The 61,120-nt window shown below is 34.1% G+C and overlaps 5 protein-coding genes and 1 long non-coding RNA gene across 7 annotated transcripts; 3 read left to right on the top strand and 3 right to left on the bottom strand.

Annotated features, from left to right (window-relative positions):
- Positions 1 to 534: 534 nt before the first annotated feature.
- LOC128207264 (uncharacterized) lies at positions 535 to 10,690 on the bottom strand. The gene is made up of 8 exons (XM_052910092.1): positions 10,525 to 10,690; positions 8,358 to 8,466; positions 6,108 to 6,223; positions 5,618 to 5,653; positions 5,152 to 5,328; positions 4,394 to 4,648; positions 3,922 to 4,146; positions 535 to 3,795 (listed from the first exon to the last, which is right to left on the bottom strand). The coding sequence occupies exons 1-8, from the start codon at positions 10,538 to 10,540 to the stop codon at positions 3,320 to 3,322; spliced, it is 1,410 nt and encodes a 469-aa protein (XP_052766052.1). The 5' UTR covers positions 10,541 to 10,690; the 3' UTR covers positions 535 to 3,319.
- A 2,969-nt stretch (positions 10,691 to 13,659) lies between these two features.
- LOC128209502 (uncharacterized) lies at positions 13,660 to 17,485 on the top strand. The gene is made up of 3 exons (XR_008257008.1): positions 13,660 to 13,949; positions 14,432 to 14,804; positions 15,287 to 17,485. It is a non-coding gene; the product is annotated as an uncharacterized LOC128209502 (long non-coding RNA).
- A 1,464-nt stretch (positions 17,486 to 18,949) lies between these two features.
- LOC128207508 (tumor necrosis factor receptor superfamily member 16-like) lies at positions 18,950 to 20,289 on the top strand. The gene is made up of 3 exons (XM_052910457.1): positions 18,950 to 19,100; positions 19,245 to 19,668; positions 20,025 to 20,289. The coding sequence occupies exons 1-3, from the start codon at positions 18,999 to 19,001 to the stop codon at positions 20,210 to 20,212; spliced, it is 714 nt and encodes a 237-aa protein (XP_052766417.1). The 5' UTR covers positions 18,950 to 18,998; the 3' UTR covers positions 20,213 to 20,289.
- Positions 20,290 to 22,827: 2,538 nt separating this feature from the next.
- LOC128209822 (uncharacterized) lies at positions 22,828 to 31,536 on the bottom strand. Of its 2 annotated transcripts, none has more exons than XM_052914055.1 (10): positions 31,431 to 31,536; positions 30,710 to 30,922; positions 29,739 to 29,966; positions 29,364 to 29,412; positions 28,812 to 29,011; positions 27,379 to 27,486; positions 24,698 to 24,907; positions 24,302 to 24,406; positions 24,044 to 24,134; positions 22,828 to 23,898 (listed from the first exon to the last, which is right to left on the bottom strand). In XM_052914055.1, exons 1-10 carry the CDS (start codon positions 31,470 to 31,472, stop codon positions 23,540 to 23,542), a joined length of 1,605 nt encoding a protein of 534 aa, XP_052770015.1. In that variant the 5' UTR covers positions 31,473 to 31,536; the 3' UTR covers positions 22,828 to 23,539. The 2 variants fall into 2 exon arrangements, with proteins under 2 accessions (XP_052770015.1, XP_052770016.1); XM_052914056.1 differs by lacking the exons at positions 22,828 to 23,898; positions 24,044 to 24,134; positions 24,302 to 24,406; positions 24,698 to 24,907 and adding exons at positions 24,997 to 25,375; positions 25,681 to 25,768; positions 26,156 to 26,260; positions 26,376 to 26,585.
- Positions 31,537 to 33,131: 1,595 nt separating this feature from the next.
- LOC128209314 (uncharacterized) lies at positions 33,132 to 41,953 on the top strand. Its single transcript, XM_052913298.1, has 10 exons — positions 33,132 to 33,464; positions 34,778 to 35,011; positions 35,620 to 35,859; positions 35,996 to 36,065; positions 36,707 to 36,912; positions 37,087 to 37,194; positions 37,322 to 37,531; positions 38,360 to 38,470; positions 38,788 to 38,887; positions 39,774 to 41,953. Exons 1-10 carry the CDS (start codon positions 33,342 to 33,344, stop codon positions 40,019 to 40,021), a joined length of 1,650 nt encoding a protein of 549 aa, XP_052769258.1. The 5' UTR covers positions 33,132 to 33,341; the 3' UTR covers positions 40,022 to 41,953.
- Positions 41,954 to 49,164: 7,211 nt separating this feature from the next.
- On the bottom strand, positions 49,165 to 57,109 carry LOC128207828 (neo-calmodulin-like). Its single transcript, XM_052910980.1, has 6 exons — positions 56,803 to 57,109; positions 55,119 to 55,149; positions 52,465 to 52,608; positions 51,222 to 51,316; positions 50,539 to 50,686; positions 49,165 to 49,920 (listed from the first exon to the last, which is right to left on the bottom strand). The coding sequence occupies exons 1-6, from the start codon at positions 56,803 to 56,805 to the stop codon at positions 49,889 to 49,891; spliced, it is 453 nt and encodes a 150-aa protein (XP_052766940.1). The 5' UTR covers positions 56,806 to 57,109; the 3' UTR covers positions 49,165 to 49,888.
- Between the last annotated feature and the right edge of the window lie 4,011 nt (positions 57,110 to 61,120).

The following is a 61,120-nucleotide window of genomic DNA, read 5'->3' as shown; positions in this document are numbered from 1 at the left end:
TAAAGGATAATTTTATTTTACTACTTGTAAGCATTCAACGTTTGGCTCTATATTCGTGAGGTTCGAAGTATTTTGGCTGATCCCTGGGGTATCGAACCGATGGGTTTTCACTGCATTTCACTTTCAAATTGAAGTACTTGCGGTTGTAAAACTCCGATAAGTTGTTAATTATATAACATTCACTCTCCTTAATATCAAACATGATATGATTTTACTAACGCACTATTAAGTTTACAATTATTCATATAATGATTTCATTGTTAAAGAAATACTAATTCCCCAAGATGCAAAATTATGGGGAAAAACATAGCAACTCTTAATGAACGTTCTTTCGTCAAATAACATAAATGATAGTAAATGTTCGAGTTGCTAAAAAAGACAAATTTAATGCATACATGCTTCAAGTAGTACACATTAAAACGGGTTCATGTTAAAGTGGAAGTTAGAGAGATCGGCATCAAAGGTCAGGTTGTTGCCATTTTGATCAACACACAACATTAAGGGAATAGAAATAAATAAAAACTGTTTGAAGAACTGTATTAATAGCTTACATGTTTTATACATATCACTGAACTTTATGACAAAAAAAAGTTGAAATACATATTTTATTACAACTTATACATGAAATACTGAATAACAAATATTAAACATACTACGTTAAGGTGAATGATTTCAGTTTATTTTAAACAAATCGGAATGATATCAAGCACCACTTGGAAACAAACAAAACGAATATATGTTGGAAATGTTAAACTCTTCAACCTTTAGCGACGCATCGAGATTTAAACACCCCAAATCAATTTCAATTAGTCAAGGAAAAATAAAACACATGGAATGGAGACCTATCAGAGGTTTAATTAGAAATATTTACACCTCAACTTCCATTCCTTAAATGAACTGCCTTTCAGCAATTGCGTTTATCAATCGATGAACGCAACATCTTCGGATATGTTCGGATCGCAATTCATTGCATAACAATATACTTGAAAACTAGTGATCTTGTTATTGTGTGTATTGTGTCAGCAGGTTCCAAAATATAAATCAACAGTTAAGAAAGCGTTAATTTGATATATTTAAAATAGATTGTTGCAATTAGTGTTTCAATTTTACGTTTGATATTACTCCACACTCTTTGACCAACCCAATTGCGTTCATACCCCGATAATGACATCAACCCCGCAATTCATTCCTTAAATGAAACAAAACACATTTAAAACAAAGTTCGATATTTACAGCAAAGATAAAATAGGTAAGGTAGTCATAATTTAGAAGAAGTCAACGGTATCACACATAGAGCTTAATACATTCATTTTCAAAACAGTGTAAAAACAGAGATATTTTTTAAATAATATGAAAGAAAAAGATTACTTTAAATTATAAGATATTATTAGAAATAAATTACATTTTGCACATAGAACATACATACTTCAAAAAATGCATCTGAAACTAATGAATCTGACACTGACGAAATGAAATATTTTCTAGAACATCTAGATGAAAAACTACAGAAATAATACAGAAGCCAAAATTATAAACATAAAGTAAAACCAATATAGAAAACATAATAAAAATAAAAAAAACTTGCATGCGAATGTCCTTTTCTCAGAAACGAATGTAAATTGGTTCTTAAGGATATGCAAATAACAAAAACCCTTGATATGGTCCACTAACTGCAAAAACATTTTGGGGAAAAAACATTCAAGAGTTCTTGAATCAATAAACATTTCCTTTCAAACTAGACACCCAAAACATCATCAGAATCAGGGGATAGATGATAACATGCAAAACAAATAATGTAATTAAACAATTACAAAATGAAGCTTACTTAACATTTAAACATGTTTTATAAGCTGTTTGATTGTTTTTTATTTGTCATGAGCAGTCTAGGTTTGGAAGAAAGTTGGAGGTTTTTGTTATATAAAAGAGCATTCATTAAAACAGTATTCTTATTTTGTGCCGACTTCAAAAAAGCGTTTCATAGTTAAATCCATTGCAAATCATTGCTTCATTTTGCTAATTGATCAATTAAAATAGTAGTTCTAGTAGATGTTTTTTTCTTTTATTTATCCTACGATGTTTATAACGTTCTTGCGAAACAATAAGTTGCTATGGAGACCTCTATTTTTAATTTTCACAGTGGAAGTCTTAGGCAAACGTGAAAAATGAAAGAAAAATAATCTACCAGAACAACGAATACAGTTGTCATAAATTGACAATTAAAGCAGTGTGGATAAAATAATGGAGATTCAAATCATTCGTTTATAATCGGCCAGTAAATTACGGGAAATAATAACTACTTAATTCTGAATATGTCGAACCAGGTTTAAAAGTCATAATACAAGTTGGAACCATCCTAAAGTTCTCATACCTTGATTAAAACCACATAAGATGATAGAAAATCGCTTAAAAGGATTAGAACAATATTGCTGATACCTATGCTATTGATAAAAACTGGTTATAGATTATTTTAAATGGAATGGAATCAAAAAGGTATAAAATATTTCGAATATATAAATTCGATTACACACTGAATTATTTTACATTTCAACGATCAGAAATTAAACGTTTATATATTAACATAAATACTCTTAACTTTATCAAATAACTTACACTTGTTAACTGTATCCAATATGTATTAGAAACAAAATATTTGAAGTAGGTAATCATTTTTTGCCAGATATAAAAACAATAACTGATGAGTCAGAAAATCGAGACAAAATCATATCAATCCACCATCATGAATTTTAAGAAGCAGCATACTTTCCCGACAAGAAAAAAAACAACATTTACAGGAAAAACTAATATTGTTTTACCTGAAAATGCAACTCGTGTGCAGTTTTAAATTATTGTAAAAATACATATCCAAGAGTATCATGTTTATAAAGAAATAAATCCTGTTTACAAAATAAATGAATACAAATAATTTTCAGAATGATATAGCTTAATGTTTTTCATTATTCAATTCCTTTATAAGTATATAACAATCATAAAGATATTTTAAGCAAACACGGTAATAAACAAGATATACATCAATCCCATGTTTTTAAACGGAAGGCATTTAACAAACATGCATGTTTATTTAAATGGTTTAAAATGGGAACAAGACTCCAGAAATTTACTCTTTAACCGTTGTCATGCAAGCTATAACCAATCAGCTGTAGTATCATATCATGAACCATTATTTATACGAATACAAACATTTTTTTATGAAATCAAAAACAGGAATGTATATATATAAGGCTTCAATATTACTTTTTAGGTATAATTTATTTAAAACAAAAATGTTCAAATGACTTCTGATTGTAAAATTTCCTATTTTTCAAATGTCATCCTTGTGAATCGGCTGTGTACTACAAGATGGTAATATCTTGGCCGCTCTCAGGTCGCCATTATCACTAGAAGGCTGTGAGTGAACACCTCCCCTCTGATTGGCAGTGAGGTTTGAGCTTGAAGAATGTTGAGCAACAAATGATTCTGGCTGTGCAATATCTGAACCAATTGGGTTAACAGTTAAGCCGAAAAGGGGAGGTCCGTTGCCATGTTGGGTATTTGTTGGTTGTTGAAATTTAGGCTGTGTTTCTTCTCCCTCTTGACTATTGGTTTCTGGTGTAGGGAGCGGATCTTCATGTGTTATCGGTTGCCCTTCGTCCCTATAGTCTCTCCTTTGAGTATTATCGACCAAAGAATCATCGACACCATCAGCAGGATGGCTCTGGTTAACATGTGTGTGGATTTCTTGGTTCAATGGTTGAGAATAATGTATAGTGACATTGTTGATAAACGGCTTCATTTGACCTACAAAATGAAACCATTAGTAGTATTTGACACATGCAAGTCTTTGTAAAGATATTTCCTTCTGTGTTTAGACAAAACGAAAGGAAATCCTTCATCTTATCATTGAAGATAGAAATTCAAACTTACCTCCAACTGTACCGTTGCTGGATTCTTTTTGGTCGTTCGTATTACGGTCTGTTCTTGGATTTTTAGCATCCATAAGTGGCTCTTGTGCTTCTGTAGTGTCCGTGTCTAAGGAGTCTAATGACTGGTTTAGGAACGTTCGTTGCAGTCGCAATTTTAAAATCCCGAAACCGAATTCCACAGCAATACCTAGTATGAAGCTGCTGATACAAAGAGTTATAGCCAACCCTGAAACAATAGAAGTTCGTGTATTATTGATTTTTTCAAACATCTTTAAGATACATGCTTGTTGATTATATTGTATTTATTGCTTCTTTGTTTCAACTGTATTCATTTATCAAATATACTAGAGTTGCATATTTGAAATACTATTGAAGACGACATTAGTTAAACATTTGATTAACAGTTGCGACAGTCAATATCTTAAATGAATATAACCTCTCAAATGAATTCGAAGGTTTTTATTGTTACTTACATAGCTGTAATTCTTTCTTGCTATCTCCTTTTTGTGTGCAAAGAAGAATAAATGTTGTCTTATCTATGGTGTTTTGATTGCTTCCTGTCTTTTTTTCCTGCTCCCATGTCCCGTTTTGTGAGCAGATCAAAGCAGGACCAAAAACGCTATCATTCGAGTTTTCACATTTCATTTTAGCTTTCGTTCCCGGTCTTGCAGGTCCGGTTACGTTGTAAACCCACCATAATGCTGGCAATAGATCCCCACATGTGATTTCTGAAATCGAAATATTTTTGCCAAGTTCATTTATTCTTCTGGTAATCAGTTATGCTAATATGAGTACAAACGATGTGATTAAACAAAACTTTTATATTATTCCTATCAATTTATTTTGCCATTTTACTTGCTTTACAAATTCCTAGCTCTTTTTCAATAACAATCCTAGCAATTCTATGTGGCTCCATTCACCTTTTTCTGTGCAGGTTAAAACACACTCACAACCAGCTTATAGTAAACGTTGAAATAAAAATGTAATTGTATTATCAACGTGAAAATGCTCGACCCTTACATATTTTATGTAACGTGCTCTGGCTCTATATGCTTCATTTTTAAGCATTTTCTATATAGAAAACTTACATTTGCTTACACGTTATTAAAAACAGTAATGATAAACTAAACAACCAGTGTGGTCATGAGAAATCGTTTGCATGATCAGAAACATTATGTAATTTCTCTATTGCAGTGGCGTTGGTGTTTCGCAATGTCTTCAAACGTCTTACCCTTGCATGATGCTAGTACACCGTTCCAGCTACCGAAATCGCTGCACTTGAGACTTGAGGAACCACTTCTCCGATATCCACTGTGACAATTAACCCCGACAATATCACCATGGTGAACGGGTCCAGTTGCATTGTAGTTGCCATGGCCAAAACCACTAAGAGCTGGACAATCTTGCACTGAACAATTAACAATGTTAATAAAATATATTTCATTTGCATTGTAAAGTATACACGTTCTGGTCTTTCAAGAGTACTTATAATAAAGATATTGGAGCACCGGCGCAGTGAACTATGACATTTGAAATTACATTTGGTTTTGGGATAATTTTACATACATTTTAGAGGCATTATCCATAATAATATAATTACATGTATGTCGATATATTTCAAACAGTAGCATTAACATGCAATGCTTAAACAATCAACACAATACGCCTAATTATATTCCTTAAGTAAAGCAACTTGCCTCTTAGTTCTTCCATTTTCTCTTTTGCTTTTATATCTGAAATAAAAAATGATCCTAATCTTGATAACAAAATAATTTGTACCGATAAAAGACTACTTCAAAGATGAAAATAAAATTGAACAGAAGAAACTCTATTCAAATTCAAGTTCGCGTTATTCTTTTTGCTAAGCTGAAATAATTTCAACAAATAAATTTAGTTTATGTCGAAGCTATGCATATTAAAACATGCAGTACGCTTTCAAACTTTGAGAGGAGTCAGACAGGCAGGTTTGGAATCTCGTAAAGCTTCCGATGTACATTTCTTTAAAAAGTCCAGGCCAACTCAACAGCATAAGCGTTAACATTGTATCCTAGAATTGATATGATACACTTGCATTAACTGAACCAAATTTAACACAAGCCTTTTATAAACACTCCAACCGCCATCGTTATTACTTAGTCACGTGGGCGTCGATCTTTATGAAATAAGGAGGATCAATTGTGATATTACCGTGGCAGAAGTCGGTGCAATTTTCCTGCATTTGACCGGTGAAGCAATCGTGAAGTACGTCATTACAGGCTTTGCAGTGTTCTAGCCTCAGGTCACAGTACTGTTCGAGTGTATTCCTGGAGATGGATGACCAGCCTCAAGGTGTTAATCATATACTCAATTGACAACGGATATTATATTTGTTTAATGCATATGTTACTTAATATAGTAACACATTTATGCAGGGATTCTGCAATTATTTATTACCATTGTGTGGCCCGTAGAACTTTCGCACGTATATTTAATTCTTGTCTTAAAATCAAATTTGGCGACTTAAAAATAATGTCTTAACTAAAAAATCACAATTAAAATATCTGCTTGATATTAATTATTAAAACCCTAAAGGGCGGCAAACAAAACAAACGAAGCAGCAAAATTTAACTTACTTGAAAAACATCAACTGTGCGTACATGTTGACATCAATAATACGGGGTATTTGTTTATTTATAAAAAAGTCGTTCTACGACAAGGTGAATAATTGCAATTAATAGGTACATAAAATGACAACTAAATTTTATTTGAGAGTTAGTTTACTTATCATTGTCAAGCATGAAGGAAACCAGAATGGATACGACTGTAGTGCAGGTAAACTTGACGAATAATAGAGTAAACTTACAAAATAAAAAAATGTATTTTTAAAAAAGTTAATATGTTTGTTAATTGGCCCTCGTGCACGTAATGTCACCCGACTACGTCCTTGGCAGTTATGAGTCACTCGGGCTAATATAACTCGACGGCCATGGTTGCAAAACTCAGAATTGTAATTCACTTATCGTTTCTCTCTAAACACAGTTGTAATTAAATCGAAAATAATTGTTTTATATTTTGGGTATGTTTTGTGTTTCCATAATTATCATCATTTATTCTACATAAGCAACACACACAAAATGTATAAAAATGTCATTAAGAATTTAATGAATTATGTCCACAAACCCTCTCAACACAACATAATCAAGACAATAAAACACAAGTAAGCGTTGTAAATATGTAACCGGTGTCCCATACAAAGGAAATTCGACAAGTAAAAACGAGAAAGATAGTACACCTGCAAAACTATCAGACTTTCGATACTGGTCCACGTTGGGGTAATCATGTAGCATATCTATAGGACTATCGATATTGGTAGATGTTGGGGTAATCATGTAGCACATCTATAGGACTATCAATATTGGTAGATGTTGGAGTAATCATGTAGCACAACTATAGGACTATCGATATTGGTAGATGTTGGGGTAATCATGTAGCACAACTATCAGGCTATCGATACTGGTCGATGTTGGGGTAATTATGTAGCACAACTATCAGACAATCGATACTGGTAGATGTTGGGGTAATTTTGTAGCACAACTATCAGACTATCGATACTGGTTAATGTATGGGTTACCAAGTAGCACCACTATCAAACTATCGATATTGGTAAATGTGTCAGTTACCAAGTAGCACCACTATCAGACTATCGATATTGGTAAATGTTTGGGTTATCAAGTAGCACATCTAGCAGGCTATCAATACTGGTAAATGTTTGGGTTATCAAATATTACAAATATCAGACTAATGATACTGGGAAATGTTAGATTTTTCAAATATCACAACTATCGATACTGGTTAATGCTAGGGTTATCAAAAAACACAACTATCAGACTATTGGTACGTGCAGCCCTATCTATGAAGTGTTAACTTAAACTTTGCCCTCTAAATACAAAGTTGTTTCATATATTTCTTTCTTGTTTTTAAATGAATTATGTATATGTACGTTGTGTCTGCCTATTTCAGGTGTCCGTCTTGCAAATACGCTTGTTATTACAATTTTCCTTGGTAGAAATGTTAATTCATTATGCATGATGACCCGCAAAGGCTTGGTACTTATTAAAAGAGCTTTGCTTGCCGATTTCAACTAATTTAAACAAATGATCTGAAAATATGAATAGATAACGCAATTGCATTTTGTAGATTTGTCCTTTATTTCAACTAAGATCGGACATGAAATGACTTATGCCGCAATCTTGCATGCCCAAATAGCTTGCCTATAACTTTTATTTAATAATTGGTATCGGTAAATATTTAACATATTCTTTCTCTTCTCATTTTACAATATGGGATCGCCAGGTAGCCCAAATTTATATTATTTTACATACTTTAAGGTAACTATAACTTTGTCGAGTAAATTTATATATACCCAATTTAAGAATTGATTACTGTGGGAACACTAACCTATTGCAAATGTCTTTGAAGCACACGAACGGAGACTTGCGGACCGTCTCTGATGAAGCAATTGACAACACAAGAGAAACACCAATGGAGAAGATCAGTAAGAAGCGGCCTGAAAGAAAATAAGTAAACAATTATGCATAGCATCAAACTGGTGCGACAAAGAATAAACATGCATGTTGATCACCAAAAAAGTTGATCTATACTTTAATGATAACATGTTCAGTATACATATAATCGAAAGACATAATTGTTGATAATACTGTTACAATTGCATTTGATTTTGTGAACAAACTTTACTGTTAAAAGTCAATTGAACGGGAATATAAGGATTTTTTTTTTGGAATAACATTTACAAAACAAACAATTAAGTCGAATGTTGATTTTTAACAAAAAAACCTTTGTCGTTGCTCACGTAGGAAATTGAGAAACATATGGATTTTTTATAGTACCGTATTAACCTTCATCTTTTCAGGGGACAATTTCGTATCTAAAGTCAACATTTAAAAAATAAACATTATTCAGGACCGTTATAATTAAAGATTACGTTATCGAATAAAGTATCCTTTTTTAAATATTAAAACCGTCCTTTTACAATTTATGAGCTAGTCTCTAAGTTAAAGCTAACATTTAGACTATAACTAAAATGAAGCGGTCGCCTTCCTGGGCGCCGACAAATTAAATTAGTAAAACAAGTCTTATTGTATACGCTATCTGGATGTTTAGAGAGTTAAATTCATCATTAAAATAAAAATTATTATTCAATTTGCCGAAGCTGTTGCAGTGCCATTTCATATTCTATTTTTATGTAATAAAAAGTAATATTGTTTGTCGCAGTGTAATTGATATTTCCATGGCACAACTGCTAGCACTTTAAAGAATCAAAAGACGAGTGGCCAGGTTTACAGCTGCTAGCACTTTAAAGAATCAGAAGACGAGTGGCCAGGTTTACAGCAGCTAGCACTTTAAAGAATCAAAAGACGAGTGGCCAGGTTTACAGCTGCTAGCACTTTAAAGAATCAAAAGACGAGTGGCCAGGTTTACAGCTGCTAGCATTTTAAAGAATCAAAAGACGAGTGGCCAGATTTACAGCTGCTAGCACTTTAAAGAATCAAAAGACGAGTGGCCAGGTTTACAGCTGCTAGCACTTTAAAGAATCAGAAGACGAGTGGCCAGGTTTACAGCTGCTAGCACTTTAAAGAATCAAAAGACGAGTGGCCAGGTTTACAGCTGCTAGCACTTTAAAGAATCAAAAGACGAGTGGCCAGGTTTACAGCAGCACTCTCACAAATTTAACGTTTGGACAATTGTTTTAATTGTTTGTCTTGGAACGAGCTAATTTATGCAAAAATGCATGGAAACCAGTGATGTAAGACTGCTGACAAAAACACGATCGCAAACTTTTTATATTCAAGTTCAAGAATTGATGTTTTATGCATTTTTCTTAAACTGTAAGTAACGCTTCTAGCCATAAAACATAAGTTTTCGAACGAAAATATAAATATCTGCGATCTGAGTATTAAATCACTGGTTTGCAGATATTTTTACTATCACTTAAACAATATACACTTAGTATCCAACCAATATTGGTTTACCAAAACCTTCCACATAAAGCTAGTACATTGTACATTATAAGTAAATTTCTATTTGAGTTTAGAAAGTGGTTTCCCAGATATTACAGGGTCTTACATGTATAGCTATCAATTCTTTTATGCGTATATTTTTTAACAAACCTCATTCAAAATAATCGTGAATAAATCTAATATTAACTTAAATATTTTGATCCATAAGTTAAAATTGTAAAAAAAACAGACAATACAACTATTTTGGTTAACATCTCATTTTCGTTTTTAGATATGGTAAATATTTGAGTGGTTTCCCAGATGGATATTGTTATTTATATACTTATATGAGAGAGTTCTATTAATACAAAATATTTCCTGTTTATAAATCTCTAAAAAATAAAGTATGTTAGCTTTTCAGACATTATCGACAAATGATCCAATGAAACAATCATGGCAGCTTTCTTAAAAAGTGTCATATTTTTAGAGAAAAACATTTCGACAGATACAAAGATACAAAAAAGGCCGTTAAGTTTTGATACTGATTGAAAAACGAAATAATTCCTTGCTAAAGATAAAACGTTAAAAGTGAAATCATTTAAACATACCTTGTAATAGGTCCATATTTATTTATTTAGCTTAGTTAAACCTTATTAAAACATTAAATTATTGAGAAGAACATCAGATCACATTATTCAAATCAGTTATTGTAAGAAACTGTATTAACGTTGGTACACATCATCATGTCCGAGGTATTTACTGTGACACTGTGAATCTAAATAAAGCATATATTCATATTCTTTTTATGTGTATAGAGCATGACCTAATAAGTTTTGAAATTTGATATTGTGATTTACGTATATGGGAAACCATCGAAAATATCCCAACTTATTGATGATAAAGTTACAATGTTCTCTTTGTATACATTTCAAAATAAAAAGCTAAGTTTCATACTGAAAACATGCCATTCCTAGCGTATCATGTATATGATAACTTTTCATTTCCTTAAGGTTGAATTAAAAAACCAATTGATTTAAGCAATACAAAGGAAGGGTATGTCACGTCTCTCCTTAGATATATTCACATTCTCTTAAGTACTGTTATTCATTTGCATTAGGCAGGAAGTTAGGAATATTCTAAGGCATCATTCCAAATATTTAATTATATTATTTTTTTATATATTAAGTGTTGATATCAGGTTTTTACAACATTTTGATTTTTTGTTTACAAATAAACGAGAATTGATGGTTATTAAAGAGGTTTAGTATAGATCTTTATATCGTCTGTCGATCCCGGTTTTCATTCAAAACCTTTTCACGCGTGTCGGTCTTTATCATAGGTTTAACATGGGACCTGGGAATTGTACAATGCCGAAAACATACAGAACTCTATGTACGCGCGTGAGTCCCGATGCGGAAAGATATTAAACGGTCTCGTGTTGAAAATGTTAGTGTTACGACTAGGCGTATAAATTAAGTACAGAATAAGAATCGTTATTAATGTTTTAGGGTAACGTTCTTTGCACGTTCGATGATGGAAAGTTGTTTCTGTGTTTCCTTAACAGATTATATATTCAAAGTTGCAAGTAATTCTCAATTTATAATATATTTGTAATGTTCTTAAGATGTCTGCAAGAATTATTATTTGACAGTCTTGGCCACAATGGAATTCCAACCATGAATAAGTAGTGTAGGGTCAAAAACTGACTGACGCTAAACGAGAAACAAAGAATGTCACATGACAAATAAAAATCAACTATACAAATTTTGCTTATTTTATGTAAAATGAATTTGTGGTTTTCTTTCACGTATTAGTAAGCTGCTTACAAATACCTTTCTGATACCTAAATGATATGAGGCCACAATGTTACAACATTTGATATATAGGTTAATTGAGATATCAAAGAACTAGCATTGATGTCGATCGAATTCCTTAACCCAAGGTCGGGTATGCGGCTTTAGACAGAATTGTGATTGTCAGTTCCAATACATTAATATAAAGCAACACAGACAGTCAAAAAAATCACAGAAGACAACAGACACGAGGTGTAATAGAGAGACAAGGAAGTTAAAAAAATAACTTATAAGATCAACCTTTTAAATCAATTGTTGTTACTTCCCTTTGAACAAACCGAAGAACCTCGAATTCGACTTTCAAGACAGAAATTATTTATCGATATCAAATTTTAAAAGATGTTGCAAAAAACATATTCAAATATAGTTTTAGCACTATCAGTGATAGATTTTTTGCAGAGAAAAAAGCGGGGTAACTCAAGCAGGTTGTATGGCTGATGACGGGAAGGTATATAGCAAGCACACCTTGCACACTTTGTTTATAAAGGCATTGTCGAACGCAAAATAACAATGATGAAATGTATAAACTGTTTTCTATGCCAACACATGTTTAACTGAGGCTACATTCATGTCGAATACCACACTAGGAGAGTCGATATAGGGCACACAAAAGAACATGGTGGCGAATGAATGGACGACGGACGACGATAGAGTACAACAATAACTACTGTAGGCATTAAAAAAACGAAGATCAAAACGATGAGCATTATCAAAAAGATGCAACTGCCACTTTTAAAACTAAAATCGGGATCAAAACTGTTGCACTTTTTTTGAGCTTTTATAAATCATTTTTTTAAGTGCCAAAGCATGAGGCGAAAAGGCAAACCAAGGACTCAAAAATAACATTTAAACTATCAATTTATACACACTATCATCAAAGCAAGTTCAATTATCAAAACATTATAAAACATCTATCAATTCTTCTACCATGGATATAGTCTTGTATACAATTTAACGAAAAATTAAGCATAGAAGCTGACTTTGATGCTGTCTTTAGAGTTATTAAGTCATTGCTGCCTCTTTTATAGGCTTTTTTGAAAAATGAGCCTGAGATACACGCTAAAATGGGATTTAGACATGTTGGTGCAAAACACAATGCGCAGAGCATAAGAAATGTTTTGGTGGACTATGTAAGAACGACATGCAAGTAGGTTATAATCATGGTTATTTTACTTTAAAAATATTTAATTTCAGTTTCATATGTATCAATAAGATAAACAACATGACAAGTTTGATTTTATTTTCGTAAAAATGATTTTTGTTTGTTTGTTAGTATGGAAACATCTAGGGGCAGACCGACTGTTCACATAACGTACTAAAAATTGATTTCTTGGTATCGACATATCGTGCTATGTATCCATACTTATCATGAATAATAACATTCAGGTCAGATGTGATTGATACAATGTTTTATTATATTTAAGGATAACATTATACGGCTACATGTTATTTCTTCATATCAACATGCTCGTGTTTCGGATTTTTAGAACATTGAATGGATAATATTGTACATATTGATTTCTTATAACGTTTCATTAACCGTGTGTTATTACATAGCCTACCGACATACATCTCAAACAACACAATTTTAGTTTATCTTAACATCGTATCACACACATGTGCATTGATATAAACACATTACAGTATAAATAAATCATAAAACCATTGGGTTAAAAAGTAAGGCGCATAAGTATAAAACATAGTATTTACATAACAGAATTATATATGTGTTATCTAAATTTATCATTTTCGAGTATTGAACAAAGGTGATTTCAAGGTATTGCGATACTGAATCACTATTTATGGACGCGCTTGTCTATACTTTACGAACTCTTAACTTGTTTAATGAAGCCCAACTTCTATCTCTATTTAAGGTACGTTGACTATCTGTGTGCATTATGCATGTCAGAATAGCTGATGTAATACGCAGTGACATGGGGATTCAGGTCAACAGGTGTTTATAACACAGATTTGAAGAAAAACTATCTCAATCTCGCGTTTGTGTTGGACTATTATTGAAAAGCATTTTTTTTTTTGCAATTATGTTTTCAACAAATGTTCAAAATGGACGATCTTGGAAATAGCAAAATTCACTTAAGATGCAGGGCAGGTTTAACTCGTTAATTACCTGTTTAGTTTTGCTAGGGTTTCAAGTGTCGACGGTTTACTTGGTCGAGCCGGTTTGTATAATTTGGTTCCTGTTACGAATACTTTCTTTTTTAATATTATCGATATGAATTTGTTGCATATCAATGTTATTGCTTGTAGTATTGTTTTTTTTCAAAACCGACTGTGTTATTATTAATGGAATATTTGAATAATATATACATGTATGTTTATTTACCAGCAGCCAATGGTATAAAAGTAGAAAAGTTACACACATGTTTTCTTTTGGCTTGCTTGCATTTTAAACCAATTTAATTGGTCAAAAGTAATTATTGTACCAATCTTTAAAAGTTTCAGCTAACCTCAGCCGAATGAAATATACATTTGGCTGCTTAGACGTAATGCGTTTAATACGAACAATTTGCACTAAAATAATTGTTTGAATGTGTTGAAACAAGCCAGTAGACGAATCTAGATAAAAAAAAAAACATAAATTTAATAAATGCAATACATCATCATTCAAGTTGTGATAACGCAAACCATTTTTTCACTTCAGGTTCCATATCTAATTAAGATTTTAAAACTTTCGTCTATGTGCGGCCCAGAGAAATACTTTAACAACTACATAAATGGAGGTGGGCAATGCAAGAAGTGTTGACCCTGTGCTAAGGGCCTTGTTGAAGTGTTACCATGTAATAAGAATGGGAATACCAGGTGCCGACCTTGTCCACCAGGAACATTTAATGATAGAAGAAACGGTGTTTGCAATAACTGCACAGTTTGTGAAAACACAAGATGCCGCAAATGTCCTGACGGGACTTTCTCTGTTGATGGAACTAGATCGGCATGTAAATATTGTAAAACTTGCAGCAAAATTTAGGACGAGATTTTACCTTGCACAACGGAAAACGATCGAGTATGCACAAAAAGTAAGAACCCATGGCGTAGCTGATATATACGTACTGTATTTGTATTTTTGAAATTTTGAATTTGAATGCAATGACATACACGATTTCTAGATTTAATGATTGGAACGAAGTTTACACATCAACTGTATTTAGAATTAAATGTGTAAAGCTTGGCTGCACACAATTAAACTTTGATGTTTTGAGTTTATTATTAATTAAAAGTACAATGTAAAAATTGTTAAGTGACTTTATAAATTCAAGTTTTAAACACATTATACAAAGTGCTTGAAAAACAATGAGGAAAAGGAAATATTTTATACAAACACAAGGATATTATTGGTTGTTGTTTCACGCCATGTTGCCATGCTAAAAACAATTATATTATTTTTTGATCAAGGGCTTTTATTTCATGTCGATATTGTCCTGGTCCTTTGTTCATTTTTACATCAAACTTACAACATTCAGTGCATGTATAGGATTACATTTTCGAACCTTCTTTTCAGATAGTCAGATGGACTCCGCACAATCTGAAGTAATAAGCATAGAGACAGAAGTTGCAGACAATGATGAATTTAACACACATACCCGATTGGTTCTGGTTGCCACTTGCACAACGATTTTATTTGCCTTCTTAATTGTCCTTCTCGCTTGGACGTTACAAACATACCGCCATTTTGCCGACCGGTATCAGTTGACGCAATGTAAAATTTGTGTCCTTTAACACGTGGCCTATCCAATTAGTATTCGTTTATAGCCTACTCATTTCATGGAATAGTTCCTCATTTTCATAATCGACAAAGAAACAAGGTACTGAATGTTGAAGTTAAAATGCTTTTTTTCTGCGGTGGTTCAATAAATTATTGTTTCAGGCTATAATATTTTCGCTGGTTACTGTATATATATTTAATGCGACACATGAATGCCTTATTTTCACATCTAACTTAATGCTGTTTTTATTCATGTGTCCATTGTTATGATGTATTTGTGTATATTATATGTCTGTATAAACATGTGCGTGCTTTTTGTAGGTATCAAAGTTCTTTGAAGGTGTATGTGTATATGATGTTAAATTATACATAACATATCAATGTCCATCGTGCTAGCAAGTCGATATATCGAATGATTCCGGTCAAATGAGGTTTCAATCATAAAACGCTAAACAAACAAGTAAGTAATTAAAACAGATACCATTCATATATGTTTTGTTATATAGAAAACAAGCCAAATAAAAATGTATCATTGACTTCAAGAAGAAACAAACTATAAGATAGATGTTTGTGGGGTACGCCACCATTTATTGAATGAATAATTGAAAGGGCGAACGTGTTAGCAAAAGAAATACTCATAGATTAAACATTTTTTCAGACCAGTCAGAAACGCATGAAGACAGGTCTTTTCCAGGTAAAGATTAAAGATCACGCGAGGTTGTTGTCAAATTTTGAGGCGTGGTTGTAGTAAAAAATCATCGGGATCAATATGTTAATATGTTTATTTTTACGTGAATATTATTCGAAGTTGGCATTACGTATTACAACGACAAACAGTTCAAACATGTATTCGAACGAATCGTGTTTATGTTCAAGCAGTCGTTTTTGTCTGTAATTTGTTTTGAATGGAAGCACATTTTCGAACAATCAGCCTTAAAGTTCATGAAAACGTTTCAAAAAGAGGATGACAATGTTTCTACTAAACGGTTAGTTGTTTATTTTCAAGAATATCGTTAGCTGTTGTTATTTCCCTTTTTAATCCACATATTTCATCGAAAAGCATGACACAAATGATATTTATTTTCCTTACCGTGACGGCCTTCATTAAAACATGGACAAAGGTTTTTATATTACGCTCAATGACAATTACAAGAAGTATGAATGATGTTCTAAACAACGTCTTACGTCGGACATTTTTAATTTTGAGTGTTTGCGATCTAAGTGGCAATGGTTAACACACTATTTCATTTAAATAACTATATTAGAGGAGGACTACGGGAGCGAACTGTGGAATAATCTTCATAATTACAAGGTATAAACTCTTAAAAGAGTCCACAGAAGCTGCGATACATGCAGAATATACCCAAAGTTGCAATTGCTTAGGATTTAATGGACTCCACAGAGCTATGCATTCGTAAAAGAAAGATTATATTTTTGTTTAAACATGCCGAGTAGTTACATGTAAGATTAAAGATAGATTTAAGTATGTAATGAATTTATTTTGGGCATAAAATGAGTCTTCTTTGTCAATTATTTCATATAATTTACTCATTTGGACTCTAAATCTAAAATTTGCTTACACAGATGCCCTTTCTGAATTTAATTAAATCACACTATAATTTGTGTTACATACATTTCGGATGTTCTTGGTTTCAGCAAATAATGTTGCCGCTTTTACTATTCGCTCTATATAGCGTACTGAATTAGAAATATATTATATCCATTGCTTTTTTAGAAGATTACATGATATGTGGATTTACGGAAAGGGTGGCGTTTCCGTTATTGGCAAAAGCAATGATGTGAACGGAATGTATCCTATTGTGTTTAAGGATGAATTGTTGAGGTATCGACTTCCGCCTTTCCAATAAACCAATAACTTATTTGGAACGGCTTAGTAGAAATTAAAGTGTCTTAAAGGTAGTCGATCATGTTTTGGGACCAATAATTTGTTATTTGATAATGCATCTGAAAACACTTAATTTATCATTATTTTACTCTATGATATCGAAATTGAGTAAAAACATACAGGTAAAGTGTAAAATGGTATTTTTACTTAAATAAGTTGCAAACCCTAGGGGCTAAAGTCAATAAAGAAAACGGGCGCCTTAACCACAAGGTCACTAAGACTCGAACAATTGTGGCGGAAATGTCAACCTCTTTACATTGGTAAATCACGTGATAATGTCAATCAATTAGTCACGTAACAACAAAACCGTAACTAAGTGATCAATTGCGTTGTTAACGCTAATGAAAATTGTTCTCTTCAAAGACGATATTTGAGCAAATATCAACATTTGCTGAAGTGTTCGAGCTTTAGATATCTTAGTTTTAACACTCCTTATTATTTACACACTTTAATTCGTCATACACAAAAAGAATCAACAACATGAGCAAGTAACTTAAACATTTAATCTAATATAACATAGCTTTGCTCGTTTGATTCAAGTGTTAAATTGCTTGCATTCTTCAATAATTGAATTCCAACTCCATTGACTTGTTCTGGAAGAATTGCATTGTTTTAAATCTACAACTTTAGCACTATGTTTAGGGTGTTAAATGCTCCATACAAAATAGAAATTTATCGCCAATATTTACGAGATTTTGAATGCGGTTTGGAACTGTATCTTTACTTTAACTTTGAGTTTTATTTCCATTCCCATATTATTAACGAGCGTTGTTTGGAGTTGCACTGGTTTCATTAGTTTTTTTATACACAACAGAAAGTACTATATTTTGTCGACAAAAAACAATTTAAAATTGATTCATTTTTTCTTTTAATATTCAAATATCTGTTTAATTGAGTATTCGCCAATTGGTGTTAAATGTGTGTATATACAATATGTATATTAAATAAATTTAACCAATCACTGCCAACATAAAAGCGGCGAGTGATTGAACCCATTGAAACGTAAATTCATACTTTGTTTGTTGTTTCTATATTTGATATGAACAATACGACTTGTATAGAGAAATTTCACATTTGTTTTCTAGCAACGAAATTGTAAGTTGATAATAAGGCGGTTATATTATATTAAGAGCTGCAATAATTATGTAGATCTACATTAGAAATAATCGAATTAACAGCAAGTCGATTAAGAGGAAAACAATTTTGACCATATGAACTGTATCGATGGTAACAGGTAGATTAAAAACTGACATTTTAATATTACATAATGTAGAATATCTCTATATGAGAAAAGAAAATGAAATTGTACATGTGTATAAAATATCGTTTAAGATTAGAGTTTGTATAATTTACATAAACAAGGACGGAAAACAAATTTATGTTTACGATTGCCGGAACTTTGGTTTAAAGCCTTAGAAGGAAGAATACGTTATTACCATTAAGTAATGGATTATAACGCAGATATCTATAATGAGTTTGGCTCATAATTTGCTTGATCAGCCTTGCTGAAAATCGTTTTCTTCTTTCATTTTCCTACAGGTGCACCACTACGAGTCAATGAAGCGTATGATATGTTGTCAGTTTTAGAAAACTATTACGACAATGCAATGTCAACATACGATAATTAACCTATTGCATTTACAGAACACTTTGATTCTGTCAATGTCTCTTCTGCAAAGTCATTACGTAATTGGAGTTTTACCTGTAAGTATTGAGTGACTTTTTAGCAACTTTAAACCTCTTGTTTATCACGGTTTCGTTTTGAAAATTGAGCCAGGATAAAAAGTTCAAATTAAACTTATTTCAAATGTGTAATCAGGAATAACATGATGCGGTTAATAATTTCAGTACCCACCGTATAAGATTAAAGCTGGTTATCGGGAGGAAAGTTGTCAAACAGGACAATACTATCAAGAGGATATAAACGGAACTGGAATGTGCAGAAAGTGTTTCGTATGTCCTAAAGGATATATGGAGCATTCGCCGTGTTCAAAGACTACCAACAGGTCTTGTAATCCATGTGATATTGGGACTACTTTTAGTGACAAACGCGGAGGAATATGCCGGAATTGCACTGAATGTAAACGAGGTCAGTTTATGAGAAGACAGTGTTTGCCTTATAAAGATACAAGGTGTCGAAAGTGTCCCAAAGGAACTTATTACTTAGACGGAGAAAGTTTTGGGTGTAAATTCTGCTCTGTTTGCCAAGAGCATGAAGACGAAATATCGCTCTGTACTCCACTGCAGAACCGAGAGTGTAGGTTTAAAGAAGGTATGTATACTGTTACTAAAATGTACTTATGACTACATACATGTTCTGAACTGTGTTAACTGACTCACGCGATGCATTGACTACATATCGAATAAACCGTACGATACCATTCATGCACTATTTTCAAACGGAAGAAAATAGATGAAAGTGAAATGAATTGAAGTCCGTATTATAAGTTTCCCTATATATGTATTTGAAACGGTGTTAAATGACATTGAAATTAATACATGTTTTGACCTTGTTTATCTTAACTGCATAACTAACACAATTTCACGTCCTACTTTAACTCTAAAACACTAGAATTTAAACCTCTGATTTGTTTTTGTTGTAATAATGTTATGAATTATTTCTTTCAGCGGTTTATTCCAACATAACCAACCCTTCGGATTCCGCACAAGAATACCAGACGGATTTCATTTTTTCAACACGACTTGTGCTCGTTTCTCTCTTAATAGTTATTGCTTGTGCCTTCTTAATCTTCTTGTTTGCAACTGTTTTACAAACAATCAGCTCTAGATTTCCAAGAATTAGCCTTCAAGTGTGAAGTGCTTCTCCATTATTTAGTGAATAACACGCATACACGAATAACTTTTTGGATTTAACATACGTGATAAGACATACATCTAATACCCTAAAAATATAATATAATCATAATAAAAATACAAAACACGTAAGTGTTATTTATATATATATATATATATACTAAGGATTTATATCCCCAATGAATACTTATCAATTTAACTTTGCTGCTGCTGTGGATAAGGAACTGGACTTCTAACTTTAAGCATTGCTTTGTTGAAAAAAGTAATGCATTTACTAAGGAATTAGATTGTTGAATTTAGACAAATAGCAAACAATCTAATAGTAAGCTCTTTAGTTTTCAATGCCCTGAAAATTAATAATTCAATTTGCTTTCAAAACTTCATGCCAAAACGTTTCAATGAATGCCAGGATAAAGACTCATGTTCTATTCATATAATTGGCACGATATTGATTATTTAATCCAGATTACATTTTGCAAGCCTTAGGGTTTATATTGAGATTCATATGAAACGTGAAACGACTTGCTGATACTTGTATACACTATTTAGAAATCATTGTCACTATCGGCAAGGTCTTCCATATATGTAATGTTATTTTGTAGGTGTACAACTAAAACAAGTTTAGCGTGTCAAATTGTTCGCTACAAGGCAATTGAAAGTCGTTCACCATTAAACATTGATGAGCATTGATATTTATTTGAACAGAAATATGTATATTCAAGCCTAAAAGGATTCAATTTCTAATAACATTGAATTAAATAATGACAGGATGACGCCAAGCAGTGTGTGCAGTATGTTCACAAGCAATTGTTTTGTTCGTATAAATGGCAATAAATAGTGTAAATTGCACTGGAAATCACCTTTTAAAATTACTTTTTACAAAATATTTATCGAAGGAGGTCGTCCGATTCTCCTCCCAAAAACATGAATATATAAAAACACCGAAAATACCAACATTCTTAAGAGTTTCGAAAGGCGGGGGCTCGTCCAAAAGTGCACCCCTTTGAAGATGGAGAGCATTTTATAAAATCATACAATGGTTTATGGATGAGCTTGTATAAGAACGGTGGAACTGCGCTTTCAATTGTTTAAATATTGCCAATATGCGCATTGGCTTCGGGAGTTTTAATTAAGAAAACAATCAGTATTAATTGATGTAACCTCTAGCGTTTGCTTTTATATCTTACAGCAAATGCACCTGAAATATCAACGATATTTTTCAGTTAAGAAATTTCGTTTGAATGTCGTTCACCATTAAACAGTAATGAGCATTGATATTTATTTGAACAGAAATTTGTATATTCAAGCCTAAAGTTATTTAATTTCAAATAACTTTCATTGAAATAAACAATGACAGGAAGACGCCAAGCAGGGTATGCAGTATGTTCACAAGCAATTGTTTTGTTCGTGTCAATGGCAAACAAATAGTGTAGATTGCACTAGAAATCACCATTTAAATTTACTATTTACAAAATATTTATCGAAGGAGGTCGTCCGATTACATCCTCCCCCTCCCCAAAAAAATGAATATATAAAAACACCGAAAATACCAACATTCTTAAGAGTTTCGAAAGGCGGGGGCTCGTCCAAAAGTGTACCCCTTTGTAGATGGAGAGCATTTTATAAAATCATACAATGGTTTATGGATGAGCTTGTATAAGAACGGTGGAACTGCGCTTTCAATTGTTTAAATATTGCCAATATGCGCATTGGCTTTGGAAGTTTTAATTATGCAAACATTTAGTATTAATTGATAAAGCTTCTGTCGATTGCCTCTAAAATCAGACAGGTAATTCATATAAAATATCAACGTCTCTTTCAAAATAATTCTATGATTTTTTTAAATGAATTCTTATTCTCGGAAATTATTTGTTAACGTACGAAGGGCAAACTTTCAGAGCGTCCTTTATAACATTTTGATTTGTTTTGTAATATGGACATAACAATGTATAAAAATGTCGGTTATTATATTATGCGTATCAAGAGATTGTGGATCGGTTTACGCCATGGAACTGTCAAGCACTTTGCTCTTGGTGTTAAATGGGTCGACCGTAAAATGTCTGTGACTTTCATGACAGTAGTGTACCGATTGTGCTTATTTCAGGTTGAACCAATCATAGTTGGAGCTCTCTGCAGGTCCGTTTCAGTAACCGCTGGTCGACTGCAACATGCTTCAAGCCATAGCTTTTGCTCTTACCACGCGGCCCAACTATTCTCTCTGACTGCAGTCCCTGATCGTTCAATCGATGTCAATTCTCTGAGCGTCTTTGACCCACCTTCAATGTAATGAGTACTGTTTCGTAGCAAAAGTAGCAAAAGCTACTTGTAACACTGCTACATCATTGCTAGGTGTTTGCTCAAGACTGAAGACGATGCGCTTAGTGTTGAAATAGTCCTTAGTACAGACTGTATCATGGTAATAGCTAGCAGATTATCTTTGGTCGAATAACGTGTTTCTACTTAGAATGCTTATATACGGCTCTTAAGGTACACATTATAAGTATTTAATATAACATACAAAACTTATTTACAACAATAATGATTACCCATTCAGTATACACATTGATTGTTGTCGGTATCTTATAGTATTATTAAAGTTCTAATAAACAACTTACAAAACATGTTTTGTGTAGATGAAATACACTTTACAAAAGTGCTAGTCATACTAAGAGTATTCAAGATCGTTCAATATTAGATTCATACATATATGCTTAGAACAAAGGAAAATAACTTCTACCTGACTTGCCTACTCTTATTTACACACAAATAACTTCTATTCGTAATTCCTATGCGTTTCAACGTGTACAGCAATCGGTTAATTTGTAATGGTATTTTCAAACCATTGCAAAACGCTCAATAACAAAGCGTTACATCGTGAGGGATGCCGACATTGTAAGTTCTGCAGTCTTTTAAAAGCACTTATTTACTTGTAATCATTTATCAGAACTCATTTTCAACGTGCTCCATGAGAGGCTACATAGGTTAAAATGGATTTTTCTTCATTCACATGTAATCGTTTATAATCAACAATATAAGTCATGGTTTGTGTATATACAGTAGGGTATATATTTACCAAACCGTGGGATGTTATTAGTTTTACAATTATTAATGATCCGATTGTCCAGAACAATTCCATTTTCGATACAACATTTAGCAATTTGAGGACCCTGTTATGTATCGTTACTTGCTTGATCAAATAGGAAATATTAGTAATATTTGTGCATAATAGGTATTAAACGTCCTGGTTAGTAAGAGACGGGTGCGACCATCTGTGAGTCAGCATTTTCAGACATCGTTTTACCACCAATATCAGGAGGATTTATTTTCGTCTAATCATTGTTATCCGGGTCATTCAACAATGGCTCTTCTCTTTTTGATTCAATAGTAATCGATTCATCATTCCTTGAATCAGTTTGATTTATTTCGGTATTCCTTGACTCAAAATTCCTTGACTCAGAATTTCTAAATTCTGACATCCATGAGTCAGCGTTTCTAGATTCAAGAGCTCTTGAGTCAGTGTTTCTAGATTCAAGTGCCCTTGAATCAGTCATTTTCGTCTCAGCATTTCGTGAAGTCGCTTTTCTTTTTTCAGAGGTTCCTTGTTTTTGCCTTAATCTCTTTAGATCGTAGTGCTTGGTCCACATGAATGTTTGTTTGCAATTTGTGCAGTACACAAAATCGCATCCTCCTGAAAATATAATTATGGTCGAATTTAGTTTCATCAGGATGTTTCCTGAACCAGGAACAATTCGATTTTCATCCTTCCTAAATCGCATGAATACAGTTTCATACAAACAATGGGAATGGAATGAGAAATAACTGTATACATTTACCTTCCTTTTCTATACGAACGAGGCATTTCGGACATTGCTTTGTTGTTTTTTCAATAACGTCCTTCGTTTTTACTTTTTCTTGTTTCAGTCTCTGTAAAAACGTGTGTGTAGTTATATAACGTCATACAGCTTATGTTATGGAAAAGTAATACAATATGTATTCTTCGCTTGTCTTGCATAAAATACATTTTAACATCAGCAATAGGTTTGAATGCTTAAAATCAAAGGTGTCTATTTGTATAATAATTGTACAGTTACCTTCTTTCGTTTAAGGATACGCCTGTGTGTACATTTATCACAGGTAGCATCCTCTTCCCGATCCTCATGTACACATTCTCCGTTTTTAATCCCACCATAAAACGGCTGTAAATGATATGTTATATGTCTAAGAACTGTATTGGAGATATTAATTGGTTTATTTTAAGAAAGCCTCTCCAGTATTATCCAAGTAATGGACCGATACATACAAATCTTTATTGTCAGTATAGGTCAAGATTTGTTATAACTTGCACGCATTTTATTAAATTAAAGAACGTTTAAAATTTTAAACTCACGTGCTGTAAGTCAAACCTGTATATTTTAAGTATGGATATTCTTAAAGCTTGTATAAAGACCACTGAGACTATTGATGAGAATCTCCATCACTTAAATTACCTTCTTACAATCGACGCACATGTAATACTGGTACCGATCCAAGGCGTATCTGTCGCGGTCGTTGAAATACGGACTCTCTCTGTCCGTGATTTCCGCCGCAAAGAGTAGACCGTCTTTCCTCAACATGAGCATAGCTTTGTCTGTGATGTCTTCTTCTAACCCGGTCACAGATTGCAACATTGACCGTATTGCTGGATGTTTCAATTTTGCCTATAAAAAATATCGATGTTAACATATGCACAACGTTATTTTTTAACATAACGGCATTTAAAGGGTCATTATAAAACGAAAACGGTAAGACAATTTTAGTATTTATTTCATCAAGAACACCATCACTAGAACAGCACATCAATACTTAGAAAACATAAAGGGGCGAACAATCTGAACACAGGTACGAACAAACAAGCGATGTAAAATATAAGAAAGCAAAATCAATAAAGGGGACATAGTAACGCATTGGTCGTAGAAAGGACCTTCGTTCAAGTGCATAGCAACAATAAATGTATATAGGTAAATACAGCGAAAGTTCAACCCAATGTGTACAACTATGATGTACAACTCAAATCACAGTAAACTGCCTTCGCATGTGTAGACCACGTGACAATTGCGGATGAGTGATTGCCATGTTCCAGTGGAAACTCCTCTTGCAATGTGGACAGTACATGTACTTGCAAACGCCTGGAATAACAATTTATTGACAGCTCTTTTTTCATATTTCACCTTCACATAAACAATTCATAAATAACTTTTACTGACGACTATTTATTTAATGCCTTTCATATGTAATATAAATTCATTGATTTCATCGAGACAGTTAATTGGATAAGGCCTGCTAAGCTTGTCTTTAAAATGCTAAAACTATGTTTTGTATTGTATTTTTTATGTAAGTTATGCGGTCAATTCAGCTGGTACAACTGTTGAGGTTTCGTCGAAGGATAATCCCTGTAATGAATTATCTTATTCTAATGCAAGCGTTTTCATACCGTTTCTTTCGATGTTCACCAAGCAGTGAGGACATTTCCTTGTTGTCCGTTTGATCATCTCTTCAGAACGTTCACTCTCGACTTCCCTCTAAAAATAAAGTTTGGAAAATAATAATAATAGATAAGAAAATAAACTACTGTTTAACGGCATATGTCCCAATGTTGCTTTTGTAAATATCTGATTCGTCTCATTGTCTGTCCTTTTTATGGTCTTACAGTGAATGTGCAATCACACTGGACAAAAAAAGCATTTCATGGCTTGCTCATTTGCTTAAACCAGTTACACATAAAAATAAATCTGTTTTACATAGTTTAACCGAGTTTCACATAAAGTGCCACTGAAGAAAAGTTTCGACACTGTCTTGATCTTTCCTATTTCAGAATAAGTCTAAACTCGCGACGAATACCACTTTAAATTCGTTATGAGAGGCAGCACTTCTTTTATATTTGTTTGTGTTTGTTAAATCGTCGTTACCTCAATCCTCTGCCTTATACAGTGAGGACAAAGCACTGATTCTGGAACATAGTCTTCATCTTCATCAACAACACATTCTTCGGTCGCAGTTCCAGTAAAATATGGCTGAGGTATGGAAATATAGCAAAACCAATTATTATAGCCACATTTTATGATACCAAACTTAATGTTCAACACATAAAAGTAAAGTAGTTTTAAATCAAAAGTGGAAACTGCGTACCTTTTGGCACTCAAAGCATTCCGAAAACTTGTATCTGTTGGTCGAAAATCCTACTGGATCGTGGTAGAAACGGCTTTCCGAATGAAGGATATGGCGTGAGAACTCCAGTCCATCCCTTCTCATGTGCATAAGAGCAAGTTTTTGTACTTGTTCCTGAAGAGCTTTGAGCGGCTCGATGTACCGCTCCAACGATGAGTGTTCCAGGTCTTTCTTCGATGAAGAAACACAAAAGGTCGTTTCAGCTGCGTTTTCTTTCAGTAAATTACGTATGCTTATAAAGTTTACGTACCATCGTTTTAGTTGGTGAAAGGTCTTTGCAGTTTTAAAACATGTAGACACAAGAACATCGGTAAAATGTGAATGTTGTAAATAATGTTCAGTCGAAACTCGCCATTTCGAATTATGTTATCTCGACGTTCTGGTAATGTCGTACTTTGTTCGCATATGTTGTACTGAAGTGAGACATATTTTTAAGTCGGTTATCGAGTTTTCGTTATCTCTAAATATTTTCCGACGTCTCGACTTCGGCTTAGCGAGTTTCGACTGTATTATTGGCAACTACACAATATATAATAACCGTAAAATGTTGTTGTTTTAAAGAAGCTTTTGTAAACCTCCAGCTGAATGTACTAGAGGCTTTATCAATATTACTATGTATATTAACTTATTATAAAAGAAATACATGTCGTTTCATAACGCGCAGTAAGGTAGTTAATCGAACAACATTGGTCAAGTGGGAATGCTAACCTACAGTACAGAGAAAATCGGTCTTTTACATCTAGTTCGAGCCAACGGACAATTCGAGACAAGCGAGTTCGAGCCAACTGGTTTCGACTGTAGTTAGAAAGATTAAACTCTGGTGTGTCTCTTGTTTAGTATTTATTTGTCCATACTCCTGGGTGTCTTTAAACTGGCTATTGGTTGAGTTTAAGGCTATTTGGTTCGTCGCTGTTGTTGCAATTGTTTTGTATTTTAGATAGGAACACTTTATGAAAATACTTACACTACATATCGGGCAGCGAAGGAAGTTGAAGTTGATTCTTGGACCGACCCAGCGCTTCTTTAGAACTTGTCTGATGCATTTCAGGTGGAAAATGTGACCACATTGAGACTGAAATGTTAGAAAATACCATATATATGACCATGCAATAATAATTGAATTTTTTAGTTGTATTAAAACTAAAAGCATTCCGTACTCTTCACCGAAAAATGTCGATATCATGCTTTACTCTCGTAATATTTATGATTGGCACTGAAATATTTTAACTAAGTCAAAAGTACATCATGTTTCTAGTATGTGCCTAAAACTCAACATATTTTAAAAAATCGTTAAGATCACTATCACACTGACACGATTCCATCCCAACATGTAATAATATGCAACCGGAAAAAAAATGGCTGGAATTCATTGCATAAGGCCACAATTTGGCTGAGCAAAGATTGGTGGGAGTGTTTGTGAGCATATTTTATGACATATCGGCTATAATTGGATACGTTTGTCCTTGTTTATCAGACATTTATATTATAAATTTTTTTCGATAAGACGTAACATTAGATAATGTTGTACTATATGGTTCTAGTAACTACGATGTTGTTTTTATTTGTTTGGACGATTTTTATTCGAAGTTATACTGTATTATGCGAAGTAGGGTAAAAAAGTAAAGAGCAATATACGATTATTATCAAACACTTGTTAGAATAATAAAACTGGTGTGTTGTTTAACAACTATTTATAATTTCCACAACGACAATAACAATAAGGCTTCGCCTTCGTTGTCACTTGTCCCCTTAATAAAGGGTATCCGAAAAGTACGCAGAACCAAACGTTAATTATACAGAAGTTAAACTCAACAATCAGATAAAAAGGCATGGAACGTGTTAAACATAGCAATAAAGGCAAGTATAACAATTATGATTTAGTTCATTAATATAGATGGAATGCAAGGTAAAATTCTGGTCTTGACTTTGAAAGAATTTATTTCTAAATAACATCGAAATTTTGTTACATTAGATAGGTAGTCTTTACTTAAAACTCAAATTTAGGGAAACAAAACGTGTATTAACTTCCTTTACGAAAGACAACAAAAACGACTTTTCCTTTGATCGAATATCAATACTCAATGAATTTCGCTGCTTTTCTTCCTTTCCCTATTACGAATATCCTGTTTTATACAAGTTTAATGAACTATTATTATTTCTATAACTACCTTAATGTTTCTCTAACTGCATTGATATCTATCGAATAATTATCCTGATAAAATAAAAAAACAAACGAAGACACCAGTTCGATTTCATTATGAGAGTTATGAACACGCCCCATTTCGTAGCAAACGTCACAAGTACACATACATTTGACAGAGGTATACAGTACGAGCACAAGAATATGAATATAATCACTAGAATATGCAAAAACGGTCTTAATAGAAAATGTCTGACCTGAATGATCGGCAAAGCACCCAACATATCCATGCAGATGACACAGATATCCTCCTTGTTCTGTTCCCCATTCCCGCGGCAGTCGGGGTCCAGGCAGGGCGGACACTCGGCCTCATATCTGTACCCACAACACATATGGCCACAGTCAAGCTCCTTCGTGCAAACCTTTGACGATGCCAGCTTAGGGTGCTTCTTATAATCTGTGTGAAGCAAGACAATGTTTACAACATTTGGCGATTCGGTAACATTCTGTAAATAATGATTAATTATACCTTACTAGTAAACTAGTGAAATTATTTGAGTATTATATTGCAGACTAATAACTTAGTATACATATTTACCTGAATTATTATGAAGTGAGAATGTTTTAACGATTACCAATTCAATTTTAATCCAGGCTATATAACCATACAATACAAATTGTGGATTTGTATTTACGTTAAATGTTGTGTAACTGCAAGAATTCCAATTGGATATGAGACAAACAAAAACATCTCTCGCGTGCTAAACGCGTAACATGTCAGGAATGTAGATATAGCGACTACAACTTACAGTAAAATGTCGGAGGAGGTATAACAGTCCCCGTTTGCGTCAGGAATTTCTGTAAAAAAGTAGTTTCAGCATACGGAATATATCTCTCAATTGCATTATCCCCACTAAGCATTTTTATATTTCTAAACGATCAGATTTAGCAAGACATTTCTAGTATGCAACCATTTTGGTCAAAGAACATACAAAGCAGAACAAAGGCAGCCATTTTTGTATTATTATTTTAATATGGATTCAATAAAAAATACCAGTATTTAATGCCAATACTGTTTTACTAAACCATGTTCGCAACAATTCAAGCAGGCTCAAAGTCCATTTCATTAAACAAGGTAAGTTACTATTATATTTTAATGATGCATACTTTCACTGAAGTTGTACCTGAACTCCTTGTTCCGGATTACCTCCTCCTGCGACTAGGTAGACATCTTTTATACTGGTCTTGTGTTTTCTCTGAGCTTCAAAATAGGCTACACATTGTGTGTAGGTGTCAGAGATAACGTCCGGTGGGTACATACTGAACCCCCTCCCCTGCGTCGGAAATGCAATGGATACCGCCTTCCTTTTGTGTGCTTCGTGTAGGCATTTCATAAGTGTCCGGAATGTTACCTGTATATATAATTGATTCAAATTTTATATTATATGCATTGACTCGAACGACAACCTATTCTTCAAAACTGATACTTGTATAGAACAGAAAAAAAATATTTATAACGATTAGTAGAGAGCGTTCCTCATCTATAAATAATTTACAAATAACTATTTTTGTATTATTTTACAAATGCTCACCTTTAACGATTGCAATAAGTAGAGCTCTTATCCAATGTTTGGTGATGTTATAACAGAAACTTCGAAAACGTATTATTTTGTTTCTCTACATATATATTCAAATAATATCTCAAATATTGCACCTTGCCTTTTGTGGCCACGTAGCTATCATTTGAAAAAAATATAACATTTATAAGGCTTTAATAATGCATTGAAATAAAAAATAAAATTAGTCAAAGCGTCCTCAGCCAATAACGGGTTTCATTTAATTACATTTTACACTAGCAATGAACTTGCGAGATAAAAGCCATGTTCATATATTCTAGTTTATGGAGGTACCGTTATAAAATTAGCGTATTATATTAAAAATCATCAATTTACATAGTCTATTCTTAGGTAATGACAGGCACTTATCCGTTACAGTTTGGGGCCACTCAAATATATTTTTCGATTCGATTGTTATTGCTTGTGAACAGAACTGTAAACAATGTAAACTGACATGTGTCGCACATATAGTCTTTAAACGCTTCCAAAGCTATCATTTTTCTTGGAAAAACGAGCTAAAAAAGAAATATTAAATCTACCTGTCGAGCATCAACCAACAAATATGGCGGCAGTGAAATGTGGAACACGTATTTGCATGCCAGTCCGTAACCTCCCGTTACCGCGAGACCACCGTACGTTATACCGTTGGGATAACGTCGGACGCACTCCGTTCTCAGACCTATACCGGCAGCCTCTTGCAATGATGGGCTGATATCTAAGCCTTGATTGGTACTGTTGACAAGAACATCAGCCTGGTAAATATAAAGACTGTAAATTAAGCAGGATGGGTCCAATATTCCTCGTACAATCTGAAATCCCTTATATCAGGATCCAGCTTAGCTCATTAACTATGTTTAGTATAAATGTCTTATTTTGGAATTCTGAGTTTTTTAAAGAAAATCGAGCTGAATATCACTATAAACCATTATTCATTTTGTGAAATTTTGTTTTAGTAATATGATTAATTAACATGGGCTAATTAAAATAGAAAACCTAAGCTTTTTAGGCTCTAGGATTTGATGTAGTTTAAAATAGTACAAAATGAAATCCATTATGATGCATAATTATACATAATAAATTATCTATAAGTTGAAGCAATATAAGGTCGTTAATGTTTTTGTTTTCTTTTTTCGTGCATATACATCCGCAAATAACATAATTATCATAAATATAAGCATAGTTATCAGTCTAAAAAACAATTTTACACAACGACAACAGATTACACTCCCTGTTATTATATATCAACCATGTATTACTTACCCTCACTGTCGAAAATCTCTTTTCAATCAAGTGCACCTTCATTTTAAACCATTATATCACAAACACCCTTATTCCGATTATTTTGATCATCTATAACGCCTTGTAGTATTTTGTGCCATAAATATTCATTATGATGAACAAAGCAAGTGTCAATTTGTGAATACAATTTGGCCAGCAGCCGATTGTAAAGAATGAAGTATTGTAAGATCGGCCATGTCAATAACGATTAAGTTATATCACTAGTTTAAGTTGTTTAGTTTAACCTTTTCAGCATGTTCAATATATTATTATGAGACGACTAGACAATAAATTTATATTATTATGAAAACAAGATTAGGTTTAAGATGTCGAAAAGTTGATGATGTGTTTTCGAAAAGAAAAAAAAACATAGTTCTCCAAACTTGGTTTCACCACGTAACTGATTTCCGAACCGGTTTAACATACAAGGCAAATGTCAACAATTCAGAAAAAGTTACTTAGATTTAAATGTTCTCTTTACTTTTTATTAACACATGCCAGAGAATCAAGACATGATTATACAAATGTGGTTTCAAAAACTGGCTGAACATGCTGGGTCTACTTGATCTACTTTTTGTTTGTTTACTCGCATCATTGTTTGTACTCGTACACCGGATATAGTAACTTTATCTAAAACACAGTAGTTACGTTTCGACTATTCCTTTCTTATTACAAGCACAACTTGTTCCTGACGTTTTCAGCTGTTAAGCACACAAGTGGAACTTGTTATCCATTCATGGTGTTGGGAGTCGTGAAGCACCAGAAAACAGTCGTATCTTAAGTTCAAGACTATGAAATATATCGGAATATATTTAGTGGTGTCCGCCCTGTAAAACCTCAACATTTAAAATAATGAATCATTACGTTGGTGTTTTAAAGTTTTGCCGTTTTTATAAATAACTAATGTTAGTTAAAAGAATCGGCGAGGTTACAGTCTTTGACGTTAGAGTGGGTTTAGGGCCGTACCTTGATCCGTGCGCCCCATTTCACAGGAATCACCAAAATAGGCTCTAAACCTGGAGAAGGTGTTTGGGATCCCCCCCCCCCCAGTATTTGCGTAGTCTTAGATGATGTAGTGTTATAATAATTTCTATACCTCATTAACATGTTGTTTTTTTTACTATTGGTATTAAAAAAGAAAAGTTCTTAAGCTGGGAAATTTATTTATTAAGGATATCATTACTAAATAGGCTACATTTAGTACTTGTTTATATTTATTATGTTCCGTTATGTTAAAGATACACACTTACTCCCAAATAAGATGTACCACAATTAATACAATTGTTTTAATTTACTGAAACGGATTAATAGATATCGAGAACAATGGTCAATGATACCGTGTTTAATTTGATGGAGAGATGCAGAAAACATCCAGTATGTTTAGGACACACCAGTCATTTAATACACGTGCGTTTTAAATTCACGGTTACAGTCGTATTATCAGTAATTACTAGTTTTAAAAAATGTATTATTAAGTAAGTAATTATCAAATTTAATGTTTGTTATACATGTGTATGTACTAATATTAAATACGAGCGTCACTCTAACATTTTTCCTATATAAACACTTTATACACACGTATGACAGATTACAACGGAGCTGATACACTTGTTAATGTGTAAGCTTAAGATAAAATGTTATCTGTTTACCTACTCAACTTGTTATGCGTTTCATTTGCCATTGTGAGATCAAGTGTAAAGTTTAGTACTCAGGGGAACTAAGAACGACAAAGTCTTCAAAGGCGGAAGTAAATTACTACATTTTAAAGACAGGCGTTTAATTTGTTATTTAGGGATATAGCTTACGAGTTGTAAACAGTTTATTCATCAAGGAAACTAACAAACGACGGAGTGCTCGATTACGGAAGTAAATTACTGCATTCAGGTTTTAGAAATGTGGAAATTTTTAGAAACAATTTCACCTAATGCTAGAAAGGAGAATTCTTCAAGTAAGATTAACGTGGCTTCATGTAAGATGAATGTGAAGATTAAAATTGGAAATCTGTCTGCTGAGGAGGTATGATTTGTCGTTTTATTTTGTGTGACTTTTTTAAACATAATGATTCACCATTAATTTTTATCTAACATTTAGTTTTGTGTGGCGGCGAAAAAAGGTCGTCCCTTCCACAGTGTATAGATTTATTATGAGATATTGTGTTTAATAGACTTTTAAAGAATCAGTAAGCCATTCAAAACACTGTATTGTCACTTAACGTAACGCCCAAGCGACATTGAAATTACTGATTTAAGTCCGCTACTTTTGGGTTTCATCGTACACAAATACACAAAATGGTTGTATGGTTTTATTGGCATGTAACATAATAGCAACTTGACCTTTTTGTTGTGTGAATAGACAAGTGTTTCGGATTCTTATTGCGCAGTGTACATCATATAATACATTTCTTGCCAAAAGATAGTTCAGCCAGTATATATAAAGTATTTATAGTTGTTGAAATCTGCAATATATTTTTGCATTAGATTATAGCACACTTGTTAACACTCATATAGTAATAAGCTTAAATATTAAGAAACCAAACTTTAAAAAAAAAATATTTATATTTAAGAACAAATCTCTACTTTCACTTTCAACACAGGAATTGAAATCTCCGGTTGGTGATGAAGAAGCTCGATTTGACTAAGACTGGTGCTATCTTTCTCTGGGAAAAGTTTTGATTCTCTCCGATTGTAGACATTTCTTGGTGGTAACTCCTGAAGCATAAGCCGGATGATTCATCAGACACATTTCATAGACATTTCAAAGCACACTTGCGTGTTGCGGGTTTTGCAAATAAATTAATATTTTGGCGTTCATTGAAAACTGTACGTACATAAATATAATATATCCTTCATCTTCCCAAAGGCGATATTGCACTTCCCTTGTTCAGATGCCGAGTCCTCATAGTAAAACATAAGCTATACACCATATCCAGTTAATAGAATAAAAACCAAGTCATATGAAGATACGGGACAGACGTCTTACTGAGATCCCTGAATCAACATTTTCGAATCAATCTTATAACAAAAGACATCATTTTAAGCGGAAGGACTGGACGAAATAAGGGACAGCCTTCGTATTGAGCGCTCTGTACCAATGTTTTCAAATCAACCTATCTACCAATGACAAATTTTCAGATATAGAAACTAGACGAAATATAAGACAGGCTTGTGTATTGAGGCCTCTCAATTAAAATTTTCAAATCAATTCTACTACCAATGGCATCTTTTCGGGCAGATGTTTAGGTTAGACCCTACGAGACGAAACGGAATTCGTCCTAAGACTTCCGAATCAATACTGTCAAATCAATTTAACTACCAATTGCATATTTTCAGGCAGATGTTTTGGTGAACAGTGCCAATCAAACTCTGCAATTAAAGACTGGGCGGATATCGAACTCCATGCTGACAGTCGCAGGGCAAAAACTGCAACAGGAATGTACCAGACGATATCCAAATGGAATTGCTTTCGGAGAAGTTGCAGTGACCAAAGGATATGGTTTAAAATGCAAGAATGTATACCACGTGGCTGTACCTGTTTGGGATGCGTTTTATGTCGAGTCTTTACAGGTTGTTTCAGATATACAGTAACAGGCCCCAATGTGTAACAAAAAACACATAATGTTATATTATTTTACACTTTTTGAAAGCGAACTTTCTCAGAATCTTAGTCGAAAACTTTGGTAAAACTTCCAAACAAAAGTCATTCTTCAGCAAAAAATGAAATTGAGTAAAATATAAAAACTTAAGTCAAATGTTTATCTCAATCACAACTAATTTTACCACAACATAATATCAAAAGTTAAAAAATGAATGATATGTTTCATATTTTTAACGCGCATTCTATTATAGAATATGTGTATTGAAAAGTGCGGTTGGGATTCACTCTTTTTCGAAATATGAACAAAATGTTTTCTAACATTTCCGTGTGCATTACTCTTGATGTTATATGTAACACGAGTAAAACACGAGTCATGTTATATTTTATAATGCGGTTTGACCTTTGACATTTCGAAAATACTCTATTATTATTCTATCTCGTTTAATTTTCATATTTCCTGATTGTTTTGTTTAAATATGCTGATGATTGTAATAATTATGACAGACCACCTTTAAGTAAAGGTTCAGGTTTTGTTATCTTTATTTTTTGCTCTATAACTCGCACTTTTTACTCCTAGATTTTGACGCAAATCTTTCACTCGTGCCTGCAGCACGCTAACATGGACAAGATGACTTCAATTGCATTTCCAACTTTGGGATGTGGATATCTGAACTATCCACCCGAGGCAGTGGCTGAAACTTTGTTCCAGTGTATTTCAGTGTTTGAATCGGACGAAAAGCTTAAACTAACGCTGCAAGAAGTGATCATTGTCGTTATCCCCGGTCGTTCTGTCGACGACACTAAGCATTTGAAACAGGTATTTTTCTACTGATTTTTATTGTGGAGATACAGTGGAAACTTCTGGCCGAGATGTAACAATAATCTTTTTAAAGGCACAAGTTCAAGGCTTAAGAAATTCAACCACAAAATATGAATGACATATCTATTTCCAGGTGTTCGAGGCTGCACGGTCAAATATACTGGAATTATCATCGGGAACATGCCATGGAAAATTGGCTAAAGGTAATGCATTGTTTTAATGGTTGTTTTGAAATTACACAATATTATAATTTACGGGGTTAGTAGGTGACCCAATATGGGATAAACTGGGCAAAGGAAACCATATCGGGTGAGAGCGAACGTTTAACGTATAAAACACGTCGACAACCTGTTTACATGTTTAAATGTTTCAATTATTTATCGGAATAGGCAATTAAACGCCATTTCGGTACGATATAAATTTGTGACCCAAAATGGAAAAATATTGGGTCACCGCGTGACCAGTCCTGGACCAATGGCGTTGCTTCATTCATGTTTGAGGAGTGATATAGCTTTATATTATCAACGAAAAACTTCCAAGAAATTCATTTCACTAAACAATGCGAGCATTTGACATGCCGTGTTTGAAATGGTCTTGATTCAATAATTTCCAATTTCTAGAAGCGATATATTAGTTTAGTTTATATAAGGGTATTAAGCTTGATCAAAAAGACATTGTATCGATTTCTTTCCGTTTTCTGTGTTAAACCAATTACTGGTGTCCAATTAAAGAAGCCAGGAGGCTATCTTTAGATTCGTACATTGCTCCATCGCTATACTAGTATCGCCCTCATATTAGTTCACTTATGTAATTTACATTCTGAAAATCGTCTTCTTTCTAAAAGATTTTACGTCAACTTGCGTGAGGCAACTTGCGCTAAATTCATGTGACAAAACTCTCCACTGCGGTCACAAATGCGGTGGATATCGATATGAAAAGGATTGCCCACCATGCTTGAAGGTGGGATGTAAGGCCACCGGCAAGCAAAACGAAAATGATACTTGTGTGATTTGCTACACCGATGAACTGTCTCGCGCTCCAGTTATTATGGTAAGGAACACTTACAAGCAAGAAGATTTTATAATTAAGGAAATCATTGAAACGCATTATTTCCTATTGTCTATGATTTATTTTAACCATTTTGTGAATAATATGTACAATCATGAATCATGTTGATTTATGAAGGAAATCTAATGCAAAACCCGCCCCCTCCCACCATTTCAGATCAAATGTGGACACATTTTCCATTTGCATTGTGTTGAAAGAGTTCTTCAAAACAGATGGGTCGGAGCGAGAATCAACTTCAAATTCATGAACTGTCCATTGTGCAATGTACGTGATTTTTCACTAATTTCAGGTATCAGTAGCAAAATCAGTTTAATGTCAGACGTACACTAAAAAATATGCAAATATTGCATGTTATTTGTTTTTGTCAGTTATGCTTACCATCGTTCCTTAGGTTAAGATTGACCACCCAAAGCTGAAGGTTTTACTGGAGACGCTCTGTTCTTTAGAAGACAAGGTTAACAAAGCAGCAATGGCAAGGCTTGAAAAGGATGGCCTTACCAAATCCAAAGAAATTACCAGCCCTGGAGGACAGTATTTCAACAACCCAGCCGGATTTGCTACAGACAAATTTATTTTCTATTCATGTTATGCCTGCAAAAAGGTAACCAACCGTCTCTTAGCACTTGCCTTGTATTGGAATAAAGGGCACTATTTGCGTTTATTTCTTTCAAGAATCGTAACTTATATCAATAATACATTGGAAATTACGGGGACAAGCTCACTACTCAAATATTTATCGAAGTCACAAACACAAGATTATTTTTCACCAATTGGAAGATTTGAGGAACAAAACGTCATAAAATAGCACTGATAGGCCTTACATGAATCAAAATATAACACAAATGTTCGGGAGTGCCTTGGTGAGTAATAAGTCTACATTTGAAACATCGATTATTCAACTTAATATTATAAACAAAGTAATGTTTAAATCGCCTCTCTTTCTTTAGGCCAGTGTATTTATTAGTATTTATCAATAACAGCATTAATTGCTGGTTATATTTGGTTCCTTGGACGCGTCCGAAGTGTAATGCATCTAACCTAAAATACATTCTAAATGGGCTTGTGATATGTTACAAGATGACAACCTTTACCATAATGCAGAGAACGCCAAAACGTTAACTCATGTTCTGTTCATTTATAATCTCATTATACAATATTATATGGCAGTCAAACGAAGAATGGTCAAATAATTAACATGTAAGAAATTGCAAATGATCATACCCAATATCTGTGCTCTGATTTGTCTATCGATTTGGAGCGGTTGGGTGGGGTCAAAATGTATATGCCACATGTAAGAAAGTACAAATTATCTAACCGAAGTGTTTCAATACTAGAGCGGACAATTATACACTTGTAAAGAGACGATGGTGGTGGAGGTCAAGGTATTTAACCTCATAATTTCATGACTGTCTCCTTTTGCTTATTTCAGCCTTACTATGCCGGTGAGGATTCGAACGGCTGTGCATCAGCGATGGAGGACACTTTGGAAGAGGCCAATCTTATTTGTTCTACTTGTCTTGCAAGGAAAGCACCCAAAATAGTAAGACTATATATTCATCCCGAACAACACCTTTGTTTCTGCAGCAAATGCTGACTCAGTACAGTTCTTGTGAGGATATAATTGTGTTTTATTATTTGCCCGAAAGTACGATAGTACAAAAAAGTACATTTTATGTCAAAAACAAAATGCATTGTTGTTGTCTTTTAAAACAAAATTTCAACACAATGTTAAATATGCCTTTTGGTATAAACAAAACATCATACTTTGATGTTGCTCAATGACTTATTTTATATTTGAAATATTCTGCCGTACATTAAATGCATGGTTTGCAAAACAAGATTTATTATCTACTGAAGGGAAAGGACATACAGAAAGAAGAAAATGTGGAATCACAGAAGAAAATCAAATCAACAACGAAGAAGTGTCCACATTGTAAAGTCAACATAGAGAAAAATGGTATGTGTTTGTACATTATTGGCAATAAAGCAACAAAAACAAGAACAAAACCTTAATGTTGCAAAACGTAATACCTTACTTAATTAATACTGAAAAACAAAATCAATTATATGTACACCTCGCTAAGTATTCCTTTAATGAACTGCCTTGCGGCAACTGCGGTAATGAACGGGTGAACACAACATCTTGTCGGATATGTTCGGATCGCAAAACATCGCATAACAATAAACATGCACATCGTTTATCTTGTTATATTGTCTGTATTGTGTCAGCATGTCCCGTAAATAATTAATCAACATTGTAGAATGTGTTAATTAATGACATGTTTAAAGTATTGTTGCCATTAGTGTTTTAATTTACGTTTAAAAGTGTATTGTAACGTCATTTGATAAACTGTTTCTGGTTACGATCGGGTCGTTCTATTTCCTTAATTGGTAAGAAAGGATTACTGTAAGGTTTTCGTAAATGAAAACAATTTTTTTTAACAATTATTGAATAAAACAATGAAGTATTGGTGTAAATTTAAGAAATGTACTGCGGGATTGATAGCGTTATCGGGGATATGAATGCTATTATGCTGGTTTTAAAGTACGCATAGAGTCCGGACACTTGAACCACTCCACTCATACCCGGATAATGACATAAATTTCGCAATTCATGCATTAAATAAAAGCAGTCTATTAACTCTCGTGTTGGCATTTCATCTTCTGGTACTAGTTCATGTTTCATTTACATTGTTTATTTCAGAACAAAGTAAAACAATTATACATAATGGTCTACATGGATGAAAATTGCTTCAATGAAAGACTTTTTTTTCATTCTTTATGTGCAGTGTGCGCTTTCGAAACATGTGTTCAAAAATATATGTGTTAATTGTATATTTTAGCTGGGTGTAACCAGATGACGTGCTTTGTGTGTGGAACCAACTTTTGCTGGTTGTGTGAAAAGAAATGGAAAGCCAGTTGTGGGTCGCATCAGTTTGATGGGACTGAATATGCTCAAGATCGTTACTTATATTTACTTGATGAAGAGAGTTCCGACGACGATTTTCCGCTTGTTGTTGACGAAATAGATATGAGGGAGCGAGCTCAACGTCAACGTAGGCGTATTGAACGACGTCTTTACCGTATTTAACACAAATACGTTGCTCGGATTTAACTAGGTGATATACAATGGAAAAGAAGTCATTGCACATTTTTAAAACAAACGCAATGTACGCACTATATATTATGGACGTTTTGTTTTTACTTTCTAGAGATATATGGGTATTCCTTGTATTTCATTCTTGTCGAGTTATTTTTGTAACTGAATGATTTGTTTCAAACAAATTATGTACGTTACATGGTTTTACAAAAATACGGTATATGTTAACTTACGAAAAAAGTACAATGTGATAGAAATCATTCAATATTATAAATTTTCAAAGCTTCAAAGTTTTATTTGCATAACCTTCAGAAGGTCATGACCCATGTGGACAAATATCATATTCAGTATTTTCAGGTGAACGCAAATACAACAAAGTAATACCATTCTAATAACCAATATTATACCTCACATAAATTTGTCCTTTCTTATATTTATAATCTCGATCGGTCCGTATATCACTGTATTTTGATGAAAATCCAGTTTTATGACGTCAGCGGTCCATATTATATTTTGGCCGGTCCGGACCTAGCCAAAAATGTAATATGAACCGCTGACGTTATACGATTGGTAAGTGCGGCTTGCTATTTTCACAACAGCGGAAACTTGTCGCAAGTAAACATAATCAGGTTTGTTAAATAAAACACATTTAAATCGCTTTAAAAATATTGTCTTGTATAAAAAGTGTTCGGTATAATATAAGAAATATAACACACCACTTCGGGCCATATGGCATTAAAAGGACCGGTCAGTCAGCCCCCGAAGGTGAATGGACCTCGGCTAACGCCTCGGTCCATATACACCTTTGGTGGCTGACTGGCCGTTCCTTATAATGTCATATGACCCTCAGTGGTGTGTAATATTTCTTAAAAATTAACTGAATATACATCAATCGGAAAACATCAAGCAATAAAGCATTCTATACACACTAATACTTTCATAGTATTCATATAGTTATGTTTGATTAACTCAAATCATTAACAGAAGCGAGACGCAATTCAAGCCTCAAAGCTTCCTCCTCCATTCTGTCGTGATTATTCTGATTTATGCATATTTATCACATGTCTATTTTCCACGTATTTTTGCTGTACTTAACAAACGTAATTTTCTTCCGTATCGTATTTGTGAATATATTTCACATGTCTATTTTCCACGTAGTATTGCCATAGAGAATCTTTTATTTGTGATTTGTATAGTTTGATTTTTTATTTAAATCAATCTTGTTTAAGCCACCTTCTTTTACAAAAATATACTATTAATCAGAATAAAGAAACTGTTTCGTGATTGGTTGAGACAGTTCCTGATACTGACTGAAAGGCAGTAATAAACGTCCTTTTCTTCCTTCTCGATGTTTGTTTCATAGTGTCTTATTGCACTCAGCAATAAGCTCCTTTCATCATATTAGCAAACATGATAAAAAATCAGACATTACATATCATTATGTGCCAAATTTCAAATTATTTAAACCACATATAATTTTAGATGTGAATATTTGGGGAGGCACTTACAACATCACTTAAGTGACAAAAAATATTCAAAATGAAAACTAAAATCTAGTATATGTACAAAGTGTTTCAATCTAATACATATCATGAACCAGGAAAACGACGAGCAACGGTCATATGATACTGTTATTAACATTATAATTTTAGTATGCCTGGGTATATGCACGCTTAACTACTTTACCATCCCAAATAATATTCATTTTGTGTAGGAAGTAAATATTCTTATCGTTTGTTCATAGAATATTGTTATACGCAAATATTTATACGATATATTGTTTGTTCCTTTATAAGTAACCTTTGCAATAACATTTAAGTAATTTTGTACCTCTAATCAATTGTAGAATAACTTCACACAAAGCAATACACCTGTGATATCATTGTTGATCAAAATGATTTAATAAACATGTTATTTGATTAAGCATTTTGTTTCGTTATATGAAATACCAAGTTCTACCAAGTCTTCTACATTCAGGACAGTACCTTATCATATCACAGTGTGGCCAAAAGAGAAAGATATTTTTTGACATGCCGCTATTATAATGGTTGTGTATTATATTCTCTCGAGTGGAATATTTAGATTTATTAGAAAATAAAAATGATGCTTCATTGCTTTAAAAAGCAAAAATATCAAAATATATGTTCTGAAATTTAACCTTGATCTTCAAACACCAGCGCGCACAGGACTACGACGTCGTTCCGAATTGACATTACATGCCCATACTGTTTGGCGCGATTTTTTTAAGTAAATATAATTAAAAACTATGCTTTTTTAAGGCATGTAAAAAAATCTCAAACAATTTCGTAACAACTTTGCAATAGTTTTCAGCTTTTAAAAAAGACATAAGATAATATTTAATTCTGGCTCCGCCAATCTTGAAATTTTAGTTTTGGTGCTCATTCGTTGAAATATAAAGCGATCTCACATTAAAACAAGCATTTTTTCTCTATTTCTTCGCGTAAAATAAAAGTAAGGATTAAAGAAGGAAATGTTTCAGATGAATAGTCTTCTTTTGTTTAATAATGTGAATTCGAACATTCCTGTCAATGTAATACCGCCTTAGTCGTTGACAGAGTTGCCCAAACTGTCGCTGTCAATAAATAGTTTCAAACAATCCGATATTATAATCTTAAAATGTACTAGAAACCGGACAGTACAAAAACCGGTTAATAAAGTATTTCCTCAAAAACAAACCTTGAATTGTCAATGCTAGCAAGTAGGATGCCGAAAATGTCAGATTTAACTGAAAAATGCAACAGGCATGTTGCTGTCTGATATAAGTTTCCCCTTTTAAAAATGATGGTTTCCAAGTCTAAGTTATATATATTGTTTATGGGTACAGATCAATATACCGACCACATTTTAAGGGATTAACGTGGAAGGGAGAATTTATTAACCTCCTTGATTCGAAATTATCTGTCTCCTAGAAGGTATTTATTAACATCATTACTGCTGAATGAGCTCTCTCACAAAATATGTTAAAATCATTCCTTCTAAATGATCTCTCTAACAGAATAAATGAACATCCTTACTTCCATATGATCTCTCTTACAGATGGTATTCATTAACATCATTGCTTCTGAATGATTTATCTAACATAATATATTAATATCCTTGCTGCTAAAGGATATATTTAACACAATGTGTTTATGTTAATAATTGCTTTGAACGATCTCTCTAGCAGAATATATTTACTAACATCACTGCTTTGTAATGATCTTTCTAACATAATGTTTTTACTAACATCATTGCAATATCAAGGTCAATGATCCAAGCAGCAGGACGAAAACTGTCTGAGTAATATACCAGACGATATCGAATTGGAATAAAATTCGGGGAAGGGCGGTGACCGAAGTAATGTACCAACCGATATATATGCAAATAGAATTACATTCGGGAAAGGGCGGTGACCGACGTAATGTACCAGACGATATCAAAATGGAATGACATTCGGGAAAGGGCGGTGACCGAAGTAATGTACCAGACGATATCAAAATGGTATGACATTCGGGAAAGGGCGGTGACGAAGTAATGTACCAGACGATATCAAAATGGAATGACATTCGGGAAAGGGCGGTGACCGAAGTAATGTACCAGATGATATCAAAATGGATAGACATTCGGGAAAGGGCGGTGACCGAAGTAATTTACCAGACGATATTAAAATGGAATGGCATTCTGGAAAGGGCGGTGACCGAAGTAATGTACCAGACGATATCAAAATGGATAGACATTCGGGAAAGGGCGGTGACCGAAGTAATGTACCAAACAATATCAAAATGGAATGACATTCGCGAAAGGGCGGTGACGTAGTAATGTACCAGACGATATCAAAATGGAATGACCAGACACCTACTTAACCATTCCCCTTGTCTCTCAGCACTTTCAGTGCTTTGATTTATTCTTGAAACTGGTTTCAATAATGTTATCGAACGCCTACTTTAATATTTTCCCAAGTCTCTTAACCTTTACAGTGCTTTGATATGTTCTTGAAACTGAGATTATAATATGTGACAAACGATCAACACGTTTCCAAGCTGTAACTTTTTATTTTAAAACGTTATTGTAACTGAGCAGAGCTAGTGACGATGATCATAATCACATGACGTCATTCAATAAGTAAAAATGATCTTTTATTTGAAACACTCTAGTTTAACTTTATAAAAAAACGTCGTTTATGAGACGTATAAAAAATTTGCATAAATATCTGTAGACAAACTGTTAATCAAAACACTTATATAGCTGATTTTAAACTTATTCGTACGTGAATGCACAGATCTTATCTGCTTGACAAGGGAGAAGACTGCGTAGGTGATAAGTTTTTGCTATCAGTCAAAACGTCTTTTTCTATCAATAACAAAAGACGTTTTATTCTAATATTTTACAGAGACAACCCCAGTAGTCAATGATTTAAATAACCCTCTTTAGACATTAAGTTCGGGAAAAACATAAATTAAACGAGATACGTATAACAACAAAGTCGGACTTCAAACGTTTAATATGTAAAGCAAAAGCATGCAAGATGTTTAGTCATTGTATACCAACTTCTATGTTTCAAAACATTGATAACATTTGGTCAGTTTGTCGTTACCTGACACTTTTTCAGGGTGTTTTGCAAATAAAGGACAAAGTTAATTCAAATAGCAAATAAAGGACAAAGTTAATTCAAATAGCAAATAAAGGACAAAGTTAATTCAAATAGCAAATAAAGGACAAAGTTAATTCAATGGCAAATAAAGGGAAAAGTTAATTCAAATAGCAAATAAAAGACAAAGTTAATTCAAATAGCAAATAAAGGGAAAAGTTAATTCAAATAGCAAATAAAGGACAAAGTTAATTCAAATAGCAAATAAAGGACAAAGTTAATTCAAATAGCAAATAAAGGGAAAAGTTAATTCAAATAGCAAATAAAGGACAAAGTTAATTCAAATAGCAAATAAAGGGAAAAGTTAATTCAAATAGCAAATAAAGGACAAAGTTAATTCAAATAGCAAATAAAGGGCAAAGTTAATTCAAATAGCAAATAAAGGGCAAAGTTAATTCAAATAGCAAATAAAAGACAAAGTTAATTCAAATAGCAAATAAAGGGTAAAGTTAATTCAAATAGCAAATAAAGGGAAAAGTTTATTCAAATAGCAAATAAAGGGCAAAGTTAATTCAAATAGCAAATAAAGGACAAAGTTAATTCAAATAGCAAATAAAGGACAAAGTTAATTCAAATAGCAAATAAAGGGCAAAGTTAATTCAAATAGCAAATAAAAGACAAAGTTAATTCAAATAGCAAATAAAGGGTAAAGTTAATTCAAATAGCAAATAAAGGACAAAGTTAATTCAAATAGCAAATAAAGGGCAAAGTTAATTCAATGGCAAATAAAGGACAAAGTTCATTCAAATTGCTAAACAATATTGGATCAATATTTCTTAAGTTAAACAAGAATGGACATTTCTTTAGCATATTATTTTGTATTTTATTTATTTCAGTGATTGTAAGTTAAAGATAGCATAATGTTCAACATTGCTCCAGCTAGGCCTAAATAGCAGGGACGAGGCACCCTGCTGCCTTTTTACTACACCCTGCTCTGCCCTTTTGTTTGACAGAGTCAATATTTAGAAATAAATAAAAATAATAAATACCAAAGTATAGAGAATAGCCAAGGTATTCATAACAAACTATTAGTATTGAAAGTAGTTACAACACATACACAATAAGAATTGAACATTGGTCCTTGCAAGTGCCCCATTAAGGCTCATTCAATGCGCATCAGAAGAGCCCTTTCTGACCTAGCACCCTGCCCTTTTCAAATCCTGGCTGGAGCACTGGTTCAGTATGATTGACCTAAACTAGAGTAATAAATAACCTGGTATGACTACATCGATCCAATTTGAACATCACCCAGTGGAATCGATACGTTGGTACGTTGTGAATGACTTTCTATCAATGGCGTTCCTTTTCGTTCTAAGAGATCTCCCAATTCATCTCCAATTTTTGTTAACTTTACAATGGGATGCAGTGTACGGCAATTGCTTTACTAGCGCTTTTTAGCATTTTTCCTGTACGAGCCTTCCGAGTTCAGATCTCATGATATTGACTGTGTATTGACTGGATGCAATCGGTTGTGTGAAAGTATTGTTTACTCCATCGATGAAGTCCGATATTAAGGACACAACGATTTGCAAAGCATAGCTACATTTAGGTCAGATAAAGGATATACAGTATACGTCAGATATGTTATATGGTTTTACTAACAGAAATGCGGAGATGTATTTGGGCAAAATGCCATTCAATAACGCCATTTATCAAGCATGCCTATTGTCGCCTTACCAAATATTGACTGTTAATGGTCTCACAATCGGTTTGTTTATCAATCTACAAAAAAATCGTTTTCTTTTAATTGATTTGCTTGAAAGAAACATACATGGTACACACTGTGATTATCGAACAGCTGTATTGATGTCATATGACACTTTAGATGAGTTATGTAATTTTCTTTTTGTTCAGTTTACAGATTTTGCTTATGAATTGACACCGGTCTACATGGATTTCTTTTAAAATTACTGGATAATTAGAACAGCGCAGTGCAGAATTATTGTTTAAGAACATTATTATTATTATTATTATTATTATTGGGTGATAGTACAGAAGCATCTTAGATGAAATCTTATCATTGACATTTTCGTTTACTGACTTATCTAAACACATAGGATATTTGTGGTTAAATTCAGATAAAAAATGAATATATATTATACTTATTTCTATGCTAAAGCAGTTAAAACTATTTGCAGTTCTAATATGATTTTGGAGTATACAATTTCCCTTATTCATCCAAAGCTTGTGTCACACGAAACTCATTACTAAATCATTAAACCTTTAGTTTTTAATTGTTAGTATTACCGCATCATGACCAGCATATGAACCCTACTGCTTCTGAGGTTAGTGGGCCAAAGGTCAAGGTCGTTGGGACCGTAAGCTGACCTTACAGTTTCCTAGTAAAAATTGAGAAACGCTTAGGCCTAGAGACCTCTAACTTGATAGAGGTCCCTCATACACGACCAGCGCTCTAACTATTTTGACGTCAGTTGGGCTAAGGTCAAGGTCGTCGTGACCTTGAGCTAAAAATTATATTTCTTTTAAATACCTTTTCTTGCATATTTTGAGCTACGGAGTGATTTTTTCTCGACATGAATATACCCGCCTCTTTTTCCCTTTAAAGACACCCATCTGAAAACAAATAAACACAATCGTTAGATTCTTGCCTTATAATACCTGGAAATACAGAATTGGAATTACGACGATCATTTGCTTTTAGTATTAATTTATTTGACACAAAATGAACCTTAAAGTCCGTGAAGCAGTGTGGTAGTTGGTCATACTTTAAAAAGATCAAAAATGATATTAATTCAGTTAATTGTTAATCAGTTTTTTCACAATTCGTTTCCTACTAAATTACTATTCATAAGCACCACAACCTATTCATTGGCACCACAACGTTCAGAAAATCGAGCATAGTGCAGCAAGTATAACAAATAAAGTTCTAAAATTTGTAACGCGGCAACCTTTTGTCAATAAAAAAGCCACACACATGCAAAGAAAATGCTTAAACCTAAGGTATGTAAACAATTCTCACGAAAATCCAGATTTTTACGTTGTCAACACTAACGTCTAGCAAGTTATGCAAGTTCTAGACGATCAGATATTAAATTTTATTTAGAACTTTTACCTTTAGAACAACTCATGGTCATTCCTATGTGGAACTACATTCTCCAATTTACTCGTATAAACCTCTAAAAATGAAAAATAAGAAACCATACTCACTGTTTACATCCATATTCCACTCATTGGCACTATAACGGAAGACGCGTTGGAGCATTTTCAACACATAACAAAATGTTATGGCTCCAATGATTACCCGGCGTGTAAATGTACACTTTATGTGGCTTCTTTGGAGAAAGGATATTGTAAGGAAGCGGGAAACTGCTGCGAAAGAACTTAGTCACAGAGCCCGACAGATCAACATCCGTGATGAAATTGATCGATAGAACTTTTCAAAGAGATTTACTTTGCTGAAATATACTTTTAAGTGTGTGATCACATGACTTAAACGGTATTTTGAAAAACCATTCCGCGCGATTTTAAATCAGAGAAACACAGCTGTGACAGCGACATGATTGTTGCATTTATTCCTTTTATCATGTAAAATTATGTATTATCGGCCTTATTCTAGGCTTGTTTTGAGGATAAACTGTACTTGCCGACTTTGGGACAATCTGGTGTCTTGTCCCTTTAACAATTTTGATACAGAAATACCTTGCTAAGAACCACATAACACGCTGGAAACTTGAAGAAAAAAATATGCTTTTATATCATAAAAAGCTCTCTATTTTTTATGGATTTTTCCATGCGATTGGCGTTTTTGTCCAGTTGCAATATAAGAGACAGTAGTCGTGGAAATAGTGGGAGTAGAAACCTTTAAGTAGTAGCAGTAGCAGTACCAGCAGCAGCAGCAGTAGCATGAGGAGTAGTAGTAGTAGTAGTAGTAGTAGTAGCAGTAGCAGCAGCAGCAGCAGCAGCAGCAGCAGTAGCAGTAGCAGTAGCAGTAGTAGCAGTAGTAGTAGCAGTAGCAGTAGCAGTAGCAGTAGTAGTAGCAGTAGCAGTAATAGAAGCAGGAGCAGCAGCAGCAGAAGCAGTAGCAGAAGCAGTAGCAGTAGTAGTAGTAGTAGTAGTAGTAGTAGTAGCAGTAGTAGTAGCTGTAGTAGTAGTAGTAGTAGTAGTAGTAGTAGTAGTAGTAGTAGTAGTAGTAGTAGTAGTAGTAGTAGTAGCAGTAGCAGTAATAGAAGCAGGAGCAGCAGCAGCAGAAGCAGTAGCAGAAGCAGTGGTAGTAGCAGTAGTAGTAGTAGTAGTAGTAGTAGTAGTAGTAGCAGTAGTAGTAGCAGTAATAGAAGCAGGAGCAGCAGCAGCAGAAGCAGTAGCAGAAGCAGTAGTAGTAGCAGTAGTAGTAGTAGTAGTAGTAGTAGCAGTAGTAGTAGCAGTAATAGAAGCAGGAGCAGCAGCAGCAGAAGCAGTAGCAGAAGCAGTAGCAGAAGCAGTAGCAGTAGCAGTAGCAGTAGCAGTAGTAGTAGTAGTAGTAGTAGTAGTAGTAGTAGTAGTAGTAGCAGTAGTAGTAGCAGTAATAGAAGCAGGAGCAGCAGCAGCAGAAGCAGTAGCAGTAGCAGAAGCAGTAGTAGTAGTAGGTGTTGTTGTAGTAGTAGAAGTAGTAATAGTTGTAGTAAGAGTAGTAGTAGTAATTGTTGTTGTTGTTGTTGTTGTTGTTGTTGTTGTTGTTGTTGTTGTTCTTGCAGTAGCGTCGGTAAAGTAGAGGTGGTAGTAGTAGTAGTAGTAGTAGTGGTTATGGCAGTGACAGTGGCGGTCGTTGATGTGGTAGTTGGAATAGTTGGAAATGTTATATCAGTGATAGAATAGTGAAAAGTAGAAGTTGTAACATGTGTGTTTTCAAATACACTTCGAGTTTCTTTTTCCAAATACTTGTAATAGAATCATTGTTTGTGTAAACACTCTTTTTACAAAAACAAATATTGATAGAGCTTATATAACCTTCAATTTAGATATGAAATATGGAATTTATTTGTATATTTACACTTTCAAAATAGAACTACATACTTAAAATACACATTCACATAATAATGTTATAAAAATACAATGATTCAACATATCCATTGCAAACATTTGGCATTTGCCTATTTACACATGGATAAGATGTATTTTATACATATGACATAACAACAACGTCTAACAACACACCAATCAATTAAATCATTAATCCTCCAACCGAATGGTAGTGAAGATTTTCACATGTTCCCTCATTTATTTGACTGCATCATGTACACGAACTCTGAAAAGAAAGAAAAATAACATTGTTTTTATTGGTTCTATACAGGGTTGGATTCGTATTAAATCATCATTGTTATGCACAAGTCAATTGTAGCCACGGCCCCCAGGCCCAGGGAAAAGCGGAGACTTTGATCTACGGTCCAGCCAAGCCCGGGTTAAAACTCTGCCCTGTGGGGACAAACTGCTGTAAAATCCCCGCCAAATGCCCCCGTATCCCAGGGACCGTAGGTAAGGCTCATTCCCCGCTAGTTTTGACTCGAAGAAAAAAACACCGGGGAGGGGAGGTTATAATTGACTGGTGCATTAATCCGAAATATCGTTAATCTGAACTTTTTATCAGGGTCCCGACGACTTCGGATTAACGGTGTTTAAATGTATACATGTACATTAAATCATACATGTTTATATGTATCAATAACTAAATGATAAAGAACTATAAGAACTGGTAAGAAACTGAATCTATCGATCTCCGTCTATGCAGTTACAACACTATGAGAAAGGGACCAAGAACATTACCAATGTTTTGAACAAAATGGATATATAAGTGTACCTGGTTGAATAATATATCAAAGCAAAAACACGTTCTATTTATAAAACGAACGCATGAAGTTCCACCCACCTTCATAGTTGACCTGGCCATCACCGTCCATGTCCGCCTCTTTTATCATCTCGTCCACCTCCTCGTCCGTGAGTTTCTCCCCGAGATTAGCCATCACGTGACGTAACTCCGCCGCTGATATTTGGCCGTTGCCGTCCTTGTCGAATACCTGGTTTAGATAAGAAATTGTAGGAAATAGAATATTTAAAGATGCACACTTACTCCAAAATAAGATTTACCACAATTAATACAATTGTTTTCATATACCAAAAAGGAAGATTACATGTTGAAATCAATGGTTTTATGAAGGATATCGAGTTAAATTTGAAACAAAATAGCAGAAAACACGGTATTTCTACCTATGAGACTATAGTGGACCACAGTAAATCTTTAAGCATTCACTAATCATTCAATAGTTTTGCGTTGTATGCTATTAAATACACGGTTACAATCTTGTTATCAGTAATTAATATTTTCCATAAATGCAATATTTAGTAAGTAGTTAAAGGTTTATCAGTCAAAATTGATGTTTCTTATACATGTGTATGAATTGATTTTGAATAAGAGTGTCACTTTAAAACACTGAAAACTGTGATGGAGTCGCGGTGGGTTTCACTCAAAATGCAACCAAATGGAGTGGACAGACTTTCATACACTCAAATAAACAGTTAAAAGACAGTTTTGCAATATTCATCAAACCCTACCCTAAAGGCCTCTCGTAGCTCCTCCTCCTGGTCGCCGTCCTTCATCTTATTAGCCATCATTGTCAGAAACTCTGCGAAGTCAATCGTTCCATTGCCTGGAATTAGTATGACACTAAATTTTGAAATCATATGTTTTGTAATTGTTTGAGAGTCTGTGTAGTGGTCGCCTACCAGCTAGTCGGCAGCGAATAGCTTTCACTGCATTATGTTCATGTATTTCAAGAATCATAAGTAGTTGTTGTTAAACTGTTATACATCATAAACCAGTTATACAAATCCCGTTTCGGGTCTGACATTCCCATTTGCTTACACAAGGGTCTGTTATTTTATGTTCTTTTTATACATAGCACAGAGCATTACAGTGTGAACGGGTACCCAGGTAAAATGTAAGTACCCGTTTTCCTACCAATTTAATTACACAATCTAATGTTTGGTGTATTAGTAGGTTTTTTAAGGTCAGCCTTGTCGCCTACTGCTGGTCCAAATGAAAATAAATAAAAGGGGTGTATCTTTCAGTTTTAATGACTTACATGTAGCTCACATTATTTGAAAACGATACCGAGTTAATGCTATTATTTTAACATTCGGAACTCCTCGGCCAGTTTCATCGAAAACAACCTCGGATGTATATGGACGGTTGATATACTCAAAAATTGATATGTTTAAGTCCGCTGCAAGTAGATCGCGTAGTAATTTATTTCATCAGATAAACTTAATTAATTTACTTTTTGGAATCTTAATTTATTTGCAATAATACACTTCAATGATGACAATCAATTTAAACTTAGATCAATAAATACGAGCTAAAACACTACATTTAATTAATGATATCATTCAAACATTTACGGACTACTTCTACTGATGTGGCGGCATGCATCCGAGGTTGTTTTCGATAAAAATGGCCGAGGAGCTCCGAATGTTATTTTAAATCTTACGAACTACTTCTACTGATGTACCGGCATACATCCGATGTTGTTTTCGATGGAAATTGACCGAGGTGCTCCGAATGAAGAAAGGTTAGAAACAACATAGTTATGCTAGTCGATAATTGTAACGATGTATACCATTGGTAAATTGACGTAGCGCTTATCCAATCAGAACGCGATATTGAAATAAACAGGTCATCGATCGTTATATTGTACAATTTAAATAGATTTCCTACAGGAAGGTTAAAGGAGAATGTAAATAGCAAAACAAAATGAAAGCAAAACATGTCCATGTTTGTAATCCTCTGACTACTTACCATCAATGTCCACCTCATTGATCATGTCTTTGAGGTCGTTGTCTGTGGGCTTCTGACCCAGGGACTTCATCACTATGCCCAACTCCTGTGTGGTGATCATGCCATCTCCGTCCTTGTCAAACAGGCTGAACGCCTCGCGGAACTCTGGAATACAAATCTTAAATATTAGTTAAAAGTAAAGTACTACTTTGGCTTTAAATAGCCATTAATCACATTCGGAACTCCTCCGCCATTATTCTCGAAAACAATCTCGGATGTATGCCGGTACATAAGTTGAAGTAGTTCGTAAATCTCTGAATTATATCATTAATTAAATGTTGTGTTTTAGCTTGTATTTTTTAATTTTAAATCGATTGCCAGTGAAGTGTATTATTGCAAAAATAATAAGATTCCTAAGAGTTATGCCATTAAGTTTTACTGCTAAATTAAACTACTACTCGATCTACTTGCAGCGGACTTAAACGTACCGATTTCTGAGTATGTAAACCGTCCATATACATCCGAGGTATGAATAGATTTACTAGAGTATTTAATTTCAAAGAGGTTTCAGACGGGATGACGTATTTAATTTCAAAGAGGTTTCAGACGGGATGACGAATAAAAGTGCTCCTGATGTTATAAGTAGAACAACAACATCAGTGTGTACACCACGTGATAAATTACGTCATATATGTTACGTTAGAAGGCAACATTTTGCTTAAAATGAAAACTTAAATCATATCATTTCTACCATTTTAAATAAAACAAAGGGCAGTCAATGCCGCTTAAATCGCCCCGCCTTTGTTTTATTACCGGAGTTTGATTAGGTAAATAGTTTCTTCAAACACTTCGACAAATCTGTTTTCAAAATATTGTTTTGACAGTGCTCCATCAGGCGGCCGTTTTATGAAAAGGTTTGTGTTTTAAGAAACTAAACTCTCAATCAATCTCTGGTAAAAGATCGAAGGCGGGGCTCCGTAAGCGGCGTAGATTGCGCTATGTTTCATTTAAAATAGTGAAGAAACAGTGAAACAGTGAAATTGTCCTTGTTTAAAGTCTTCTTTCGAAGCAAAATATTGCCCTCAGGCGCAGCATTATAACGCAATTTATCCCGCTGTATACACACACTAAACAAAGCTCTAACAGTCTTCCGTTGAACTTATTGTACAGCGTCAGCAATGTGCTGCTGTTGGTAAAAAGCAATCTTATACAGTCTTGTTTTTTTTACATGTCCACAGCTCCAAGTATGTAGCCGAAATATATGATGATACAAGTCGAATTGGTATTGCATGGTTAGCATACGATAGACCTTATAAAATCTTTTAAGAGACGATACGAACGGGATTAGAAAATGACGACCAAGACCGAAGGACGATACGGCTTTAAATACAACACGGTCCAGTTTTGCGGACGATACGGCCCAGACAGTTGTACTCTACTACCCATATAAATGGATTCGATACGACCAAGATCGGCACATCTAAAACGAACCAGACAAACAGACCATATACAGCCCAGATCGCTTTACCAATCTTGGTAATATTGTCTCCCAATCTGGGTCATATTGTTCGCAAATCTGGGTGGTATATTCCATCTATCTGGGCCGTATATTCCGCATATCTGGGCCGTACTTTCCGCTAGCCTGAGCCCTATGGTCTACAAATCTTGGCCGTATATTCCATCAATCTGGACTGTATGGTCAACAAATCTTGGCCGTATATTCCATCAATCTGGACTGTATGGTGTACAAATCTGGGCCGTATAATACATCAATCTGGACTGTTTGGTCTACAAATCTTGGTCGTATATTCCACCAATCTGGACCGAACAGTCCATAAATCTGGGACGTATATTCCACCATTCTGGACCGAACAGTCCATAAATCTGGGACGTATATTCCACCATTCTGGACCGAACAGTCCATAAATCTGGGACGTATATTCCACCATTCTGGATCGAAAAGACCATAAATCCGGGCCGTATATTCCACCATTCTGGACCGAACAGACCATAAATCTGAGCCGTATACTCCACCATTCTGGACTGAACAGTCCATTAATCTGGGCCGTATATTCCACTATTCTGGACCGAACAGTCTACAAATCTGGTCCGTTTATTCCACCAATTTTGACCGAATGGTCCAAAATTCTGGGCCGTTTATTAAACCAATCTGGACCGAACAGACCATAAATCTGGGCCGTATCTTCCACCAATTTGGGTCATACGGTCCATACATCTTGGTCGTATCTTAAACCAATCTGGGCCGTATCGTTTGTCAATAAAGTTTTTGTTTACTTAAACTTCATTTAAATGAACAAATTGTATACCGTGTGTGGGTGCATTTTATATCGTGCAGTCACCCGTTCCTCTAATTGGGCAATCGATATCTTTAAATGAGGATAATGCACGAACTAGAAGCTTGTATTACACAATAGCAGGCATCTGTTTCAGTCAATATGTAGTTTTGTGGACCTGTTAGCGGGTGTTGACGGAGGACGTTAGACAAGGTCAATGTCACTTTACAGGTTAGCGAAAAGACGTATTAACCGAAACAGAAGCCTTTAATTGTAATTCCACATATCATGTGACAGCTCTCGACCAATCACATTTGCATTTACAAATGAGCTCAGGTTTGCAATATAATACATAAACAGCACATTAAATAAAGGTCTTACCATGTATTTGGTCTTCTGTCAGTGTGTCCGACTGAAAAAGAATAAACTTTACATCATGTATTTGGAAACTAGCTCACAGAAGTGCATGCACTCTGCAAGTTACATACTAGTAATGACGATGGTGAACAAGTATAACTTCATGTATACAAAATACGAACAACGTCATTTATAAAGTAACATAAAAGCTCATGTTGTGACTTAAAGCTACACTCTCACAGATATACCATTTTCACAACTTTTTTTTTATTTTTTGACTTGGAAAGAGCAAAATTTTGCCTAAATAACTGCAAACCAATGATATAAGATTGCTGACAAAAAATTAAATCGTAGATTTTCAAATTTCCGATCGAAAATGATGGTTTTATGCCTTAACCGTTACTAACAGTTTAAGAAAAATGCATAAAACATCAATTTTTGAACTTAAATACAAAAATCTGCGATCTAATTTTTTGTCAGCAGTCTTATTGAAATTTGTTTTTTGTCTCTTTCCAAGACAAAAAATAAAAAAGTTGTCAAAACGTTAAATCTGTGAGAGTGCACCTTTAAGCTGTTACACAAAACTCGACGGCAACGACGACGATGAGGACGAGGTAGACAGGGAGGAGACGTGGAAAAGGGGAGACAAGGATAATGGGGAGACGGGATAAGGAGGGGGCATGAGGAGGAGAGGGGCGATGAGGAGGGGGCATGATGAGAAGGGTGGCGAGGAGGAGGAGACATGAGGAGGAGGGTGCGAGGAGGAGGGAGCATGAGGAGGATGGGGTGAGGATGAGGTGACATGAGGAGGAGGGGGCTAGGAAGAGGGGGCATGAGGAGGATGGGGTGAGGATGAGGTGACATATGGAGGAGGGCGAGGAGGAGGGGATACGAGATGAGGAGGGGTATACAAGGAGAAGGTAGAGATGACGAGGAGGGGGTAGACGAGATGAGGAGGGGAGACGAGGAGGAATGGAGACGAGAAGAAGGGAGAGACGAGATGAGGAAAGAGAGACGAGGAGAAGGGGGGACGACGAGGAGGGGGCATGAGGAGGATGGGTAGACGAGGAGGAATTGGGACGAGGAGAAGGGAGAGACGAGATGAGGAGGGAGAGACGAGATGAGGAGGGAGAGACGAGATGAGAAGGGAGAGACGAGATGAGGAGGGAGAGACGATGAAAAGGGGGAGATGAGATGAAGGGGCATGAGGATGAGGGGTAGACGAGATGAAGAGTGGAGACGTAGATGATGATGATGATGATGATGATGATGATGATGATGGTGTTGGTGGTAGTGGTGGTGTTGGTGGTGGTGGTGATGGTGGTGGTGATGGTGGTGGTGGTGGTGGTGATGATGATGATGATGATGATGATGATGACGATGACGATGACGATGATGATGATAGCGGATTCATAGTCAATATTTGTTTGAATCATTCGGAATACATGCAAACATCTTTAAAAGCAGAAGTCATTCATCGAGCTAATCATTTGAACAGACATGCAACAAAATTGGAATTTGATCAATTATCCCTTTAACAATTTTCTACCTATTTATACATGTTAATCATTTAATGACATTTACGATTTCTTTTGGTTCTTGAACAGTTTCCCATTTGAATTATATTGCCAACTGAAACAATTTTCGAAATATATTTTTTTACATCGTTTATTTAATGTAATTTAAGTCCAGAAAAATATCAACTCACCATATTTAGATTGTCATTTCATGTTCAACTTATCCAGTTGTGTTTATTAGTTAATGCAATTTTACTTAAAAGAACTTTCTTTACAAATTAATACATAATGGTACCAAGTTTAAATGCACTTCATGTTAAATGTTAAATGTACATTTGTATCCTTGTTAATTCTTAAGTAGTAAACTTAACAAACTTGACGCGGTGTATGCTTTGTAAATACCCGGTCAATGATTTAATATTCCATCATTGTGAACATTCAAACAGAATGAACAATTTGTAGACCCCAGATGAGATAGAATTGAATATTATTCTAAAACAAATACAACCATTTGGAGCAGTGGATTTATGTATCATTCTATTCAGGTTATTGTCCGATGTCTTAAGGTGTGCGTGCTATATTAAACATCAAATACAGAGAATTGCTTTTCGGTTTAAAAACTGGGCTGGGTAAATTATTTCTGTTTAAAGTTGTATTCATTTAAGGTCGTATTATCAAGGGCGTGCAAACAAAGAGTGTTGGGTATTCTACACAGATGCACGTGCAAATTGAAATTTATCATGTTGAATTTATTTTAGACACTTTTTCTATAATACATTGAATATACTATGCCACCAGGGGCGGTTCCAGGAAGAGACGTAAGAGGGGCGCAACTTAAATGCACAACCCTTTGGCTTTCTCCCTTCCGTCATAACCAAATTTTAAATGGATTCTTTTTGGTACTGGGGTTTGGGGTTCAACCCCATTGAATTTTTCCCAATATGTAGTCAGAAATGGTGCATTTTGAGAGTAGGTAATTGTATATTTTTCTCTGAAATTAACATAGAAATTAAACTAAATCAATGGATGGGGGTGCCGGGTACCCCCCCCCCCCCCCACACACACACATTTCATCCGCTAGTGTGGTCCTGCCTTAAAACAGGGTTCGCATAAAGAAAGCATGTAGACACTATACTGTTTCAGATTTGCTAAGTTACAACAAAAATTATGAGTCTAGTTATGCTTTATCTTCTGGAAATAAAACGTGTCTGCCTAATCAAATATTTAAAGATGCACTCTTACACCGAGATAAGATTTACCACAATTAATAATATTGTTTTATACTCCAAAAAGGATGAATAAATGCCGAAAACAATGGTTCTTATGAAGGATACCGATTTTAATTTGAAATAAATGAGCATAAAAAAGTATTTCTACCTTGAGAGAATATAGCACACCACAGTAAATCTTTAAGCATTCACCAATTATTTAATATTTTTGCGCTTTCTGTTTTTCAATGCACGGTTACAATCTTGTTATCAGTAATTATTTTTTTCCATAAATGCATTACTTAGTAAGTAGTTAAAGGTTTATAAGTCAAAATTGATGTTTGTCATACAAGTGTATGTATTGATTTTGAATAAGAGTGTCACTTTAATGATTTGCTCCATAATGCCGGGTTTAAAGATAACACAATCAAAGCAAATGCCAAAATTGGCGAATAAATAAAATGTATATAAACGCATTAAAAGCATAAAGAAAAACTTTCAAGGGATTAGTTTATCTTTAGTACAAAAGGGAATAGCCAACAGCAACTTTAAGGATTATATTGATACACGGAAATAAAGAGATAACAGTCTTATATATCTCGTTTATAGGGGGATCTGTTTAAAATATCACATTTTTAAAATTGAACACGAAAAATAAATTCGGATAGCTTTGGACAAATCAAATAAAAGTCTACAGACAATACATTTCCTATATATTCTATAGACAACTGACCAATTTGGACGCGAAATAACACATTATGCCTTACGACCCCAACTTATATGACTGGTGTCCAAGCATGTTCGCTTGTTCCAAGACAAAAAAAAATAAAAAAAAGTTGTCAAAACGGTAAATCTGTGAGAGTGCAGCTTTAAAGTAAATTCAGTGCTGATTATGACGAAAAATATCCCATCTGTACATTTTCAAAGAACAAAAAGCTTGCGTCCAATAAATGAAATCGGTACAGGTTTAAAATGTTATTTTTCAACTCATAAAAATCGTTGAATGTTACAATAATAATTTGGGCGCAAGGAACCGAGAACTCCGAAAACTGGTACAGCTAAACCTAAACAGTTTTAAAGCTGCACTCTCACAGATTGAACGTTTTGACAACTTTTTAATTTTTTGTCTTGGAACGAGCCATTTTTTGTGAAAATCCATGGAAACCAGTTATAAAAGACTGCTGACAAAAAATTAGAACGCAGGTTTTTATATTTAAGTTGAAATATTAATGTTTTATGCATTTTTCTTAAACCGTTAGTTTAAGCCATAAAACATTAATTTTCGAACGGAAATAGGAAAATCTGCGATCTAATTTTTGTCAGCAATCTGATATCATTGGTTTGCAGATACCTACGCAAAAATTTGCCCTTTCCAAGGCAAAAAAAAAGGAAAATAGTTGTAAAAATCTGGTAAATCTGTGAGAGTGCAGCTTTAAAGGAACTAGACATGACGGTCCCAAAACCGGCATATACATTACTACCTCAAAACAAGCTAAGAAGTGTCAACACGAGCTAGAATGTGGCCGAAAATATGATATGAAGAATATACACAACAATCAAGTCGTCCCACACGCCGTGGTGCCACGTTTTTATTGCGCGAATCGATTTTTCAAAGCACATTGCAAGTCACGTGATCGATTCAATCACTAACATGTCATCATTTTCAGCAGTATCTTAATCAGTATCATAATATCTTTCAAACGATTTCATCATCGATTTTAATCTGTCGGGATCTGTGTCTACGTTGTTTCACAGCATTTTTACGTATATTTAGCATGTGAAGGTCACATCATGAGTGTGATCAGTAGATACACAGACGTTAGTATCAAACTTACTGGGTACACTTACCCCAGTAAATTTTGAATTGGAAAACATATAAACATTTATATAAGTTTTTGTCAAATTTTCTTGCAAATGTATCACCTGGTGTAAATTCCCTTTAAATCAGTAATGCCTTGATTCCAATTACTATAAAAGTACCGCACAACACGCAAATCCTACAATTGAAAAATGTAAAATTTTAAAATCTGCCGTAAAAAGTCAACATACCTTCTTCATAAAATCGGGAATTTTGTACGGATTTTTCCATGTTTTCCGAACTCTTGCGCGAGGCATTTTTGTCCTGATGCAATAGAATATCAACTATCGCAGACAAAATGAATATATGTTATCTTAATGTATCAATGAAAACAACACACAAACTAAAACTGTTTTATTGTCAAATATTTAAAAAAAAATCAGATAGCGTGTGTCCTCAAAAATGAAAATGATATATTGTATACCGCAAGGATTTCGTCTTAATTCCTTGGGAATTTGGATTATCGTCGCATTTATAACATTATGTAACTCTTTTGAATATTATGTATTTTCAATTAATTTTGTTATTTGTAAAATATCGGAATTTTCGATTTATTGATGAACACGAAGATTTACGATTATAGCTGACTGGATAACAGATTAAAATAACGAAGAGAAGAGAGTAATGACATTGAAAACTGCAATGTATATAACAATAATATTTACTTAAGTTAAGATAAAAAGGTTAGAGCATGAACATACTTTTTTTCTCTTTTATTAAAGTGACAATCTTATTCAAAATCAATACATACATGTACACATGTATAACAAACATAATTTTTGAGTGATAAACCTTGATCTTCTTATTAAATAATGCATTTATGGTAAATAATAATTACTGATAACAAGACTGTACCCGTGCATTTAATAGCTGAAAACGCCCAACTATTAAATGACTGGTGTGTGCTAAAATATTTACAGTGATCAACTATCGTCTCATAAGGTAGAATATCGTGTGTTCTGCATCTTTCTTTCTAATTAAACACATAATCCTTCATAAGAACCACTGTTTTCGATATTAATTCAACCTTTTGGGTAAATTAAAACAATTGTATAAATTGCTGCACATCTTATTTGGGAGTAAGTGTGCATCTTTAAATATTCTATTTCCTACAATTTCTTATCTAAACCAGGTATTCGACAAGGACGGCAACGGCCAAATATCAGCGGCGGAGTTACGTCACGTGATGGCTAATCTCGGGGAGAAACTCACGGACGAGGAGGTGGACGAGATGATAAAAGAGGCGGACATGGACGGTGATGGCCAGGTCAACTATGAAGGTGGGTGGAACTTCATGCGTTCGTTTATAAATAGAACGTGTTTTTGCTTTGATTTATTATTCAACCAGGTACACTTATATATCCATTTTGTTCAAAACATTGGTAATGTTCTTGGTCCCTTTCTCATAGTGTTGTAACTGCATAGACGGAGATCGATAGATTC

This window comes from Mya arenaria, chromosome 11 (assembly GCF_026914265.1).
Source record: "Mya arenaria isolate MELC-2E11 chromosome 11, ASM2691426v1".
Classification (NCBI taxonomy): domain Eukaryota; kingdom Metazoa; phylum Mollusca; class Bivalvia; order Myida; family Myidae; genus Mya; species Mya arenaria.
The sequence above is the reverse complement of the archived record's forward strand: the minus strand, read 5'-3'. Positions and strand labels throughout refer to the sequence as shown.

Excerpts from the sequence above, each read along its gene's own strand:
- LOC128207828 (XM_052910980.1), bottom strand. Across the intron at positions 52,609-55,118 it reads GACAGAAGACCAAATACATG|AGTTCCGCGAGGCGTTCAGC; the intron begins GTAAGACCTTTA and ends TTTGTATTCCAG. Across the intron at positions 51,317-52,464 it reads CAATGAGGTGGACATTGATG|GCAATGGAACGATTGACTTC; the intron begins GTAAGTAGTCAG and ends TACTAATTCCAG.
- LOC128209314 (XM_052913298.1), top strand. The coding sequence starts at position 33,342 with ATGTGGAAATTTTTAGAAACAATTTCACCTAATGCTAGAAAGGAGAAT. Across the intron at positions 33,465-34,777 it reads GAAATCTGTCTGCTGAGGAG|GCAGATGTTTTGGTGAACAG; the intron begins GTATGATTTGTC and ends GCATATTTTCAG. Across the intron at positions 38,888-39,773 it reads AGTCAACATAGAGAAAAATG|CTGGGTGTAACCAGATGACG; the intron begins GTATGTGTTTGT and ends TGTATATTTTAG.
- LOC128207508 (XM_052910457.1), top strand. The coding sequence starts at position 18,999 with ATGCAATGTCAACATACGATAATTAACCTATTGCATTTACAGAACACT. Across the intron at positions 19,101-19,244 it reads ACGTAATTGGAGTTTTACCT|TACCCACCGTATAAGATTAA; the intron begins GTAAGTATTGAG and ends TAATAATTTCAG. Across the intron at positions 19,669-20,024 it reads AGAGTGTAGGTTTAAAGAAG|CGGTTTATTCCAACATAACC; the intron begins GTATGTATACTG and ends TATTTCTTTCAG.
- LOC128209822 (XM_052914055.1), bottom strand. The coding sequence starts at position 31,472 with ATGAAGGTGCACTTGATTGAAAAGAGATTTTCGACAGTGAGG. Across the intron at positions 27,487-28,811 it reads GTGCTTTGCCGATCATTCAG|TCTCAATGTGGTCACATTTT; the intron begins GTCAGACATTTT and ends CTAACATTTCAG. Across the intron at positions 23,899-24,043 it reads CGTTCGTATAGAAAAGGAAG|GAGGATGCGATTTTGTGTAC; the intron begins GTAAATGTATAC and ends TTATATTTTCAG.
- LOC128207264 (XM_052910092.1), bottom strand. Across the intron at positions 6,224-8,357 it reads TTCAAAGACATTTGCAATAG|GAATACACTCGAACAGTACT; the intron begins GTTAGTGTTCCC and ends ATCCATCTCCAG. Across the intron at positions 3,796-3,921 it reads CAGCAACGGTACAGTTGGAG|GTCAAATGAAGCCGTTTATC; the intron begins GTAAGTTTGAAT and ends TTCATTTTGTAG.